The following is a 63,734-nucleotide window of genomic DNA, read 5'->3' on the forward strand; positions in this document are numbered from 1 at the left end:
GTTGTGCTTTTACTATCTCCCTCTTAACAAACTCCCAGCCATCATGAACTCCCTTTCCTTTTAGTATTACTGTCTATGGGATCTCACCCAGCACTTCCCTAAGTTTTATGAAGTCGGCTTTCTTAAAGTCAAGAAATTGAATCATAGAATCATAGAATCATAGAGTTGGAAGAGACCACAAGGGCCATTGAGTCCAACCCCCTGCCAAGCAGGAAACACCATCAGAGCACTCCTGACATATGGTTGTCAAGCCTCTGCTTAAAGACCTCCAAAGAAGGAGACTCCAATTCATAAAGATCAGGCAGGCTTTCTCCCAGGTAGACATATGTTTGCCAACACAAGGAACATTATTGACATTTTGGAACTTTTGCAAACAAACATAAACACAAAAGCAGTGTTAATTTTTATAGATGCGGAGAAGGCCTTTGATAATATCTCTTGGAAATTTATGAAGGGAAATTTAAAAGAAATGGGAGTGGGACGGGGTTTTGAGAATGGGATTGATGCAATATACTCAGAGCAGAAGGCAAAATTGATAGTTAACAATGTGGTTACAGAAGAGTTTAAAATTGAAAAAGGTACACGACAAGGCTGCCCGATTTCCCCTCTGCTATTTATATCGGTTCTGGAGGTGCTCTTGAATATGATCAGAGGGGACCGGTTGGTGGAAGGGATCCAGGTCGGAGCGAAACAATATAAACTTAAAGCTTTTGCAGATGACCTAGTTTTGACTTTGCAGGAGCCAGAATCTAGTACAAAAAGAGTATTACAACTGATTCAAGACTTTGGTCGGGTGGCGGGATTCAAACTAAATAAACAGAAAACCAAGGTGTTGGGGAAAAACTTGACAGATACAGAGTCAGAACGGTTTCAGAGAGAAACAGAACTAACTGTGGTTAAAAAAGTAAAGTACCTAGGGGTAAACATAACAGCAAAAAATCTGAGTCTATTTAAGGATAATTATGAAAAATGTTGGTCTGAAATTAAGAGAGACTTGGACAGTTGGTCAAAATTGAAGCTTTCTTTGTTAGGCCAAATTGCTGCTATTAAGATGAATGTATTGCCAAAGATGTTGTTTTTGTTTCAAACATTGCAAATTGTGGACAAGACGGAGTGTTTCCGGAAGTGACAGAGAGATATTTCTAAATTTGTCTGGCAGGGCAAAAAGCCCAGAATTAAGTTTAAGATATTAACTGATGCGAAAGAAAGAGGGGGCTTCGCCCTGCCAGACTTAAAGCTGTACTATGAAGCCGCAGCTTTCTGCTGGCTAAAAGACTGGCTACTTCTCGAAGACACTGATGTGTTGGATTTGGAAGGTTTTAACAATGCTTTTGGCTGGCATGCATATTTATGGTATGATAAAGTTAAGATCAATAAGGCCTTTAAGAACCATATTGTCAGGAAAGCAGTATTTAATGTCTGGACAAAATACAAAGACTTATTGGAAAACAAAACTCCGAGGTGGCTGTCCCCTCTGGAAGCCAAGGCCCGAAAAAGACCCAATATGGAGGCCAAATGGCCAAAATATTGGGAAATATTAGAAAAAGATGGTGACAATTGGAAATTGCAGAGTTTGGAGAAAATGGAGGGTAAAGTGCGAGACTGGTTACATTACGCCCAGATTAAAGAAGTTTTTAAAAATGACAAAAAACTAGGGTTCCAGGTGGAGAAATCGAAGTTGGAGACAGAACTGTTAGAATCAAAGACTAAGGTACTATCAAGAATGTATAACTTGCTGTTAAAATGGAATACACAAGACGAACTGGTTAAATCTGCTATGATAAAGTGGGCACAGGATATTGGGCATAACATTATGTTTGAGGACTGGGAAAGGTTGTGGACCACTGGGCTGAACTTCACTGCATGCAATGCTTTGAAGGAAAATGTAATGAAAATGATATATAGATGGTACATGACCCCAGTTAAACTGTTGGAGATAAGCAGTGTCCAGTGCACAGCGGAATGATGAAAAGTACGTGCCAACATGCTCTATATTACTTTATTTACACTTCAAAACTGGTAATTTACAGAAAAACATTTTCCCTCTGCCGGAGCAGAGAAAGGCATCCTCTCTCCTCTAAAGCACGGAGAGAATCACACTGAACTGCAAAGAACAGTGAAAAACAGGAAACCAGTGTACGTCACATCCAGTCTCCTTTCCCGTGAGAAAACCCAATAGCACTTGACTGTTGAATGTAAACATTGTCTTGTGACAAGCACTTCGATGCTCAGTGAAGGAAGCAGAAACCAACATCCTCCCCCTTTCTGTGAACATCACTGGGCAGCGTGTTCGTACAATATCAGTACAAACCCAACTTCTGCACATAGGTACAGTGTTGATCCCTTGATACAATCTTGGACAATACATCAGCAGGAATTTCATTACCTGGCATATAGGACACCGTTACGAGTCCTTTTTGAATACGTTCCCTAGCATGTTGCAACTTCAATTGCAAGTGCTTCGTGCTTTGCTTACAACCTTCAGAATTCAGCAAAGCCAAACATGCTTTGTTGTCCTGGTAAACCTGGATTGGACATTTGACAGGAATTTTCATGTCTTTGCACAATTGTAACAACCATTCACAATCCTTAAGTGAATAAGACAGTGCATTCAGTTCAGCTTCACAAGTACTTAAGCTAACTGTTGTTTGCTTCTTGCATGACCAATCAAATAGACCCTGATTGTACTTATAGCAAACTCCAGACGTACTTTTCCTGTCTGTAGTGTCACTTCCAAAACTTGCATCTGCAAATATCTCAAGACCACCAGACTTCTGATTGTTAAATCTCAGTCTGTAATGCATAGTGCCTTTCAAATACCGCGCTATGCGTTTCAGAGCTTTCCAATCCTTAACAGTAGGATTGTTGACTTGTCTGCTTAGCAAATTACAGCTAACAGCAATGTCAGGTCTTGAACATCTGGCAATGAAGTTTAGCTTGCCTAGCACACTTCTGTACAGTGTAGTATCAGAAAATGCTTCTCCAGTGTCATCTACCTGATAACCTGTTGTCATCGGTGTGTCTACAGGGTTAGCATCCATCAGGTTTAGTTTGCTTAACACATCAGCAATTTTACGTGACTGGTGTACTAGAATGTTACCATCTTGATCTCTCTCTATTTCCAGAGATAGGTAGTTGTTTACCTCACCAAGATCTTTCATGTCAAAGTGCTCTTTCAATTGAGCTAGGGCATTATTGTACATTGTGACATCCTTACAAAAGAATAAAAGATCATCAACATAAAACAAACAATACAGTTTCTTTTGCCCCTCCTCTTTGACAAATACACATGGATCAGCTTTCCCTTGCTTAAAACCTAGAGAAAACAATACTTCAGTGAGTTTTGTGTGCCAACACCGTGCACTTTGTTTGAGACCATAAAGGGACTTCTTCAGAGCACAAACAAATCCCTGTTTTACCTGTACGCCATCAGGTGGAAGCATATAAAGTGATTCATCTAGAGATCCGTACAGAAAAGCTGTATTCACATCATGGTGACTAATGTGTAGATTCTCTTCTGCAGCTAGCTTGAGCATAAGCCTAATGCTCTCATACCTCACGGTGGGTGAGTAGGTCTCGTGATAGTCTTCACCTGGTACCTGTGCAAAACCTCTGGCTACCAATCTGGCTTTGTGTCTGACTATCTTGCCATTTTGATCTGTCTTCGCTTTGAAGACCCATTTGCTTCCAAGCAGTTTCATTCCTGGAACTACTGGAACAAGGTCCCATGTTTTGTTCCTTTCCAAGGAATCAAGCTCAGCCTTCATGGCATTTAACCATGGCTCAGCTTCCTTTGAATCCAAATCCTGGATTTCTTGGAAACTTGAAGGTTCAAACACCTTCTTGGAGCTTTTAACAGCTGTTACTGCTATCTTAGCAAACTCATCAGCAAATCTCTTTGGAGGTCTGCCTTTTGTTGCTCTCTGTGACCTGCGAATTAGCCTTAAGTCTTCAACACTCTCCTCTTCCTTCTTAGGAGAAAAGTGACCTATTGTGAACAATGGTTCCTCCAATTCTTGATCAGAGCTTTCAGAGGGTCGCATAGAGGCTTTCGCACTCTTGAAATCCTCTGAATCACCCGATTCAGTTTCAGACTCAGAATCAGAACCTTCATCAGTGGGTGTGGGTTGTTGCGGTTGCTTTTGACTATCCTCAGTTTCATCACTGTCATCAGGATAACATTGGAAAATTCCCACATTCTCCCCCCACTTGGCATTGTACTCAACACTTCTTGTGAGCTTAATTGTCTTAGAGTCAGTCATCATTATTCTGTAAGACCCTTTCTGATAACCTAGAAAGATACCATGCAATCCACGCTTGTCTAACTTGGAGTTTTGTGGTGAGTGAACCCACATGTCAGAACCAAAAATTTTCATGTGTTTGATGTATGGCTTCTTGCCAAACATCTTCTCATAGGGGGTACAACCAATCGCTGAAGATAACCTGCGATTATAACTGTAAGTGAAACATGAGAGAGCTTCGGCCCAATAACTCTCTGGAAGATTGGCATCATGCAGCAAGGTTTTTAACCCTTGAAGCAATGTCTGATTTGCTCGTTCCGCAAGTCCATTCTGCCATGGCGAGCGAGGACTAGACAAATCGTGTTGAATTCCTTTCTCAGTCAGAAAAGCTTCAAACTGCTGAGAAGTGAATTCTCCCCCGCGATCACTGAAAAGAGTCTTTACCTTCTTACCATGCACATTTCCCAACCAAGCACAGAATTCCTTGAACCTTGGAAAAGCCTCTGATTTCTGCTTGAGATTGTACACATAAATATACCTGGAAAATGCATCAATGAGAACCATGAAGTACCTGTTTCCACCCAAAGAGGGCGCTAGTGGTCCAACCAAATCAGCATGAACAACCTGGTATGGTTCTGTAGCTTGCCTACTAGACACCTTACCTTTCGCAGCCATTTTCACTTTGTTTGCTGCGCATGCCTTGCACTTCATGTGGTACCTGCAGGGTTTAATAGTCATACCTTCAACCAAGGCAGGCATTTTAGATACTGCCTCAAAATGCAAATGACCAAATTTTCGATGAAAATCATGAATACATTCTGCATGCAAATTTTTGTTAGAACCTGCAATGCAACAAGTGTCATCCTGCACAACATCATCAAAATACAAAACATACAAACGATCAACATATTCAGCATGCAATACATAATCATTTTTCTTTGTGATGATGCACCTTTTGTTCTTAAAGGAAACGTCAATTTTCCGCTCATTCAGCTGTCCAACGCTGAGCAGATTATGCTTGGCATGTGGCACATAAAGCACATCCTGTATCGATAAGTCCAAACTGTGAAGAACAACAGTTCCGTAGCCTTTACTGGGAATTGTGTGGTCATCCGCCTGGTGAATCGCACCTTCCTGCGGTGTAAAAGACACGAACAGTCGCTTATCGTTGCACATGTGGTGGGTCGCCGCTGAATCAACAACGAAGAAAGATCTAGACGTCTTCTGGACCTCTGCAACCTTTGGAGTGAAGCGTGAGACCATTGCCTTGTGCTGCGTTGTCCTGGACACCGGACCTTTGCCTTTGCCTCGGCCTTTTCCACGCGATGAGCTTTCGCTGCGCTGCTCTGTCTTGGCCCTGGGATATCTGCATTCCCTCTTCATATGGCCTAGACGTCCACACGTGTAGCATTTCACTGCCTTCAAAGCTTTGGCGCCATCTGGTGGTTCCACTGCACTATGGGATGACGTCTGTGAAGTCTCCCCCTTGTTGATGCAGCTAGCACCCCGGCGATCCGCTTCATTCAATATCACGGCAGTAACATAGTCCACTGTTAGCTGAGCAGTTGGCTGTACAGCAATCTGAGTCGCAACAGACTCCCAACCTGAACCCAAAGATTGTAGTATCATAAAGGAATACACTTCCTCTGGAAAGTTGAGTCCTCTCTGTTGCAGCTCATGTCTCAGATTCTGCATCTCCATCAGATGTATACGCACATCTCCACCTTCAGCAAGAGCCATATTATGCAGCTTGTTAAAGTAAAACATTGTGGACCCAGCTTCTGTCCTCAAGTGAGCCTCTCTCAAAGCGTCCCAAATTTCTCTGGCTGAGGTCTTATCACGCAACAGACAGAGCTCTTCTGGGGATACTATCAACGTAAGAGTTCCCCTTGCCTTGGAATCCATAGCTTTCCATTCATCTGTAACTGGAGCTGGGGGGGTCTCTGTAATAACTTTAAACAGACCCTCTTTCCGCAGAATAGCCTCTGCATAGAGAACCCAGTCCGCATAGTTCTTCCTATTGAGCTTAGGAATCCCACAAGCATCCTGAAGGGCCATCATGACTTTGGCATTAGCCTTTAGCGTCATCTTTGCTGCTTTAAATCAGGCTGCTTTATACATGCTGCGTCTGTGTACAGCTGCTTCAATCCAAAACAGCCTCTGCCTGTGAACCTGTGCCTTTCTGCTTAACTGCTTTGCTTATCTGCAGCTGCTTCAAACCGCATTCCAAAGGCAAGTTCAAAAGTGAAAGTTCTCTCTGCTGTCTTAAATTCATGCTGCGACACTGCTGCAGCTGCTTTACTTTCGATTTCCCCCAGCATAGGAAAAATTTATCCTTCTAGCCTTTTGCCTGTGCCACGGCAAAACCGGCTATAAAAGTTCAAAGTCCAGCCATAAAGCCATTAATTAGAAGCTGGCAGGCTGCCCGGAGCTGTAGCACATACCTCATCAAATCATCTTGACGCGCAGAGATATCGTCCGATCCGGCCCTCTGCATTCCGATCCTTTGCCGGCACTCCAATTCTTTGCTCCTTTGTTCCTTTGCCAGGAGCCCGACTTCTGGAGTCCATTCTCAAAACACTGCGTTTTTCTGGGCCCATAACCAAAATGTTGGAGATAAGCAGTGTCCAGTGCACAGCGGAATGATGAAAAGTACGTGCCAACATGCTCTATATTACTTTATTTACACTTCAAAACTGGTAATTTACAGAAAAACATTTTCCCTCTGCCGGAGCAGAGAAAGGCATCCTCTCTCCTCTAAAGCACGGAGAGAATCACACTGAACTGCAAAGAACAGTGAAAAACAGGAAACCAGTGTACGTCACATCCAGTCTCCTTTCCCGTGAGAAAACCCAATAGCACTTGACTGTTGAATGTAAACATTGTCTTGTGACAAGCACTTCGATGCTCAGTGAAGGAAGCAGAAACCAACATAAACTTGCCAAAATATACCATTCGTCTGATAATAAATGTTGGAAATGTAAGGAAAATGAAGGAACATTCTTTCACCTCTGGTGGACCTGCCCTAAAGTGAAGGCCTTCTGGGAAATGATATATAATGAGCTGAAAAAGGTATTTAAGTATACCTTCACCAAGAAACCAGAGGCCTTCCTCTTGGGTATTGTCGGCCAGAAGGTGCTAAAAAAGGACCGAACATTTTTTATGTATGCAACAACAGCAGCAAGGATACTCATTGCTAAGAATTGGAAGACTCAAGATCTACCCACACTGGAAGAATGGCAGATGCAGCTGATAGACTATATGCAACTGGCAGAGATGACTGGCAGAATCCGAGACCTGGGAGAAGAAAGGATGGAAGAAGATTGGAAGAAATTTAAAACTTATTGTCAGGACTGCCGCTAGGTCCCAGCTCACAGAGGACCAACGCCCAGTGGATATTATATACAAAATTCTTTATTGAAGTTTAGTTTCCATTTCCAAGCTCTGGGCGCGCAGCCCCACGTCTTAACGCTAGACCGGCTAAGTCCCCTCTGACTCACTGCTCCACCCACACCAGTTTAAGATTCTAGCCTGGCTCCACCTCTTGCGCTGCTCTTTCCTGCGTTGGGTCCTTCTGCCCTCTGGGGTTCCCTCCTTCCTGGACTCCTCTGACGCGGAGCCTCCTGAGTCTTGCCCCTCCCTCCGGCGGGCTTTAGGACCTGGCTCCCTTCCCGGGCTCCCCGCTGTGCCGCGCTCCTGTACATTTGAACTTGGCGCGCGCGCCCAGCCGGTGACTTTCCTTCTGACCGTTTCCCCGCTTCCTGATGTGGGTGTTGCCAAACCTGACTCCTCTCCTCCCTCTGGTGGTGAGGACACTGGTCCCGACTCCTGGGACTCCCCCTCCCCACTGCGCTCTGGTGGAGACGCTGGCCCTGATCTCCAGCTGCTGTTCAGAGACTCCCCGCTGGCCCCTCCCTCTTGAGGTTTCTCCCTTGGAATCTCCCTTGCTCTGGCCACCGGCGCTCCCTTCTGTGAGTCCTCCGATTCGCTAGAGAGGCTTGTGGAATAACTCTGGCCACTGTCACTGCCTGCGCCCCCCTCGTACTCCTCCTCCTCACTCTCCATTTGCTCCCCCTCCTGTGTCTCTCCTTCTGAACCCCTGACATCCATCCCCCCCTCGAAGCCCCCCCTTCCCCCCTCCCCCTCTTCCGGTGCGGGTTCCGGGTGCTCCATTGTTGTAGGGGTGAGTCCAGGATACAGCTCGTCCCCTGAGGCTTGCAACCATCGAGATAAGTCCGGGAAGTCCCCCATGGGCTCGTCGACGACGACCTCCTCCGCTTCCATCTCCTGCGCGGTGTGCTCGAAATCTGCGCTCGACCCCAAATCACCCAAGAGCCCTCCTCCCCCTGTTGTTTGATGGGGGTCCACCTCCCAGGGCCCCTTCGGCATGTCTCTGCGCCAGCCCACCTCGGGTTGGTCCTCCCACCAATAAGATCCCCCCGTGCCAAAACCTGAAAGTGATCCCTCCGGAGAGCTGCCTCCCGGAGCCGAGTCCTCAGCTGACGAGAAACCCCGGAAAGTGCTGGCCGAGAGTGTGGGTGTGAACAAACAATCCTCGAAAAAGCCCGCCGGCATAGGCTTGTGCGGGAAAAGTGTGTGGAATTCTTCCTTGAGCAACTGCTCTTCCACTGCGTAATCCGGCACCCACCTGTTGGCGCTGGCCGGGGTGTCCTCCGTGGCGAGAAGATATTCAATCCCGTCCTCCCCCCACCTTGAGTCTAAAATCTCAGTGGCTTCATTAAGTGGCTCCCCTTTCGGCGACCCCCCTTTTTTGGGCGCTTCTCTGAGCGGGTCTGGCGCCTTCCCCGGTGCTTGAAACCTGTGGGGCTCTCTGTAGGGCGTGAGCACTGATCTATGAAAGACCGGGTGCATTCTGGAACCCTCCGGGAGTGTCAACCGGAAGGCCACTGGGTTGATCTGCGCCTCTACTTGGTAAGGCCCTAGCTGCTTGTGCCCTAGTTTCTTCTTGGCTAACGATCTGGCTGGAACTGCTTGTGCTGCCAACCAGACCCAGTCTCCCACCTGGATGTCCTCCCCAACCCTCCTGTGTCGATCTGCCTGCACTTTGTAAGCCTGTTTTGCCAACTCTAACTGCCTCCTGAGCTGCTCGTGGATCTCCTGCAACTCCGCTGCCACTTCCTCTGCTCCCTGTGGCTCCCCCTCCCGCACTGTGTCCAGACCCGGGAAGGTTCTGGGATGCCTCCCGTAGTTGGCAAAAAATGGGGTCACCCCCGTGGACCCGTGCTTCGTGTTGTTGTAGGCAAACTCGGCCAACGGTAGATAGTCCACCCAGGTCGATGGCTGCTGGTTCGCGTAGCATCTCAGGTACTGCTGCATGATGGCGTTGACCCTTTCCGCCTGCCCGTTAGTTTGCGGGTGTCTCGCCGACGCCAGGCTGACCTTGACGTTCAGGAATCCCATCAGCTTTTGCCAGAAGTTGGAGATGAACTGGCGCCCCCGGTCGGACAAAATAGACCGTGGTAGGCCGTGCACCTTGAACACGTGGTCTATGAACATCTTAGCGGTCTGCTCGGCCGTGGCCACCTTCGCGCACGGAATGAAGTGGGCCATCTTGGTGAACAGGTCCACTACCACGAGCACTGCCGTCTTGCCCCTTGAGCTGGGTAGATCTGTGACAAAGTCCAGGGCTACCCTCTCCCACGGTACGAACGGTGTCTGTAGCGGTTCCAACAGGCCCGCCGGCGGCTGGTGCACAGGCTTAGCCCTTTGGCAGGTGTCGCACCTATTGACATAGTCCGCGACATCCCCCCGCATCTTAGGCCACCAAAAGTCTCTGGCTACTAAGTCCACCGTCTTCTCCTTGCCGAAGTGCCCCGCGCTGGGCGCGTCGTGCAGCTGTTGCAGGACCTTCGCGCGGAGGCTGTCTCCTGGTACGTAGAGGACTCCCTTGCGTAGGAGCAGGCCGTCTCGCACTTGGAATTCGTCGCCCCTCGCCTTGCCACTGCACACCTCCTCCATCTTGGCTCGGGCGAACGAGTCTGTTCGCAGCGCGCGGCGCACCGCGTCCAGGTCCACCGTGGCTGACGCGCATGCCCACGCCTGTGGTGTGAAAATGTGCTTGGCCGCCGCCGGTGCCTCTGCCTCCAGATACTGCGGTTTTCTGGACAGCGCATCCGCCAAGACGTTGCTGTTTCCTGGGATGTACTCAATTCTGAAGTCGAAATCTGCAAAGAACTCCGCCCAGCGGATGTGTCGCTGGTTCAGGAACCTCGCCGTGCGCCAGTACTCCAAGTTCTTATGGTCTGTGCGGACCTGCACCGTGTGCTTGGCTCCGACGAGGAAGTGCCGCCACGCCTTGAAGGCTGCATGTATGGCCAGCAACTCCCTGTCCCAAATGGTGTAGTTCTGCTCCGCTTTGCTGAGTTTTCTGGAGTAGAAAGCGCACGGCCTCCAGTCCCCCTGGTGGTCTTGCTGCAACAGAACGGCTCCCACGGCCCTGTCTGAGGCGTCCGTCTCCACTCTCATGGGCCTGCTGGGATTTACGTGCAGTAGGTTCTCTTCGGAAGCGAAGAGCTGCTTGAGCTTCTGAAAGGACTGCTCTGCCTGCTCCGTCCAGATGAACCTCTTCTTCTTGGAACTGAGGGTGTCGGTGATGGCCGCTGTCTGCATGGCGAAACCCTTGATGAACTTGCGATAAAAGTTGGCAAAACCGACAAACCTCTGTACTTCCTTCCTATTGCGTGGGCTCTTCCAATCCCGTACTGCACGTACCTTGGCACCGTCCATAGCCAGTCCCTTGTCGGACAGTTTGTAGCCCAAGAAATCCACCTCCGTCTTGTCGAACTGGCACTTCTCCAGCTTGGCGTACAGCCTGTGCTCCCGCAGCCTCTGCAGAACTTCCCTAACATCTCTCTCGTGAGCCTCCGGCGATTCCGAGAAGATTAGGATGTCATCCAGGAAGCAGACGCACTTCTTGTAGAGGAGACCCGCCAAGACATGATGCATGAAGGCTTGAAAGCAGTGGGAACCATTTTTTAATCCAAAAGGCATAACTCTGTATTCATAAGTGCCCAGCGGCGTAAACATGGTTGTTTTCCACTCGTCGCCTTCCCGTACGCGAATGAGATTGTACGCTCCGCGCAGATCCAACTTGGTAAAGATGCGACCCTTCCTCACCGTCGCCAGCAGGTCATCGATCTTGGGCATAGGGAATGCTGAGGGCTTGGTCTTGAGGTTCAAGAAGCGGAAATCAACGACCAGCCTCTTTTGGGGCGTGTCCCGCTTCTTTACAAAGAACACGGGACTGCCTCCTGCCGCCTTGGACTCCCGGATGAATCCCCGCTTCAGGTTGTGATCTATGAACTCCCTGAGCTCTTGCAATTCATCCTCAGACATGGAGTACAGTTTCCCCGTCGGGAGCGTCGCCCCGGGCAGGAGGTCGATCTTGCAGTCGTAGGGTCTGTGGGGTGGCAGCTTATCCGCCTCTTTCTCGCAGAAGACCTCCAAAAACTCCTTGTATTTGTTAGGCACCGCTTGCAACATGCCCAAGTTCAGCTGTGGTCCATCCTCGTGCCCCTCATCTTCCAAGTCCGCCAGGATGCAGTGTTCTGCGCAGTAAGAGGAGCCGAAGGTCAGTTGCCGCTGGTACCAAGCTAATGCCGGGCTGTGCCTATCCAGCCAACTCATTCCCAACACTATGGGCGTGTCTGACAGGCGGGTGACGTTGAAGCTGATGACCTCACGGTGGTTTCCAATGCGCATCACCATTGGCGGCGTCTGCTGTAGCACTTGCCCTCCCAGTAGCTCCCTGCCGTCCACTGTGACGACTTTCAGAGGTACCGCCGCTGGCAGAAGGGCTATGCCATGTTGCTGGAGGAACTGCATGTCTATAAAATCTGCATTGCTCCCCGAGTCTACGGTGATGGGAATTTCCACCAGTAGCCCATTGGGGAGCTGAAGGGATGCGGTGAGCTGCACTACTGGTTTGGGTGGGAGGGGGTCGGTGGGCTGTAAGATCCCTGGGGATTGCTTCACTGACTTGTCTGGCTGGTCCCCAGAGATGCCATCTCCAGCCAGACAGTGGAGTTTTCCTGCTGCGACTCCCTCTGCTGAATTGCGTCTGTTACTGTCGCTGCGGCTGCAGTATGCTTGTGAAACCGCTGGGGACACTCTTTTGCCATATGCTGAGCACTGTCGCAGATGTAGCACTTCCTGGTTCCTCTAGGAGGCTTCATCTTGACTGCTCCCGGAGTTAGGGCTCCGACTGTGGAGTGAGCCTTAGCACCACCTATCTCCATCGGCTCCTCTCCCCCTCCCAGCGGAGGCATGGATCGAGCGCGCGCCGCCTCCTTGGGGAAGGGAGGCAGTCCTTTCGCTGGCGTGCGTCCCAAATGCCCTTCCTCCCTGCCCCAAGGGCGTCCTTCCAACCGAACCCCAATGGAGAGTGCCCGTTCCACCACTTCCTTGGTGGTTTGGGGTCTTCCCCCCCTTGCGATCTCATCTTTCACAGCTCCGCTCAACCCCTCCCAGAACAGGTCTCTGACGGCAGGCGATTCTTTCTCCCAGGCTAGTACATTCACCAATCCGAAAAAACGTGCATGATATTGCCTCACAGTGGCTTTACCTTGTCTTAGTCCGTGAATCTCCCTCCTAGCGATATCCACATCAATCTCAGATAAAAAACACGCATCCATCACTTTAATGAAGGCAGCCGCATTTTGGAGGGCTGGATCCTTGTCTCTCCATAGATTGCGCAGCCACGATTTTGCCTCCCCCCGCAAATGCGAAATAATAAATCCCACTTTCTCTCCCTCATTTTTAAAGTCTTTGTCAAGCAGCTGCAATGTATAAATCACATCTGCTCTGAAGTTAGGATACTCCTGCAGGTCCCCATTGAAGTGAGATACCAGGCTCCCTCCTCTGTTTCCCAGCCCAATCCCTTCTGGTCTGGTGGCTGGTAGCTTCTGTGTACTTAGCACTTCTAACCTGGTTCGCAGATCCTGGCAGGCAGCAGCTGCTTCCTGTTCTTTCTTTCTGGAAGCCGCAATTTCTGCAGTCAACTGCGTCACTGCGTTTTGCAAACTCGCTATCCTCTCTTCGGTAGTCATTTCCCTGTTTTTCGTGAGCTCGCGAAGCACCAATCTTCACCCCTCGCTGCTTTCCCGCACTCCACGAGGTTGCAAAATTGGTGAAAATGGAGAGGGGACTTACTGTCAGGACTGCCGCTAGGTCCCAGCTCACAGAGGACCAACGCCCAGTGGATATTATATACAAAATTCTTTATTGAAGTTTAGTTTCCATTTCCAAGCTCTGGGCGCGCAGGCCCACGTCTTAACGCTAGACCGGCTAAGTCCCCTCTGACTCACTGCTCCACCCACACCAGTTTAAGATTCTAGCCTGGCTCCACCTCTTGCGCTGCTCTTTCCTGCGTTGGGTCCTTCTGCCCTCTGGGGTTCCCTCCTTCCTGGACTCCTCTGACGCGGAGCCTCCTGAGTCTTGCCCCTCCCTCCGGCGGGCTTTAGGACCTGGCTCCCTTCCCGGGCTCCCCGCTGTGCCGCGCTCCTGTACATTTGAACTTGGCGCGCGCGCCCAGCCGGTGACTTTCCTTCTGACCGTTTCCCCGCTTCCTGATGTGGGTGTTGCCAAACCTGACTCCTCTCCTCCCTCTGGTGGTGAGGACACTGGTCCCGACTCCTGGGACTCCCCCTCCCCACTGCGCTCTGGTGGAGACGCTGGCCCTGATCTCCAGCTGCTGTTCAGAGACTCCCCGCTGGCCCCTCCCTCTTGAGGTTTCTCCCTTGGAATCTCCCTTGCTCTGGCCACCGGCGCTCCCTTCTGTGAGTCCTCCGATTCGCTAGAGAGGCTTGTGGAATAACTCTGGCCACTGTCACTGCCTGCGCCCCCCTCGTACTCCTCCTCCTCACTCTCCATTTGCTCCCCCTCCTGTGTCTCTCCTTCTGAACCCCTGACACTTATTTACAAAAATATTGTAATTTGATTGAATGTTAAGAAGGATGCTTGATCAGAAATTATTGGCCACCACTAAACTAGATTGAAATTAGATGATAAGTGAGATTAAGGAAAAGACAAATCCTTTGGGAGAACTATCAGATATAAGATTGTAAACAAGATGATAATTTGCTTGAAAAAACTTTTTAACAATGTAAGTGGGAGCGGGAGACGTGAGGAAGTCCAAACGAGTTATGAAATTTTGTGTATGACATAAGCAATGTTGTTTGTTATTTATGCTTTTCTCTTATAAAAATTCTCAATAAATATTTAAAAAAAAAAACAAAGAAGGAGACTCCACCACACTCCTTGGCAGCAAATTCCACTGTCGAACAGCTCTTACTGTCAGGAAGTTCTTCCTAATGTTTAGGTGGAATCTTTTTTCTTGTAATTTGGAACCATTGCTCCGTGTCCGCTTCTCTGGAGCAGCAGAAAACAACCTTTCTCCCTCCTCTATGTGACATCCTTTTATATATTTGAACATGGCTATCATATCACCCCTTAACCTCCTCTTCTCCAGGCTAAACATGCCCAGCTCCCTTAGCCGTTCTTCATAAGGCATCGTTTCCAGGCCTTTGACCATTTTGGTTGCCCTCCTCTGGACACGTTCCAGTTTGTCAGTGTCCTTCTTGAACTGTGGTGCCCAGAACTGGACACAGTACTCCAGGTGAGGTCTGACCAGAGCAGAATACAATGGCACTATTACTTCCCTTGATAATAATAATAATAATAATAATAATAATAATAATAATAATAATAATAATTTTTTATTTATACCCCGCCCATCTGGCAGGGCCTCCCCAGCCACTCTGGGCGGCTTCCATAAAAACCAAAAATACAGTAAAATATCACACGTTAAAAACTTCCCTGAACAGGGCTGCCTTAAGATGTCTTTTGAATGTCAGGTAGTTGTTTATCGCTTTGACATCTGCTGGAAGGGCGTTCCACAGGGTGGGCGCCACTACCAAGAAGGCCCTCTGCCTGGTTCCCTGTAACTTTGCTTCTCGCAATGAGGGAACCGCGAGAAGGCCTCGGCGCTGGACCTCAGAGTCCGGGCAGAATGATAGGGGTGGAGACGCTCCTTCAGGTATACTGGACCGAGGCTGTTTAGGGCTTTAAAGGTCAGCACCAACACTTTGAATTGTGCTCGGAAACATACTGGGATCTAGATGCAATACTCCTATTGATGCAGCCCAGAATTGCATTGAGTCCTAGTATGCTTGGCTGCTCCTTTCCGCTGTATAGTAAACTTCAGAAGAGCATGATCACTCGCGCCTAATGATCCTTCCACTTCTACCCCACTAACCAGGTCATCAACAGTGGTTAGGACCAGATCTAAAATGGCTGTTCCTCTTGTTGCTTCTCCCACTTTCTGGACAACGAAGTTGTCTGCAAGGCCAGTGAGGAATCTGTTTGACCTTATGCTCTTGGCTGAGTTTGACATCCAGCAAATATCCGGGTAATTGAAGTCCCCCATTACTACTATCTCCCTTCCTTTTGCATGCTTGGCCATCTGTTCCAGGACGGTATCATCTATGTCCTCCGTTTGGCTTGGGGATCTATAGTAAACTCCCACAATGAGGTCACTGTTATTCTTCTCTCCCTTAATTTTGACCCAAATGCTCTCACTTTGGCTTTGAGGTTCTAAATCTTGGATCTCTTCACAGGTATACACATCCCTGACATATAACACCACTCCTCCTCCTTTCTTGTTTGGTCTGTTTCTCTGAAATAGATTGTATCCCTCCATTATTACATTCCAATCGTGGGACTTATCCCACCAGGTTTCAGTGATGCCTATTATGTCATATTTAGTTTGCTGTACCAAGAGCTCAAGCTCATCTTGTTTATTTCCCATGCTTTGCGCATTAGTGTACAGACATTGAAGTCCATTAATCATTCCCCCGTGTCTCTTATTTAAGGATTTTTTCCTCCCACCACTAGGTCTGCGTGCTGTTTGCTCCATTTGGTCTATGACATTTGGATGATCATCTTCATCAATTGATAGACTCCTACCTTCAGGAGCACTGTCATTTTTTCTTAAATCAGAAGTTGGGTTGCAACTGGCCAATATATAACCTAGGGTTGCCACATTTCAAGAAGTAAAAATCTGGACATTTGTTGAGCCCCAAAATTGTTGAGCTTCTTTTCAGCGGTTACCCACTCACCCCCGCCCCCACCAAACCCAAACCACCCACAGCTGTGCCAGACCCCGGGGCCCAAACCTGGACCCAAGTCACGCCTTCCCCCAAACCCAAACTTTTGGTTTAAAATTGCTGCCCAAAAGAGAACATGTTTGGGAGGAGTGGTGCACAGCCAGACAGCACAAATACTGGTTTAACTGAGCAGCAACCAGGAAGAACAGAGCTTGCAAGATATTTCCGCACTGTCAGGATGCTGTCAGCAGCTCCGGGCTGGTTATGCAGGAAAGTATAAAGACAAGGGAAAGTTTCTTACAGTCTTTTTATTATTCTTATTTCAAACTTTACAGAGAGAGACTATAGAACCCAGCCTCTTGGATAATGGTGTTGTCCCGAGTGAATCTCCACACCCCCCCCCCCCGTCTCTCCCACTGCCTCATTGGTCATCATTACCTCCTCTAGGGCTGCTGCTACATGCCCTCTGTCTTTGAGCTCCTTGATTTCCTACTTTCAAGGTTTGCCAGGTTCTGGGAGGGGTGAAGTTTGGTGGGGTCAGCTGTTTCCCCCCTGTTGCTTTCTCCCCCTCCTCTCCCATTATTTCCAAACTCATTATTTCCCAACTTTCCCCCTCATCTGCCTCTGAGCTGTAACCTCTCTCAAACCCCTGTTGTAAATCTAAACAGTCTTCCTCTTCCTCCTCCTCCTCCCTGGAGGGGTCAGGCTGGGGAGGCAGTCTTCACCATTCCTCCTCTGCCCGGTCCCTGTGGCATCTTCCCTGGGGAAGACCCTCTCTATGTACTTATGTTTTACTGTGTTTATACTGAGATCTTTGTGCCCTGAGGCCCCTAAGCCCTTCCTCAGAAAATATCTATACACAGTAACACATAATTTTGGTTTAAGTTAATGGGTAAAATTTAGGCCACAACTTTATTGATTACAGCAAAATGAATGTTACAGATAGGTAGCCATGTTGGTCTGCCATAGTCAAAACAAAAAATTCCTTCCAGTAGCACCTTAAAGACCAACTAAGTTAGTTCTAGGTATGAGCTTTCGTGTGCATGGTATCTGAAGAAGTGTGCATGCACACGAAAGCTCATACCTAGAACTAACTTAGTTGGTCTTTAAGGTGCTACTGGAAGGAATTTTTTGTTTTAGCAAAATGAATGTTATTGGCTTAGGCATTGGCAACAGACTATAATTGACTCCTGCCTCTCTGGCTGGTAGTCTGAAAGGGTAAACACCAAACGGGGGAGCAACATCGATGAAGATCAACTGAAGCTCACCCCAGGGTTCCTGTGGTCCTGGCATGGCCCTAGCCCCACAAGCAGACTTCGGACGAGATCTAGGACCCCCAGATTCCTTTACCGGAATACCCTATTCCTGGAGGGGCAGGTGATGGCTGCACCTCCCCTCCCCCACACTTGAATAAGCCAAGGCCTAACCTCCACATGAGCCTAGCACTCGCCCCCAATACCCTCACTCCGCAGTCAGTCCTTCAAGCCATCATGGACTTTAGCCAACCACACATCATAACCGTTTACAATTTATCTGTAAATATTCATTAAACAATTTCCATTATTTTATAAAAAGTTTGTTATCTTTATTTCTTCTGGTAAGTTTTGCCATTTCTACACAGTACATAACTTCTTTGCATCCATTCTTCTTTTGTCAGGACTTTTTCTTTCCATTTTTGGGCAAGTAATATTCTTTCCACTGCAGTCACATACATGAATAAATTTCTATACAATTTAGGTAGTTCTATCCCTATAAGACAAAGGCTTCTGGTTTTTTCTTACAAATGTTATTTTTCCCAGCGAGATGGGTGGGGTATAAATAAATTATTATTATTATTATTATTATTATTATTATTATTATTATTATTAATGTATTTTTTCACATATTACATTACAATACATGAATAAATTTCTATACAATGTAGGTAGTTCTGTCCCTATAATTACCAAGAGAAAGGCTTCTGTTTTTTTCTTACAAATCTTATTTTAAACATAGTTTTCAATTCATTATATATCATTTCCCAGTAAGCCTTAACCTTATCCAATAAGACCACCACATATGACAAAAAGAAACTACTATCTCTTTACATTTCCAAAACTTATTTGATATAGTTTTAAACATTTTTGAAAGTTTACTTGGTGCTAGATACAATCAATATATGATTTTCATATACTTTACTCTTAAAGCATAGCATGGAAAAAGATAAGAATTGGGACACACAAGGGATTTTTTGGCTGGTTTTATTCCAAATGTCTGCATTTGTAATAATGCAACAATTAAAGGGATCAACGCAAGTTGACTCTTATTTGCTCCTCAGAATTAAGTGCTCTTTGCTGTTCAAGTCCGGCCTCAGAATGATTATGTACAATTTGGGGAAGAAGATGCAAGCGAGCAAGCCTGCACTGGAGGCCAAGATGCAGAAGATCTCCACAGCCACCATCTGCTTTCCTTTGGTGCTCAGATAAGAGGGAACAAAGGACAGCCAAACGCTGCAGAACACCAACATGCTGAAAGTGATGAACTTGGCTTTGTTGAAACTGTCTGGCAACTTCCTGGCCAGGAAAGCCACCGTGAAGCTGACCATGGCCAGGAATCCCAGGTACCCCAGGACACAATAAAACATGGGGGCAGAGCCTTCGTTGCATTCCAGGATGATTTCCTCCGCCAGAGACTTCATGTCCACATCTGGGAAGGGAGGAGCCGTACAGAGCCAAACAGCACAAATACTGGCTTGAAGAGAGCAGCAAGCCAGAAGAACAGAGTTGGCCAGAGATTTCCCCACCCATTTCCTCACCCTGGATCCTGGTTTGGTGGCCATGAAGGCCAGAACCACCGTGATGGTTTTGGCCAAGACACAAGACACTGCAATGGAGAAGATGATGCCAAAGGCCGTTTGTCGTAAAGAGCAGCTCACTGGGTGAGGCTGGCCAATGAAGAGCAAGGAGCAGAGGAAGCAGATCAAGAGGGCAAGGAGCAGAGTGTAGGTGAGGTCCCGGTTGTTGGCTTTGACAATGGGAGTGTCCCTGTTCTTAGAGAAGACGCCAAGGACCGAGGCTGTGACCAGAGCGAAGAGCAGAGCTAAGGCAGCTAATGTGATTCCCAAAGGCTCGGCGTAGGAAAGAAAATTTTGTCTCTTGGGAATGCATTGATCTCTGTTCTGGTTTGGAAATTGTCCTTCTTGGCATTTGAAACAATAATCTGTATCTTAAAAATCAAATGAATGATATATGAGTTTGAATAAACAAGGCAACCTTTTTTTTGTAATGAAATGGAGTCCTCCATTTCCAATAGCATTTCAATTTTCCTTTGAAAGAACTATTGCTTCTGCTCCCAAAACATAATACTGAGCCATTAATTAGTTGGAAACAAGTATCAGATATAAGTGGAAACCAGTAAAATGCAACGGGTATTTTATCTTCATAAACCATATGACAGGTGGTATCATTCAAATCACCAGGAATTTAGGAAGCAAAGTATTGACAACTGTTAATATGGGGCCATTGGAAGAGCCAAACTATGGGGATGGAAGATTAGGCAAGTCTTCACTGATTCCACAAGCTGTGGCAGGTGGGGAGCAGGCAGAGAACACTGGACATGATCCATACCTTTTTCCACCGATCTACTTTGAAAAGATTAGAGTTTTGGCTCTCGTTCACCCAACTATCTGTGTCTGTCTTCTTTCTTCCAGATCTGAGTGCAACTGCTGTTCTGTTTAGGAGTGAGTACTGAACTGTTAAGGGGAAACTGTTGAAATAGACTAGGAAGCATTTTATAAAAGAGCAGCTGATGTCTCCTACCCGTTTGATTTGAAATCATCCCATCTGGACATGAAGCACAGTCATAGCAACAAAATGGCCGCCCCTCCTTCTTTTTCCGGCTGTAGCCTGGCTGGCACCGATCATTGCACAAACCAAGGGGCAGCACCTAGCCAGAAAGAGGGGAGAAGAGGAAGCTCCCTTTTGCATGGTAAAGAAGACAGTTTGAACCAAAGAGATGAGATCATTTGGCAGATTCATGTTATTCCAGAAAGGTGGTTTATGTGTGAATAAATCGTAATATAATTATTGGGAGTGAAGCAGAAGGGAAATTGAATATTTCATCTGTATAAGATGGTGGATGTAAAGAGGACAGGGAAAGACCACTGATTCTGAAATCCAGGGAGTTGACAGAGAAGGCAAAGTAGGAAGCATATACATTAGGCTCCAATTGACTCCAATACCATCAATTGTATGAGACATTTAAAGTAGATAAAAGAAAAGAATTTGCAATAGAACCATCTAGATTAGAGAATGATCTGATTAAATCAAAAGCTAAAATACTTTCCAAAATGTACATCTCCTCATTGAGTGGGAAGTCTAGGAGGAGGAGGTAAATGACAAAATGGGCTCAGGAGTTTGGCTATAATATCTTAATGAAGGATTGGGAAAAGCTCTGGAAAACCAATATGAAATTCACTGCTTGCTATACACTGACGGAAAAACTTGTGAAATGCACTATTGTTAGATAAATAGGTAGCACTGCATCGGGGAGGTAAATGGTATTCCATTGCACCAGAAACAATTTAGTCATGCTGCTTACATGACCTGCAAAGCTGTTGACTGCACGTGACCGTCCAGAGCTCTTTGACCTTCCCTCTACTTTCCCTCTTACATTAATGTGACTTACCGGTAGCTAAGCCTGGCAGAAGACCTTACTCTCTTGTAGTAATCCTTTCATGCAGTAACTGAACTTAAGAATGTTATTAATATGAGACCTTATTCTTTAATTTGTATTCTTAATATTAATAAAAATGCTCTCTTTTTAGAAAACCAAGACTCCACTCCCACCTGACTGAATGCTTTGTGCCATGTGGAAGGATCAAACTTTTTTTATGTATGCTACAACAGCAGCAAGGATACTCATCGCCAAATGCTGGAAAACTCAAGATTTGTCCACACTGGAAGAATGGCAGATGCAACTGATGGACTATATGGAACTGGCGGAGATGACTGGCAGAATCCGAGACCTGGGAGAAGAACTGGTGGAGGAGGACTGGAAGAAATTTAAGGACTATCTACAAAAATATTGTAAATTGTATGAATGTTAAGAAAGATGTAAGATTAGTAATAGTATGGTTCCAACAAATTAGTTATAAGGAATATAAATCTAAATGCAATTGGAAAAAAAGACAAATTATGGATAAATAGTATGTTATAATTAAGTCTCCAAAAGAGTGATTTAAATTCTAAAATTTGAGATTTAATATTGGAAAATTACATTATATGAATTGAAACAAGTTGATAATTTGCTAGCAAAAACTATGAGTTTAGAATGTAGGAACAAGAGATGTGAGGAAGTCCAAAGATGAGAATGAAATGTGGATATTGGAAAATATTATGTTATTATCTATGTCTTTTATTGTTTAAACAAAAATTTAATAAATATCATTATAAAAAAAATGAATGCTTTGTGCCATGTGATGTCTTCTTCATCCATGCTGAAGTAGGCATAGTGCAATTCCTGTGGTTCTATCTTTCCTACTTTCACTCGTGAGAAGGTTTGCTCCCTTTTTCGAAAACCAAGAGTTCCTCCTCTGATTGGGAGGAACTTACTCCATGAAAAACAGGGTCTGACCGCCACGGTGAAGGCGGAGACCCATTGAAATCACAGGTGGAAGAAACCTGTGAACCTGGGATTCGGCTGGCACCTTTTGCACCTCCCCTACTCGCGGGGAAACCCTGATTTGGGGATCCGGAGCGACGTGGGGTGAGTGGTGCGGTGCTTTGAATCGACCGCTTCTTTCATGGAGTGAAGCCGCATTGCTGTTGCTGGAGAGCGCTGACTTTTTCCTGTGGACAATTGGATTTTAAACAACTACCCATGAGTAGAACGAAAAATTGGATTTTTAAGTATCTTAATTCGGCGCCGAAGTGGGAAGGTCATAAACAGGAAGTCCGCCTTCCGCTTTTGTAAATAGACTGAAGCAAAGACGTTACAAGTTAAAGCCTTTGAAAGCCTTTGATAAAAGATTAAATTTCCACCGGTTAAAAATACAGAACCTCCCTTGGAGGCAGGTGAAGAGGGGGGAAGCTTTGAATTTTGAACTTAGTAAGCCTGCAGGAGTGAGGGGGAAATCAAAATCACCTCAGCTCTGAAACTAGGAACGGGTTGCCAGATGACGTTTGGGGAAAGTTCGTTGACAGAACGGATTTGACAGCTAGTTGAAATAAGAGCAAGATACTGTTTCCATTGTCCTCTTCTGCATTCGAAATGGAGGAAATGTAACCGAAAATTGAAACTTTGTTTATTGCTTGAGCTGTGCTTGAAAGAACTCATACAAGTGGAGACTGTTTCCCTCTAGAGGGAGCTTTTGAAACTGTTACAGGAGTGTAACTGGGGAATCTCCAGCTGCAAGATAAGGATTCTGAGAACCAGTGATTGACCTTGGATTATTCAAAATGTTGATAGGAGAAGATATTGTGACTCTATTATGTAAAATAAGTCATTCGCTGGAAGAGCTTAATAAAAAGACGGATGCCACGACTTTTAAAGTTGATAACTTGGAACAGAAAGTGACTAATTTGATACGAGAAGAGAGCACCAACACAGAAATAATTCAGGACTTGGCACAGGAACCTACTTTGGCAGAACAAATGGTGGAGGAAAAGGAGAAAGTTGTTGTTTTTGAACCTAAAATAACACAAGTAGGACTCTTAGTTTTACAGAAGCAAATTGAGGACTATAAATTGAGGCCTTCTATGATTGAATCTAGAAAAAGTCAGATTTCGAGGATTGGTTCCCAGGTTTGGACTGAAGAAGGACAGTCGGAATGATCCCTCTTGTCAGGGAACTGCCATCGGAGCTCAGGGTGGTGGAGAGGCTCTCGGATGCTGGGAGACCCTCGGATGCTGAGGAGGGAACCAGCAGGGGGAGAGGGAGAGTTTCCGCTGAAGAAGGAGGGAAGGAGGAGACAGCGTTGGAGGTGAGGCTCAGAGACGCTTCAAGCGAGACCAGTGGTGAGAGCTCAGGACCTCCCCTTGGAACGCCCACTCTGCGCAGAAAGCTGTCGCGCAGAGAATCAAGGAGGAGACTTTCTGTCAAAGAACTTTTATGTTGGAAGAAATTCAGGAAATGCCCACTGACGGACTCTGCCAGTGATTAAGGCAGCCACGCACTCATGGCTGTCTGGTTAGGGAGAGTTTAAAACTAACCACAAAACTGGGAGCGTTTTAGCGCTTACGCACAAGCAACCCCTTATCCCATTACACCTCTATCCAGGGATTAATTGATTTTTGGGACATGGACTTGGAGGAGATTGAAGGTTTGGGGGCCTTTGGACTTGGAAGAATCTTGAAATACGACCTGAAATACTTTATTGACCCTAGCCTCAACTATGGAAATCTGGCTGAACTGTCCAGAAGGAATAAAAATATTGTTAAGATGGAGTTTTCTCGAGATTTGCTCTCTAGCATCAAAGAATATGATGGAGATCGGCAGAAGGGACCTGGAAAAGAGTTAAGAGCCTCAGACATAAGATCTCCAGGTTGATGGACTATATGGAATTGACGGAAAGGACTGGCAGAATCCGAAACCAAGGAGAGGAGTTGATGGAAGAAGATTGAAAAATTTAAAGTTTATATTTAGAAATATTGCAAAATGAGTGATAGATAATTGGTGGATTGATATTTTATGGATTTAGCAGAAATGTTATTTGGAGGAAATTTAAAGACTATTTACAGAAACATTGTAAAATTAATATCTGTTAGAAGGATGCTGGAATAATATATGATTTTAGCAGGAATGATATAAAGGATTTGGGAATAACTGACTGTTAATTGGTGAAAGGAGGAAAAGTAAAGTTACATTATATTAAGACAATTTACAGGACAAAAATTTTAAAAGAGGGAAAGGATTTGCTGAAATGGATAATTGACCTAGAATACAAAAAAGGGAGGTGGGAGGAGGTCAAGGAAATAAGCTAATGAAAGATTAGTAATGAGGAGATTTGATGCATTTTTTTGTGTTTTTGTTTAACGGGTTCTATTTCTCTGTTTTTCTTTCTTTTTTTAATATTGTGATGTGTTGTTTTGCTTTTGTTTAATGTGGCATTTTTATTTTTTACTTTTGTAATTTTTGAAACTTTAATAAATATTATTTTTTAAAAAAGAATGTTATTAATATGAGACCTTATTCTTGAATTTGTAGTCTTAATATTAATAAAAATGCTCCCTTTTTAGAAAATCAAGAGTCCACTCCCACCTGACTGAATGCTTTGTGCCATGTGATGTCTTCTTCATCCATGCTGAAGTAGGCATAGTGCAATTCCTGTGGTTCTACCTTTCCTACTTTCACTCGTGAGAAGGTTTGGTTGGGGAAAGTAACCCAGTTAATAACATCAAATCCAGCTGCCAATTCCCCATTCTCATCAAAAGACACAAAGTCCCCAGCACTGTTGTTGAAGGAGATGCTCCTCAGAAAAGAGGAAAGCTGGACAGAATAAAACAAGGCATATGAAAAGTATCAATCAATATGTCACACAATGGAAAGCAGTAAAAAATGGGGTGGTCCACCTTTGGAGCACATACAGATTTCTGGGAAGTACAGTTGACCTGGAACTTAAGTATTTAAACGTTCAGCTCAGAGGATCCATGTGCAGAGGCAAAATCGTGCAAGGTCAGCAACCCCTGCAGTTGCTGTCCACAAGGTGGAGAGGGGCTTCCTGGGCTCTGGGAAGGTTGCAGGAGGATCCTGGGATGCTCCCAGAGCCCTGTCAGGACCTCCCCACAGCCTGGGAAGCAAGGGGGCACCTTCTTTCCTGGCCCCTTGGAGGCACCCTTTGGCCTTGTGTCTCCTTACCTGAGGCTGGTATGGAATGCACTGCCTTGCTCACCTGGCTTTGGGAGGGAAGCGCCCTCATGCCTCCTTCCCAGAGCCCAGCAAGCAAGGAGGAGGGCTGAAGACCCAGGGCCCTCCCTGGACCTGCTGAAAGCCTGGTAAGAAAGGAAGACCTTCTGTGGGGGGGGGAGGGGATGAGATGTTGCCGAAGGAATGTTCTGGAGAGGTTCTTCCTGGATAAAAACATACCATCTTTCTGATATTAACACATCATGAGTCCCAGTTTAACATGCCTCCTTCTCCACCACTCCTGACATATCAGCATCACAAACACATAGGACAGCAGAACACGCAGCTCCTTCCACAACATTGTTGAGTTCTACAAAGAGGAGGCATTTCTGTGTGAGGAAATGCAGGAGGAAATACTTCCACCTCTGCAACTTGAAGGGGAAGTACGAAGAATATATTGATTCTGGCTCCAACTTGAAGGCAAGGGAAAACAGGGAAGCACCGAAAAGAACATTTGTTTTGTGTGGGAAAGGTGAATGCTGCAACAGATGTTTTTCTTCCATGTGTATTCAGTCTATGGACTGTGTGTTGACACTCATTAGTTTAGCCCAAAGCAAAGATTTATTCCGAATATGAAATCTTACCTGCCAAGGTTGCAGATTTGAAGGATCGAGTCCACCTCTGCCTGACGTCATTCTGTGTTTTGGTCTGGATGAGAGAATCTTGTGCAAAGTATATGCAATGACATAAACCGCATTATAGGTACTGTAACTTTGACCAGTCATGGTCATTTCAAAAATATGCCCAGGAAGGCTCTCCAGACTCTCTTTTCCAGTGCATGTGTCTCTGCTTTCATCGGGCTCATTGGAAACAGAAAAGAAGCAGTTGAATGCCTGTTCCCAAAAAGCCTGGAGGAACCCATCTCCATTTGGAGAGTTGGGGTTTAGTGTCTGAAGGAATTCTTTAAATCCCTGGACTTTTTCTGTGTGAATTGCAAAAGAGAGGGCACCATCAAAGACTTGAATATCATAATACCTTTGCAATGTATCTGATGAGAAGGCCCATTGGGCTGTCAAAATCCACACTGTGCCTGCTGAATTCTCTGCAATATCTTCAGCTAATGAAAAGAAATATTTCAACCACTTCACAGCTATGATGGTCTGAGATTCTGCACATACAACCAATATATTGACTTCTGAGACCACCAGGGAAGAGGACTTAGCCCGAATGGGATCCAGTGAAATGAAATGATCCATCCCTTGTGATATGGCTGGTATTTTTTCCTTGAAGGCTGTGCATACTCCATGCTGGGAAAGCATTGGCCCTAAGATTTGCATAAACTTCTCTCCATTTTCATCATCTGAAGCAACAAGTCCGACCCACGTCCATTGGAAATGAAGAAGTAGCTTGACAATCCCTGCATATTGATATTTCTCATTGGGCACCGTCCGGAAGAAGGTTTGGAGCTGCAACTCGGTCCTCCTCACTGGAGCTAATGCACAATAAGCAATCTAAGGAAGAAATCAACCTCACAATTATGGGAGAGTTATAGCAAACAGTTAGGATTCATCCCATGCAACTGCCTGAAGTGGAACCCAAGTGAATTCATTGAAGGTAAAAATAGATTTTTTAGTTTTGTATATTTGAGGAATTAGAATGAATGTAAGAAGAGTTTGGATTTGATATCCCAAATCACTACCCGAAGGAGTCTCAAAGCGGCTAACATTCTCCTTTCCCTTTCTCCCCCACAACAAACGCTCTGTGAGGTGAGTGGGGCTGAGAGACTTCAAAGAAGTGTGACTAGCCCAAGGTACCCAGCAGCTGCATGTAGAGGAGTGGAGACGCGAACCCAGTTCACCAGCTTACAAGTCTACCGCTCTTAACCACTACACCACACTGGCTGTAAGGACAAGTTCCTGTTTTGGAGGTGTTATAACATAAAACACTGAATCCATTATGCATCAATGACATCTTGGTCAGTTTTATCATTTACAATGAATTATGTAGAAAGTGAAATATTTCTTAAGTTATATTAGATCTATGAGGATGAAATGCTCAAATCTTTTGTTCCCTAATGCCAACAATAATGTCAATTTTCTCCCAAAATCATCCTTTTGATTAACTAATTCAGTTTCATAGATAATGTCAACTAATTTCAGGGAAAGCAGCAGACATTTGAGGAATATTCATTTTATTCTTCAGTGGTTGATTATTTTGCAAAAAAAAACCACCCCATTGATCGATCAATCAATCAATCAATCAATCAATCAATCTTTATTGTGGTCGAAGACTAGACAGCAAAGTTAACAACAGCAACATATACCACATCCACATGAAGAAGCTGATGTATTAAAAAAATTCCCTATAAATTTATTTAAATTAGGTAACATTCCTTTGGATTTAATCTGTATTCTGGAGGTTAAAATCCGTACTCATTCACCAGCCAGCATTGCAACCTTGCCTGGTTCTGCAACCTTGGAAGGAAGGACACCTCAAGGGAACTGCGGATGGATTGTCTGTCAAGAATCTATTTTGCACTTGGACACCATGTTTTATTTAATGAGTGAGGAACCTATGGTCCCCCAGAACTTCCTGAACTTCGAGTCCAAGTGCTCATCTTTGACCATTGAGCTATAGTGGCTGAGGCTAGTGGGCAACATATGGACAAGCAACAGCCAGTTCTGATGAGACAATTCCGGGAACAGGAGAGAAATTCGCTTCAAATTGTTGTACAAATTTACTTGTTTTATTTTGTCGGGAGCTGACCAGAGTGGCTGGGGAAACTCAGTCAGATCGGCAGGATTTGTGAACCAAAATGCAGCTTACTGGGAAAAGGGGAACTCCTACTGGTGCACTGGCACTGTACTAACCTCCCTCCCGCTTCCCAATCCCCCTCTACTTCCAGACAAGCTTCAGGGACACATGTGCCAGGAGGTCAGGCAGTCATCCAAGCCCTTCCCCTACAGCCACGACTCCATATGGACACCATGAGTAACAGTGAGAACTCTTTAGCTTTCCAGGTAGGACGTTTTACCGGGAAAGAATGAGCAAATCAGATGCTGTTCTATCAGTAATAGATTTTTCTCTCTTTCTTCTTTTTCAGAAAAGCGAACCAAAGTAAAAGAAAGTCTGGAGAACCCAGAAGAGAATTATTGAACCAGAGACAGAAAAGCTCCACTGTCCACACACTCACTTACCTGTGGGATCTTGTAGATGCCTAAGATTGTAGTCATGTGAAGGGAGACGTCAGAGTCAAGTGCTCCAATAACAGCTATCATATTTCTTTTCTTGTCACATTTGAAGTTGGGGACAATACTTTCTGTGGTGGACAGAAGTTTCAAGGTGTTCTGATAAGTCATCCTTGCATTTAAATAGCTATCATAGAGGTGGAACCCAAAGCTCATATTCCGTACGATGTTTGGGTTCTCATTGATTTCTTTCACAGCAAACACCAGGGAGAGGGTATTCTGGTGGTACTTTGGTGCTCCACTAATAAAAGAGGTATACTATGTGTCAGAGATATTTTCCTCCTCTACTTTTTAAGCATGTAGCTTACTTTCTGGCTTTTTCAGGCAAATTCCAAAAGATTAAATAAAACAAATAAGCAAACAACACATATGCACTGTGTCTCCTAACACTTGATAATTGAAACCCATGGACAGTGAAGCAGGGTTTCTTACAAGTAGACAAATGAAGAACAATATCAGAAATATTATAGATGTTATAGAATACCTGGAAGTAAGAAATAAAAACCAGGCAGCGTTGATGTTTTTAGATGCTGAGAAAGTGATAATGTCTCATGAAAATTCATGAAAAAAGTTCTAGAGAAAATGAACTTTGATGAAAATTTTAGGAAAGGGATTCAAGCAATATATTTGGATCAAAAAGCCAATTTAATTGTATATCATATGCATTGTGCCTCCTAACAGTTGATAATTGAAACCCATGGACAGTATTCAGTCAGCTTTAGAAATAGAGCATCTAACATTCACATCCTGCAAGATACACATGTACATAAGTTATTCTTTTATCTGGAGGTGGACCACTGGAGCTTCAAATCATGGCTCCTCACAGGTTGCTAAAGCAAACAGCAATTGCTTCTTGTATGCAGCTGCTGGGCAGGAGGATGGTTGTATCAATTTCAGTGGGCCTACTCTGCATACAACTCTGTTAGATATAACCCTTTATTTTGCAAAGAAAAAGAAGAAGATTGCAACACTGCTGTTTTAATTGCACGGTATTGTTTACATTGTATAGCAAGGAATATAATCCAAAATCTATGATAACAGAGCATCTATGACTGTCAGATTAAATGATGGTGGGAAAGGAAACACAGAGGGAGGATGAAGATCAAGCATGAGATCAGCTGAGAAACATGAGATCAAGTGATGAGAAAGCAGAAGAGGCAGAAGACAGAAACTTCTAGATGAGGTATAAAGCAACATAGAAGAAGATGCCATGATCACAATAGGAGAAAATGTATTTTTAACCTTTATACTTGGAAAAAGTCATATGCAAATATTTTATGAGCATGCCATGGTTTGTGTAGTGTAGTTGTAGCATATAGAAGTGTACACTATGAAGGAGAGAGTGATTTCCTTACTAAAGTTCATCTGTAAACTTTGTGTTTGGGTGGTCCTGGAAATCTATATCTTCAGAAAAATAGCCAAAAGTATTAACAATTCCTCCAATGATTAGGTCTCCTCTCTGATAATACTGGTATGGAAGCTGGAAAGGATCCATCATGGCGCATGTCTCAGAGTCTTCCTTGCACTCAGTTGGAGGCACCTGCAGCCACAGGAAGAGAAGGAGCAGCAGCAGAAATGTTCCTGCCATCTTGACCAACAGTTATGCAGAAAGACAGATTTCTCTCTCATCCACCATGAATTGCATTAGGTTTAATGGCACTAGATTATTTTGATAAAGGGGATGTGCCAAAGATTTGATCCATGAAAACCTGTGTGTTCAGAATTTCTCACTGGGGCTCTGAATAACACAGGGTTTAATTTATATACACCTTGTGTTTATGGCCTGATAGAATGTAGGTGGGATTTGGCAATATGATGAAACCCGCATTTTGAAATAATTACTTGTTCCAAAGTGATCTCCTTAGAGTATTGTGCTCTGTATGGGAAAACAATAACAGCAAAATAGTCATATGTATTTGTTATTGAATGGTGACCTGGTAATTGTGAGTGTCACATGCAAGCATGCTGCCGCCAACTGAGTGATCTCAGGCTGGATCTAGAAGTGTCAAAGAATCAATTCAGTTAAATGCGCTGTAAACTCATACAGGGAAATCCGATAGGGGAAGGTGTGGGCCTCTACATGCTTTTCGTTTGGCTTTCAGCCTTTTAATTATCATTTTTTCTTAAATTAGAAGTTGGGTTGCAACTGGCATATATATAACCTAGGGTTGCCGCATTTCAAGAAGTAAAAATCTAGACATTTGTTGAGCCCCCAAATTGTTGAGCTTCTTTTCAGCGGTCACCCACTCACCCCCGCCCCCACCAAACCCGAACCACCCACAGCTGTGCCAGACCCCCAAGCCCAAACCTGAACCCAAGTCACGCCTTCCCCGCTGCCCAAAAGAGAACATGTTTGGGAGGACAGGTGCACAGCCAGACAGCACAAATACTGGTTTAACTGAGCAGCAACCAGGAAGAACAGAGCTTGCGAGATATTTCCGCACTGTCAGGATGCTGTCAGCAGCTCCTGGCTGGTTGCCCAGGAAAGTATAAAGACAAGGAAAAGTTTCTTACAGTCTTTTTTATTTCAAACTTTAAGGAGAGAGGCTATGGAACCCATCCTCTTGGCTAATGGTATTGTCCTGTGTGAATCTCCACCCCCCATCTCTCCTACTTCCTCATTGGTCATCATCATCACCTCCTCCACGGGTGCTGCTATGTGCCCTCTGTCTTTGAGCTCTGTGCTCCCCTACTTTTAAAGATCGTCAGGTTCTGGGAGATGGAGGGTCTGGGATGCTTTCTAGTGACAACATGTCAGCCAGCTGCTGCTCTGGCTCTCCCATTTTCCCCAACTTTTTCCCTCATCTGCCTGTGAGCTGTGACCTCCCACAAACCCCTGTTGTAAATCTATACTGTTTCCTCTTCCTTTCACCCTGGAACGGTCCGGATGGGCAGGCTGTCTCCACCGCCCCTCCTCTTTTGCCCAGTCCCCAACACCCACCCATTTCCTCATCCTGGATCCTGCTTTTGTGGCCATGAATGCCAGAACCACCGTGATGGTTTTGGCCAAGACACAAGACACCACAATGGAGAAGATGGCGCCAAAGGCCATTTGTTATAAAGAGCAGCTCACTGGGTGAGGCTGGCCAATGAAGAGCAAGGAGCAGAGGAAGCAGAGCAAGAGGGCAAGGAGCAGAGTGTAGGTGAGGTCCCGGTTGTTGGCTTTGACAATGGGAGTGTCCCCGTTCTTAGAGAAGACGCCAAGGACCAAGGCTGTGACCAGAGTGAAGAGCAGAGCTTCATTGAAACTGCCTGACAACTCCTTATTATTATCATTAGTTTTTAATGTTTAATGTTTTACTGTGGTTTTATAATATGTTGGGGCTAAATATTCCTGGTAAGGAAAGCCTCAATAGATCTGGCAATGGTCAGAAGTCCCAAGCCCCCTAGACCCAATAAATCATTATAAGACACCATTCGTTGCATTCCACTATTATTTCTTCTGCTCAAGTGCGCATGGCAAAGCTTGGAAGTGGAGGAGCAATAAAGAGCCATATAGCACAAAGAATGACTGAGCAACCAAGAAAAATAGAGTTGGTCAGTCTTTCCCCCACCCATTTCCTCATCCTGGATCCTGGTTTGGTGGCCATGAAAGCCACAACCACCATTATCGTTATTGCTCGTATCCATGAAACCACCACCAAGAGGGTTATTCCAACTGCAGTTTGTCCTGTTTAGTAGGTTACTATGTAAGGCCAGCCAAGGAACAGCAAGGAGCAGAGAAAGCAGAGCATCAGGGAGGAAGAGCAGAATGTAGGTGAGGTCCAAATTCTGGCTTTGACAATGGGAGCATTCCAGTGCTTAGGGAAGACTCCAGCACCAAAGCCAAACTCGGAGAAAAAGGCAGAGCCAAAAAATATCAAGTGATCCCCATAGGTTCTGAGAATGAGAGAAAATTGGGTTCTTGGGAATGCATTGAACTCAATCCTTGTTTGAAAATTGATCTGGGCATTTGAAGCAATGGTCCATGTCTGAAAAAATGAAATGATACATTAGCTTCCAGATTTCTTTGAATATTTATTATCCTGGGCATAATGAGGTGAATGTATTAATATTATGTCATTGAAATATTCATTTTGTTCAGATGCATAAATCTGATCCATTAGATGAGGAGAAACTAATAGAAATATATAGTGAAATACCACAGATGTATACATGAGACCCATGAGAGCAGCAAAATAACCATACTGTACAACTGTGATGGGATAGAATCAGGCCAAATCTTGATTGACAGCAGCAGGCAGGTTAAGGGTTGGCATGGCATTGAGTCCTAGGATCAGGCCCTCATTCCACAAACGTCATGTTGATGGAATGGATCCGTCGGGTTTGGACCACCCCAAACCTGTTCCATGGGAGTCAGCCAGTGTTGAACCTTCCCACGGTTCAAGCCAAGCAAACAAGGTCTCACTGGGCAACCAGGGTGCAGATTCCAACCAGGCGGATACCCCAACCCAAGTTTGGGAGTGCTGTGGTCAACCCCCCCCCAAGCCCCTTATAGATCACCCTATACTATATTGATCCCCCCATACTATGTTGATCCATTGCCAATTCTGCCACAAGGGAGGACCTACTGTGGTCCGACTCTCGCCAACCTGCCCCCACAACCAATCCAAAAGGCCTGAACAAAAATCTTCCAACAAATGTCACTTTCTAACAGGTGAACTCCAGCCAGGTGAAACGAGTCTGCAAGCCCAACTTGATCAGGGGGTGACAGATTACCAGGCCCCCTGTGCCATTACAACGCATGCCACTGCCTTGGTGAGTCCCCATTGTCCCATATCCACCTTCTGCGAGGTCCAAGGTCCCCTCCAAAGGCATTGTTGCAACCAATATGACCATGTGACGCTCACTTTCATGTGGCTGTCAGACAATCGAACAACATCTTTATAAATGGCCAACTCTAAGTCAGTAGTCTTCCATGTATACAGATAGAACTTGCTAAGCTGAGTGACTAGCAACTTAGCCCAAAGAGCTGGATGCAGAGCTGGTGAGACCACAGCTTCAACCCTGTGTGTCGTTCTGCCCAGTACACTACACTGTGCCTAATGATCCACACCTGTTTATAGCCTGAAAAAGAAGTGGAATTACTGGCAGCATGGTGCCCCAGGGAGGGTAGGACCTAGCTTTGGAATGCGCCCAATTGCCAATGGACCATGGCCACTATCTGCTCATCAATAAGCCCCCAGGAAGCAGCAGAAGTAGCAGCGCCAATTCAAAAAGAGTGAGTCCCATACTCCTTAGGGGGCTGCCCCAAGGCCCCAGGGCTACTCCAAGTACCCCAGCCACCTGAAACCTGGTTAACCCTGATCCATTCTGGTGATTGAAGAGCTGGCTGCCAACAGTGGGCTGCAAGTTCAAAAACCCACGCATGTCCCAGAGAGGACATGGGCCACAACAGGACAGAGTCAGAGCAAGATGCTAGTGGCCCTGCCCCACTGATCAGTCTCTGAACATTTAGGAACCCTGATAACTCTGCGTCATATTCCGGCATTGCAGGGGGTTGGACCAGATGGCCAATGAGGCCCCTTCCAACTCTTAATTATATGATTCTGTGAATCTGTACAGCTGACATCACGGAGGCATAAGGCTGCATCGGAAGCATCAGTTTTGAAGTGGCAGCGTAGTCACTCTCCCTCAGGGTGCCAAACAAAGGCCAGTATGAATGCCAGGGCTGAGGTAAGCTCCAAACTCCTATGCCAAGCATTCCCTGATAATCTTGAGATAGTGTCTGCCAAAAGCTCAAATTCTTCTTCATGGCTTCCTCCTCTTAGGAACTTGAACTTCCATCAGTGCCAGAGTCTAATGGCACAGCAGCAGCATCTGGTGGCAGGGGCATAGGAAGGAGGGTGTAGTGAGGGCAGGCCACCCTGGGTGTCATCTCCCTGGCGGATCATTGCCACACCACAATTGGCCCCATGGATGGGTCACCCCGCCCCTGGGTGCATGGTATGTGCGCTGCTCCGCTGCTGCCTGGTGGAGGATGAAGACATGATCCCACTTTCCCCACCCCTTTCCAAGGGCTCATGGGACAGCTTTTATCCCATCAGCCCATCACATGGACAAGATATAGGGCAAAGCCTTGCCCAGCATTTTACTGCAATCTATGGTCGCAGCACTGCCAGGCAAAGGTGTCCCACACTTACTGGGTGTGGAATAAGGTTTATGGGCAGTTTTGTTTTTGCAGTTCCAGTTTAGTAACAAAGTTTGGGATGCTTCCAGGCAGATTCCTACAGAGGTGCTTCCATTTTGATGACATATTTGACATGACCACCACCAGCAGTAGTTGTTGTTTATTAAAAAAGAAGTTTTTCACTAACTTTGAGTGGCACAGTTTCATTATATATATTTTTTTTCCTGATCGTATTATTAATTGTGTTTATGACCTGGGAAAAAAATCCACTTGGGATTTGGCAATATTGATAATTAAACCTAGGAATTTGTGATGATTACAGGGCTCCGAGTGAACTCAGAGGGTTATGCTATGCAAGTAATCACTTGCAGCAGTTCAGCAAAACAACAGTCCACATTGTGTGCCATATCTCAGAATTAGTCGCTGTCCTGATCTAAGTCCCAATCCAGCACTTGAGAGTGGCCCCTACCCTACCCAACCCAAGACCAACCTGCATCTGGGCCCCAAACTAAGTCAGGGGACTTGCTCAGTCTTTAATTAGTTAAACCTGCAGTCGGGAGGGGGAAAGAAACCAGGGTCAGGCTGCCTGCCTGTGTCTTCACTCCCTCCTTGCCACCTACCTGCCAACCTCAGGGCAGCCCTAGATCTCTCTGGGTGGGCACAATACAGGGCTGCCTCAACACACTCAGGCCAAATCCCGGCTCAACACATTGGCTCCATTTTGTCTGGAATATGAGATTTGACCAGAATCCATGCACAGACCTAGATTATACATCCCACAATTAACCCAGGAGAGTACTAACATGCTCCTGTGACATTCAGAGTTGTGTGCTCTGTATAAATCAGCAGGTGATGTTTTTCACAAACATTGTCACCTGCAATATTTGAAGATTCTCGAAAAGCAGAGAACATGGCACACAGGTAAAAAGATGGCAACCCTACTTGGTGATGGTGTGTAAATCTGTACTTTATGCTGAAGAGCTGCCTTTCAAGGAACACAGATGTTCAGTGATGATGTCATAGCTAAAAGAGTGAGATTTTATGTGTACTCAAGATCACCTAATATGGAAGATTAACCTTTTAAAACCACCTTGCAATCATGGTAGTAAAAGTGGGGCAGGTGATTGTGCAACTAGGTTGATTTAGAAGGAGATGGTCTTTCCAAAATCCTGGTCCTATGCTGCTTAGAACATTAAGTATCATTATGGGTACTTTGAATTGTGCCTGCAAATGTACTGGCAGCCAATGAGATCGTTTGAGCAGTGGAGTCCCCTTCTCCAGGAAACTGGCCCTGATCCACAGCCCAACCACAGCATCCCAGGCTAGATGCGGTTTCCAAATACTTGTCAGAGACAGCCCCACATTAATGGACAAGTCCAAATTTAGTGTTCAAATTTTAAGCATTTCAGTGTGGTGGAATACACATAGGATATTTGCCTGGCTGAGTGAGAAACTTTTTGTGTGTGTTGATCAGCTCTGCCTGGGTGCTTCTGGCCCCAGTGAGATGTTGATATGACATGTCAGAGACAGCAGATGCATCCCAGGGAGAGAAGAGCAGGCTTCTTTCTCTGTAAGAACTTGATTATCAGCTGCTTGCTGAAGTTTATTTCATAATTAGAAAGCTGGCTGCCGGCTTTAATTGCGCTTTCTGCTGGCTCCCTGACAATCACAGCCTTGCCTTGCCTTGTGCTTTGGGGAGTTGCCCCTTTGGGATTTGGCACAAGGTGGAAAGTACCGTGTCCAGATAAACACAGGTTGCCGTTAATACCATGTAAAACTAAACGCTGTTTACAATGCAGGACAGAAAATTGCACAGCAAAGTTTAAAATAAACTAACTAGTTGCAATACTGAATGTCAAGTACAATTATGATCACTGGATCTGTGACAATCGCTCCTAATTGCAACTGCACACGGCATATGTGATGACAATGCGGGCTCTCCATCAATTATCTCTAATTACAGGGTCTTGACATGGCTTTTGCTCTGGGGAGATGCCCCTTGGAGAGGGTGCTCCAGGTGGCAGGAGCAGCATTCAGTTAGACAGTTTGACACTAGGGCACTTGCCAAGGCAGAAAGGAACTTTGATTTAATGTAGATCAGAAAATCCTTTTATGAAGGATTGCCAACCTAGATCATGGTCTCTTCTAATCCAGCTAGGCCATTTCTACAGTGACAAAAGTGCTTTATGTATGTGCAAAAAAATCATCTTCTATAAAATGTGGGGTTCTGTTGCTTTAATGCATTAGGCCAAGGCTGGGGAAGCAGCCCCAGGGACTGAACTGGACTCTATCTGGTCCTTGAAACTCTCATTCATATGCTGTATCCAGTGCTAGTTATACTCAGAGTAGACCCAGTCCCAAAAATGAGCATTCTTTTCAGTGGGTCTAAGCAGACCTACTAGCATACAATCCTGAGTGTTTCTGGCTGGACAGTTTCAGAACTGTCAAGGTTCATCTTGGACTGTCAGGCTCAGTTGGAGCAGACAGGGGGTGAATTGTCATAAACTGGATTAGAGGTGGAGGGGGGACCACTCCTTAACACCCCAACATTGACTGACTTGCAGGGAGCTCAATTGTACTTGATTATGTCATGCCCGCTATTCCTGCTAAGAACTGGATGGCATGGCCAAATCCTGCAGAAAGCAAGGTGAAACTTTCAATCCTGCTTGGTTTGGGTATGCCAGCGAGTCCCACCTGGGAACTGGCTGGCTCTTCCTGCAGAAAGTGGGACACACACACACACACACACACACACACACACACACACCGTGCCACAGCTGATGTGAAGGAGTTCAATCCCTCCTTATTCTGAGTACGTGGAGGGCTGAGTTTTCCCTTTGGGTTGCAGACTCTTGCATTGGATAGAGTGGCTGGGAATAGAGGGGGGGGGGTTGAAAAGCTGCAGTGAGGATGCAGAACACACCCTGTCGCCCTTCTATCCCTGTTCCAAATAATGATGAAGTTGATGGTGCTTCTCATTTGGGTGGTGCAGTGACGGCCAAGTAGCTCATGTGCCCTAAGTTCAGAGTATGAGAAAGTGCTGTTCTTGGGGAAATTTCAGCACCTAACCCTGGACAGCTCCCTTAGAATTGAGGTGCCAGTGAGTCCCTGTGGAAAATTGGCTGATGTACCCTAACCCCACAGAATGGAGGATGGAAGTGCACGTTGGCCAATGTGTGTGTGTGGGGGGGGAGTTTAATCCTGCTTTGGCAATATGTTCCCCCACCATCCTGGGCCAGCATTAATCGGTGGGCTGGAGAGCCCATTTGGCAACCATGCGGCATCTTTAAGATGTCAGATGATTGGCAGATGGGTGGGACCTCCCCTGGACTGCTGTTGAATGCGGGGGGGATGAACAGCTGCCAACCAGATGTGGCAAAGAGGCTGAATTTGAGAAAAGAGTTTGTTTTAACTGTGTGCTGAGGAAGAACTCCAGAGCAGAATTTTAATGGTGTTTGCATATGCATTCTGTGAGTTACTTATGGCTGCAGCTCGTACGCTGATTGGTAAACATTATACCACCCATATAAACACTGCAAATATTTGAACAGTGGAAGATAGTCATTAACTCTCCCCGCACACAAGGTCTGGAACCACAATGTATATGAAGGACTAGACATACGTGAAAGGGATTGCTTTTTTATAAGATGTAATGGAGGTGCTGTTTGCAAGGTGAAAAAAAGTGGCCAGCTGGAAGAATGGTTTAACAGCAAGTGAAGGGTGTCAACTGGACCTAAGTAAGAAACGATGTGGCAATGTGAGGAAATGATGATGATCATACGTTTGGAACCGGAGTGGGAAACCTGATCTTAAGAAATTGTATTAAATTAATTTGATTTGATTTGATTTGTAATAATTAATAAAATAATTCGGAGGGAAACAAATTATAACAGACCATGACAGGGTTAGCAGGCCAAAGTGGTAAAATGAAGTTTTGGTTTATAACATTTCAAACTCCATATAGACTGTTTTATGCTCATCACCCACTGGATGGGGGACAAAGCCACTTCCGAGCTGGGGAGGAGGTGGGGTTGGGGGCCCACCCCTCCCTCGCACGTGGGGCTACGCAAGGGAATCCTCAGGCGCGCCTCCAACCCGGCCAGCCAATCAGCGGGTCGGGGAGGTGTGGCCTTAGCACATTTAAGGCCAGCGTGCCCGGGGACCGCCCTCTTTTCCCCATCCAGCTGCTACGGTTTTCCCAACCCACCCACCCTTAGGTTTAGCTAGCCTTGACCTTACTATGGACTTTGGTTGGTCGCTGCAAGGGGCCTGGTAGGAATTTTTCCATTTTGGCAAATTTCCAGCCATTTGGTTTTTTCGCCTACCTTGTAGCAAATGTCACAACTTTCGCGGTATTGGTGGTTAGGCATTGGCAGGGGTAATTGTTATGCAAATGAAGGGGAGGAAGCGCCATCACCTCCGCCCAAGAAAAAGCGTAGTCCGGAAAGAACTCCGGGGTGCGTTGCCCTGTCCAAAACCTAGGGAGGCGAGGGCCTAAGGCACGCCCCCAAGAGGTGACACCCGGGGGATCCTAGTTGGCGTACTTCAGCAGGACTCCCCCGGCTGTGGTTAACCCTTCCCGGCCACCATGCCAGGTAGTCGATAGGAGCCAATGCCTAAGGCCAATACCTTTCAATTCCTGTAATCAATAAAGTTGTGGCCTTTTATGCCCATTAACCTTAAATAAAGTGTCCAGTGTCTTCATTTCACTAGGGGGGAGGGGAGTTGCCACGCAATCCATAGATAAATTCACAAATCAAGGGCACAATTCTAGACTAACTTTCCACTGGCATGTTATTTTTTAAATGCTGGATTTTATTTTGTATGGCCACCTGGAAATTGGAGTATGCTCTATGTAATGCAATCTAACCTCCCAAGGGATAGTAGTGAATGTGGAGTACAAGGAGATCATCCGTTTTAATGCTGGTTTCACCATACTAGATGGAAGAAGCTCACATTGATGTATCAGTCTGCTTGAAGACTGACCACACTCAATATTAAGTAGTTTTAGTGATTCTAAACCACTTCCCAAGTTAGGGAAACTGTTGCAAGGACTGAGTCACCTAACCTCAATTTCTGGTTCTATTCAACATTCTAGCCTCTGTAATATCATCATACCAGTTAACTTTCCAAACATAATTAACTGGCAGCCCACACAGCCTGTATTGCAACAGATCAGTTCTGATGTAACTAAGTCATGTCTCACCAGGACCATATTTGTATATGAAATATACAGTGGTAACTCGGGTTAAGAACTTAATTCATTCTGGAGGTCCATTCTTAAGCTGAAACTGTTCTAAACCTGAGGTACCACAGGGGGCCACCAGGTGGCGCATTGGAAGATGGCCGACCCACACAAGGTAATTAAGAGGCTGCTATGGGAAGTATGCAGTCTTCCCGACCCCCCCCCCAAGGAGATGGGGGGACTGCCTTGCCAGCGGTGTCCATAATGCACCCCCGGATTCGAAAGAAGGGGGTGCCGGTCAATTGGCACTAGCCCTCGGTGAAGTCGGCTCTTCCTGACGCTGTCTCCAATTAGCGCGTGCTGGTTCGCTTTAGCTCGAAAATATAATTGGAAATATATAATTGAAAAGAAGATAAGCACATACAACAAGCAAGGTTCGGAAATAAGACTGCTGATTAATGGATCTCTGTGACCGGAGTGACGGACGGGACAAATAAATCAAGTGATGAATCACCATTAAGAGACTAGTACGTTTGAAGTGAAACGAAGGGGGGTGGAGGAAAAAACTTTTATTATTTTTGCCTTATGTGAGTATAAATAACCCTCCACCCCAAAGAAAGAAGAATCGTTGCATTTTATTAATCACAAGCAGGAATTTAAGAGCTGTGTGGAGTGAATTGTTGATCAAAGAGAGGATTGATAAACACCGGAGAACGGAGGAGAGTTTTATGACGCAGTTTTAAAATGGCGTCTCACTAAGACAGGCTTGTCTAAGAAAGACGGGGGGAGGAGGACCAGGATCATCAGAATGTGAATGACGAATGGAATGTGATCTAAATCTGGTAGAGTCCTCGGATATACTTGGCAAGCCTGGGAAAATTAATGGACAGACCGAGGATAATTTTTTTACGGAGGTGTGGAATGGTGTCTGTCCCTATGTGATATGATTCTTGGAGAGTGTAAAAACCCACACAGAGAATGTTTGTTTCCAACCCGCTTGTGAAGATTATCAGAGATCACAAAGAAAGGAATATATGATAACAACAAGAAGATGAAGAAAGTAATAAAGAGACTATCTGGACAGAACTGGATAGAACTGTCTAATAAAAGCAGCAATATAAGTGATGTTTGGACCCCCGTTCGGAGCTTGGAGTATGGGCACCCCCAACAAAATTTAAAAATCTGGCTGTATAATTTGGAACTAATGTGATTTGGAAATAATGTGATTTGATTGGCCTGTTAATAAAAATTATATTTTAAAAAAATAAACCTGAGGTACCACTTTAGCTAATGGGGCCTCCTGCTGCCACCGCACAATTTCTGTTCTCATCCTCACACAAAGTTCTTAACTGCAGGTACTATTTCTGGGTTAGCGGAGTCTGTAACCTCAAGCGTCTGTAACCCGAGGTACCACTGTACATGATTTTGTCTGTGACTGATTCCTCTCTTTCCTTGGCCAGAGGTAACCTGCATCTACGAGGGCATGTCTCTTCCTGTTCAAAGGAGAAAATAACACTTGTAGGGTTGTTGTTTTTGTTAATGGGCATATAAACTGCTTTGTTGCATTATTTGTTGTTGTTTAGTTGTGTCGGCCTCTTCGTGACCCCATGGAGCAGAGCACGCCAGGCCCTCCTGTCTTCCACTGCCTCCCACACTTTTGTCAAACTCATGTTAGTCGCTTTGAGAACACTGCCAGTCATCTTGTCCTCTGTCATCCCCTTCTCCTTGTGCCCTCCATCTTTCCCAACATCAGGGTCTTTTCCAGGGAGTCTTCTCTTCTCATGAGGTGGCCAAAGTCTTGGAGCCTCAACTTTATGATCTGTCCTTCCAGTGAGCACTCAGGGCTGATTTCCCTCAGAATGGAAAGGTTTGATCTTCTTGCAGTCCATGGGACTCTCAAGAATCTCCTCCAGCACCAGAATTCAAAAGCATCAATTCTTCAGCTATCAGCCTTCTTTATGGTCCAGTTCTCATTTCCATACATCAGTACTGGGAAAACCATAGCTTTAACTATATAGACCTTTGTCGGCCAGGTGATGTCTCTCCTTTTTAAGATGCTGTCTAGGTTTGTCATTGCTTTTCTCCCAAGAAGCAGGCATCTTTTAATTTTGAGACTACTGTCACCATCTGCAGTGATCATGTAGCCCAAGAAAGTAAAATCTCTCACTGCCTCCATTTCTTCCCCTTCTATTTTCCAGAAGGTGATGGGACCAGTGGCCATGATCTTGGGGGGGGGGGGTTTATGTTGAGCTTCAGACCATATTTTGCCCTCTCCTCTTTCACTCTCATTAAAAGGTTCTTTAATTCCTCATCACTTTCTGCCATCAAGGTTGAGTCTTTTGCATATCTGAGGTTGTTGATATTTCTTCCAGCAATCTTAATTCCGGTTTGGGATTCATCCAGCTCAGCTTTTTGCATGCTGAATTCTGCATATACAGTAAGTTAAATAAACAGGGAGACAATATACAGCCTTGTTGTAGGCCTATCCCAATTTTGAACCAATCAGTTGTTCCATATCCAGTTCTAACTGTAGCTTCTTGTCCCACATAGAGATTTCTCAGGAGACAGATGAGGTGATCAGGCACTCCCATTTCTTTAAGAACTTGCCATAGTTTGCTGTGGTCAACACAGTCAAAGGCTTTTGCATAGTCAATGAAGCAGAAGTAGATGTCTTTCTGGAACTCTCTAGCTTTCTCCATAATCCAGCGCATGTTTGCAATTTGGTCTCTGGTTCCTCTGTCGCCTTATTGTGACACCTCAAAAGTTACCAGTCCACTGAGGATGTGATTATCTCACAAATCATTGTCAAAATTACTGCTTTCCTTCCTGAATCTCAGTAGATTTCCAGAGTCCACTAACAAGATCAACAATAACAGCATGTGGAAATACTATAAACTCCGCATGTTGTTCATAAATGGTGCTGGGGTTACAAAGTGTTCTGTCTTTTGCCTCCTTGTATGTTAAGGTGTGCTTTGGTCAGCTGATTCTGCTATGATCTAAAACAGAAAGACTGCACAGTGAGTAATTATGTGCCCCATTCCTTCTTTTTCTGCAGCTAACCATTCAGTTTGGAGTTTCTTAGTCTTAAATAACACATCTCCAATCCAGGCACGTACACCTTAGTGCCCCCCATGTTATTTTGGACTAGTGTTTTGTAATACTTTTCATACTGGTCATTCTTCTGCTACTTCCATATTTTGCAAGTCGGGGATTGGAACATTTTTGCCCATTTGAAAGGGTCCTAGGTGTGGAGACCAGACTTTCAATCTGTATATGCTGAGTCCTCCGCCATTCATGAAAGCCTGCAACGAAACTCATGCTTCCAGAGAATGCATCAAGTGGAGAATGCAAAGTGTGGTCGTCTCCGTCCTGAGGACACATTTCCTAACCAGGATCACAGCAGCAATAGTGCTGCTTCTTGTGATGCTCCCTTATAGTGTGGGCAAGGTGCATTCTATTAATTGCAGTATATATGACAATCCTCTGCCTATACCTCACAAATATTATCAGCCGGGTGATTTCATCATCGGAGAGATTGTTTCTCAGGTCTTCCTTTTTCAAGACAGTCCCTCATTCACAGAAGTGCCCACGCAGATGTCCATTGGTGAACCTGTGTAAGGAACCCTTTATTCCCCCCATGTCTTCTGTTACCTTAGACTATGATGTGGTTTGATGCTTCATTAGTAAGATTCACTTTTCAGTGTGAGGAAAGCTGTATTCCAGCAGTTACGAGTGCTGAACAATTATTCTGCCTGCCTCTTATTTACGTTATGAGAATATTTCATGCCCAAGGCCGATGGACGTGAATGGAACTTATGGGACATCTCTAGAACAAGACAACAGTGAATCGTGACCTTAGTGAGTCTTTGAGGCACCAGCCAACCATTAGTTGACTCTTGTCTTTAGCTTCAGCTATCTCTTCCGTTCACATCAGTCCATATGGGTGTTTTTTAAAAAAGAAATGATTCATTTCATAAGATTATATTGTACAATACTGTAACGTATGAGAATCATAGAATCTTACAGCTGGAAGGGACCCAATGGTCATCTAGCCCAACCTCCCTGCAAGGCAGGAATCTCAGCTACTCTCAGCTATTATTTTATAGTTTTCACCCCAGCAATGTTCCCTGACTAAGTGCAGGTCCAGTCACACAGAATGGAGGCAGAAATGCTGGCCTGATATGGAAAGCAAATTCTACGTTGCAGAGCATATTCCCTACCATGGAGCTACAACCATTTTCTGACACTTATTTCCATATTTTGTTAATGCTTCCCCTATCTAACCCTTATCTTCATGTCCTCATAATGTTTTAAACTTCAGCTCAATCATGAAAGTAGTTGGTGGTGTGATGCTGAAATCAAGATATGCCTTTGTCTTTCAGACAACATCCCACAGTATGCTGGGCTAGATCCTGGCACCATGATGCAGGTTAGCCACCCCTGGTCTAGATATACTGTATTAGTTCCCCGTAATGTAGCAGGCAATGGCTCTTCACTCAGAATCTTTTCATACAGAGGAAAAACTGTTTTAAGAAATCTTCCTTATATATTCCATCTAAAAGGACCTGCTAATAGATTATATCCTGCAATAACTGTATTCTATAGCCCAGCATTTTCAGACTTTTTAAAGTTCCAGCTCAACCATGAGAGTAGCCAGAGGTGTAACGATGAAAGCAAGAAATGCCCTTTCCTTCGCCTCATGAAACAGACAGTAACTCTCATTCCAGGTCCGTTCCTAAGAACTACCAGCACATCTTGGCTTTGCTGCTGGCTGTCAAAGAGATCAATGAGAATCCCCAAATCCTACCCAACATCTCTTTGGGCTTCCACATCCTCAACAGCTACTATGTGGCAAGGAAGACATACAAAGCCAGCCTGAGCCTCCTTTCCACACAACACAGGTTTGTTCCCAACTACAAGTGTGATACTCAGAGTAAACTGATAGCTGTCATTGGTGGACTTGCTACTGAAACCTCTGCCAACATGGCTAGCATTTTTGCCACCTACAAGATTCCACAGGTGAGACATATTCATTGATTTATGGGCATTTTCCAACAATGGCTCATATCTTTACATTCTTTTAATTCATACAACACACCCTCCTTCCTTTCAGCTCACATATGGATCATTTACCCCAGTGCAGGATGACAAAACATTGTTTTCTTCCTTGTATCAGATGGTCCCAAAGGAAGCCCACCAGTACATTGGGGTAGTCCGGCTCCTTCACCATTTCAAATGGACATGGATTGGGCTCTTTGCTGTGGATGATGACAATGGGGACAGGTTTTTGCACACAGTGGTTCCATTGCTTGATCAGAATGGCATCTGCTATGCCTTCATACTAAGAACAGCAAAGAGGACATTTATGGAAGAGCTGATGAACATGGTATTAGCACAACTTGAAAAATACTCAATTCTTCAAGATAGAAAGGTCAGTGCATGTTTTGTATATGGAGAGGATCCATCCATGCCAGTTTTGAGAATGTTGCTGTTTTTTGCAACATTGTATGAATTGCCACCTGTGGGAAAAGTCTGGATTGTTACATCCCAATGGGATTTCTGTGCAATATCTATGCAAAGGCTTTGGGATATTGAAAGCTTCCACGGTGCCCTATCCATCACGGTTCGCTCAAGGGAGCCACTTGGATTCCAAAGTCTTCTTGAGATCATGGAACCTTCTTGGGCAAAAGGAGATGGTTTCATTCAGAATTTCTGGGAGCAGTCATTCAGCTGCTCATTAAAAAAATCTGATCAGAATGTGGAGGGAAAGAAAGCCTGCACTGGCCAAGAGAAGTTGGAGAGTCTTCCTAGTACTTTTTTTGAAATGAGCATGTTTGGCCACAGCTACAATGTCTACAATGCTGCTTATGCTCTGGCACATGCTTTGCATGTCCTACATGAATCCAGTCCCAAGCCTAGTCGTTCAGTGGAAGGAGGGAGGCTGACATTTCAAAGTTTGCAGCCATGGCAGGTAATTGCACATTGAAAGCAAAAGTCTATTTTTCAAAACTTTCAAGCATGGCATAAAATATACTTGATGTCAGAGCCACCCGAGGTCCCAGCTCACAAGAGACCAAAATCCAGTCCAAGTTATATACAAAAGGTTTTATTGAAGAACATTGTTGTCGTTACATCCAAGCTCCGTGGCTCAGCATCTGTTACCCTTAGATGTTAGAAGTCCCCTCTGAGTCAGTCCCGCCCCTGCACCAGCTTAAGAGGCTTGTACTGCTCCACCTTTTCCTCTCTTTCCTTTTCTGCAGGGTCTTCCTGCCCCCCTGTGCTCCCTCCCTCCGGGACTCCCCCGAGGCTGAGTCTTCTGCCGCCTGCTCCCCCCTCCTTCGTGCTTTGGGACCAGGCTCCTCCTCAGGGCTCTGCTCATTTCCGTGCGCCTCCACATTTGAACTTGGCGCGCGTACGTTGCCTCTGACCTTCCTTTCGACCGTTACGCTACTCTCGGTACTACACTCCTCCCCTTCCGGCAGGACGTTTTGCTCCGAACTCCTTCCCCTCTCTGCTCCCTGTTCTGCTCTTTCTGACACACTGGCAACTCCACCCCCTTCACTCCGTTCCGACGGAGAGGCCGGTCCCGATCTCCAGCCCCCACTGGGGATTCCCCCTTCGTTCCCCTGCTTCTGACTGCCCCCCTCTCTACTGCCCCTTGGCCTGACCAGGGGGGCTCCCTTTTGGGAATCCTCGGATTCACTTGACGGACTCACTGACAACCTCGGGTCGTCGTCGTCCTCTTCCTCGTCGCCCTGGGACCCCTCCCCCTCGCTCTCTGTCCCTGAAACCCTAACATCCATCCCCCCCTCGAAGCCCCCCCTTCCCCCCTCCCGCCCATCGGGTGCAGGTTGTAGGAGCTGCAGCTCTTCGGAGGTGGATGCAGGATACAGGTTGTGTACCTCCATATCCTCTGCTTGCAGTTCGGTGTATGAGTGTTCGAATTCGGGTTCTTGACCCAAAGTGTTCTCTTCTCCCTCTTCCATTGGTACCTCGTCTGGTGCTGCCGGCCAAGGTCCCGTCAGCCATTTCCTGCGCCAGTCCTCCTCTGGTTGCTCGTCCCACCAATAAGAGGGTTCTGTGTCCACCCCTGAGCACGATCCCCTGGGCGGGCTAGATTCTGGCGTTCTCTCCTCGGCTGAAGAAAAACCCCGGAAAGTACTGTCTGAGAGTGTGGGCGTAAAGAGCCAGTCATCAAAGTACTCGGCTGGCATGGGTCTATGCGGGAAAAGGGCATGGAACTCGTCTTTTAGAAGAGGTTCGTCTAAAGCGTAGCCCGGCACCCAACCGTTGGCACTGGCTGGAGTGCCCTCTGTGGCTAGAAAGTATTCTACCCCCTCTTCCCCCCATCTCGAGTCCAGGATTTCTGTGACCTCGTTGAGTGGTTCGGCCCTAGGCGCCCTCTCCCTCTCCTGTGACTTAGTGTGTAGTTGCGGGACTGTTTCAGACTCCTGAAACCTGTGCGGTGCCTTGTAGGGGGTGAGCACCGACCTATGAAATACCGGATGCACTCTGGAACCTTCGGGGAGGGCTAGTCGAAAGGCTACAGGGTTGATCTTAGCCTCCACCTGGTACGGCCCTAACTGCCTGTGCCCTAGCTTCTTCTTGGCCAACGACTTGGCTGGCATCGCTTGGGCGGCTAACCACACCCAGTCCCCCACCTGGATCTCCTCCCCTGCTCTCCTGTTTTTGTCTGCCTGCACCTTATATGCTTGCTTGGCCAGCTCCAAATGTCTCCGCAACTCTTCGTGCACCTCCTGCAGCTCCGCTGCAAACTGGTCGACTTCTTGCGGCACCCCCTCTCTCGGTGCCCCGAACCCCGGGAAGGTTCTGGGATGACGACCGTTGTTCGCGAAGAATGGCGTCACCCCCGTGGATGCGTGCTTCGTGTTGTTATAGGCAAACTCTGCCATCGGTAGGTAGTCCACCCAAGCTGTGGGTCGCTGATTGGCGTAACATCTCAGGTACTGCTGCATGATCGCGTTGACCCTCTCAGCTTGGCCGTTGGTCTGTGGGTGTCTCGCCGACGTAAGGTTGATCTTGACGTTCAGGATACCTAAAAGCTTCTGCCAAAAATTGGAAACAAACTGGCGCCCCCTGTCGGACAGGATGGACTGCGGCAGCCCATGCACCTTGAACACGTGATCAATGAAGAGTTTGGCAGTCTGTTCCGCCGTCGCCACCTTTGCGCACGGAATGAAGTGCGCCATCTTGGTGAACAGGTCCACAACCACCAGTACCGCCGTCTTCCCTCTGGAGCTGGGCAGGTCAGTAACGAAGTCCAGGGCTACCCTCTCCCACGGTTGCTGTGGCGTTTCCAGCGGTTCCAACAGCCCCGCTGGCTTCTGGTGTACTGGCTTGGACCTTTGACAAGTGTCACACCTGGCGACGTAATCCGCTACCTCTCCACGCATCCGAGGCCACCAAAAGTCCCTTGCCACCAGTTCTATTGTCTTCTCCTTGCCGAAGTGGCCAGCACTGGGGGCGTCGTGCAACTGCTGCAGAACCTTTGCGCGAAGCTCGTCGCTTGGCACGTAGAGGGCACCTTTGCGAGTTAGCAGCCCGTCGCGTAGTTGGAAATCTTCGCCACTCTGCACACCTCTGCGCAACTCCTCCATTTTGGACTGTGCGAACTGATCCACTTGCAACGCGCGTCGCACCGCGTCCAGATCTACTGTGATGGCAGCGCACGACCACGCCTGCGGTGCGAAAATGTGCCTGGCTGCTACTGGTGTCGCTTCATCGAGATATTGCGGTTTCCTGGATAGCGCATCGGCTATAACGTTGGAATCTCCGGGGATGTACTCTATCCGAAAGTCGAAATCCGCGAAGAATTCCGCCCAGCGCATGTGTCTCTGGCTTTGGAGCTTCGCCGTGCGCCAATACTCTAGGTTCTTGTGATCCGTGCGGACCTGTACTGTGTGCTTGGCTCCTATGAGGAAGTGTCGCCACGCTTTGAACGCTGCGTGAATGGCCAACAGCTCTCTGTCCCATATGGTGTAGTTTTGCTCCGCCTTGCTGAGCTTTCGGGAGTAAAAGGCACCGGGTCTCCAGTTCCCATGTGGATCTTCTTGCAGGAGCACGGCTCCAACCGCCCTGTCTGACGCGTCGGTCTCTACTCGCATGGGCCTGCCTGGATTCAAGTGCAGCAGCTGCTCCTCGGAGGCGAAAAGGCTTTTAAGCTTCCGAAAAGAGCGCTCCGCCTGTTCCGTCCACACGAACCTCTTCTTCTTGGAACTCAGAGTGTCCGTGATCGCTGCCGTCTCCTTTGCAAAACCTCTGATGAATTTGCGGTAGAAGTTGGCGAAGCCGACGAATCTCTGGACTTCCTTCCGATTGCGTGAGCTCTTCCAGTCCAACACCGCGCGGACCTTGACGCTGTCCATGGCCAGCCCCTTGTCGGACAGCTTGTAGCCCAGGAAATCCACCTCCGTCACATCAAACTGGCACTTCTCTAACTTGGCGTAGAGCCTGTTCTCCCGTAGTCTTTGCAGGACTTCCTTTACGTCCCTCTCGTGGGCCTCTTCCGTCTCCGAAAAGATCAGGATGTCGTCGAGGAAACACACACATTTCTTGTAGAGGACTCCCGCTAGCACGTGATGCATAAAGGCTTGGAAGACGTGAGATCCATTTTGGAGACCAAACGGCATAACTCTGTATTCATACGTGCCCAGAGGCGTGAACATGGCCGTTTTCCACTCATCGCCCTCCCGGATGCGTATGAGGTTATACGCTCCACGCAGATCCAATTTGGTGAAGATCTTCCCCTTCCTCACGGTTGCTAGGAGATCATCAATCTTAGGCATGGGGAAGGCCTTGGGTTTGGTCATACTGTTTATGGTTCTATAGTCCACAATGAGTCTCTTTTGGGGCGTGTCCTTCTTCTTCACAAAGAACACAGGACTGCCCCCCACTGCTTTCGATTCCCGGATGAATCCACGCTTCAAATTGTGCTCTATGAACTCCCTGAGCTCTTGCATTTCGTCCTCAGACATGGAATACAGCTTTGCAGTCGGCAACTGTGCCCCCGGCACCAGATCGATGGCACAATCATAAGGTCTGTGGGGCGGCAACTGGTCAGCTTCCTTCTCGCAGAAAACCTCCAGGAACCCTTCGTACTTGCTAGGTACTGCCTGCACCATGCCAAGTCGCAGCTGCTGCTCAGCCCCCTCCTCCTGGCAGGACTGGATGCAATTTTGAGCACAGTACGATGAACAAAAGGTGATCTGGCGTTGGTACCACGCTACAGCAGGACTGTGTCTCTCCAGCCAACTCATGCCCAATACTATAGGAGTGTCAGACAGGTGGGTGACATTGAAGCTAATGACTTCTCGGTGATCTCCAATCCGCATCACCATGAGAGGTGTCTGTTGCACAACTTGCCCTCCTAGCAATTTCCTGCCATCCACCGTGACTACGTTCAGAGGCGTTGTGGCGGGCAGAAGCGCTATGCGATGCTGCTTGACGAATTGCATCCCCACGAAATCGGCGTTGCTCCCAGAATCGATCGTGAGGGGCACTTCTAGGGTGGTCCCATTTGGCAACTGAAGTGTTGCAGTGAGCTGCACCGCTGGCTTGGGTGGTAAAGGGTCTGTGGGTTGCAAAGACGCTGGGGACTGTTCTACAGATTCGCCTGGCTGAGCCCCAGCAATTCTGCTTCCAGCCAGGCATTGTCGTTTCCCTGAGGTTCCTCTTCCTGGATCACTTCTGCAGCTACCGTCGCTAAAGCTGCAGTGTGTTTCTGGAGCCTCTGGGGGCACTCTTTCGCCATGTGCAGTGCACTGTCGCAGATGTAACACTTCCTGGTCCCTCTAGGAGGCTTCGCCTTTACTGCACCGGAAGCTGGGGCTCTGGCTGTTGCTTGAGCCTTAGCACCACCAAGTTCCATCGGCTCCTCCCCCTGCCTCCCCAGCGGCGAGGGATGTGACTGACTGAACTCCCTGGGGATGAAAGAAGACGTCCTCGCTGGTGGACGCACCTGACGTTCTTCCTCATTGTGCCAAGGACGTCCCTCGTGACGTATCCCAATCGCTAGAGCCCTTTGCACCACCTCCTCCAGGGTCTGAGGTCTGTCTCCCCTGGCAAGTTCGTCCTTTATGGGACCGCTGAGACCCAGAACAAATCCCTCACAGGTGTGCAGTCTTTCTCCCAGCGTAACGCAGTCAGTAAAGCAAAAAATCTGGAATGGTACTGACGCACAGTGGCTTCGCCTTGCCGCAGTCCAAATATCTCCCTGCGTGCAAGATCCAAATCTACGGTTGACTGGAAGCAGGCATCCATCGCTTTAATGAATTCATCAGAATCGCGGCGGGCAGGGCCATCTTCACGCCACAAATTGCGCAACCAGTCTCTGGCCGGCCCATGCAAGTGAGAAACAATAAACCCCACTTTCTCCTCCTCATCTTTAAAGTCATGACGAAGCAAGTGCAATGCATACAAAACATCTGCTCTGAAACTGGGGTAGTGCTTCAGGTTCCCATCGAAGTGGGTGACTAGGCTGCCCCCCCGCCTTCCAAGTCCAATGCCCTCTGATCTAGACCCTGGGAACCCTTCCCTGTTTGCACGCTCCCACCTTGTTTGCAGGTCCTGGCAGCGCTTCTCCATTTCGTCATGCTTCTTCTGAGACGCAAGGACTGCAGCGGTGAGTTCGGAAACTGTAGTTCGCAGTGCTGTCAGCTGATCCTCCGCACTCATGGCTGTCACCGTTTGTGAGCTTTGCAAAAAAAAAATTTGCGTTCTTTGGGAGGGGACTTACTGTCAAAGCCACCCGAGGTCCCAGCTCACAAGAGACCAAAATCCAGTCCAAGTTATATACAAAAGGTTTTATTGAAGAACATTGTTGTCGTTACATCCAAGCTCCGTGGCTCAGCATCTGTTACCCTTAGATGTTAGAAGTCCCCTCTGAGTCAGTCCTGCCCCTGCACCAGCTTAAGAGGCTTGTACTGCTCCACCTTTTCCTCTCTTTCCTTTTCCGCAGGGTCTTCCTGCCCCCCTGTGCTCCCTCCCTCCGGGACTCCCCCGAGGCTGAGTCTTCTGCCGCCTGCTCCCCCCTCCTTCGTGCTTTGGGACCAGGCTCCTCCTCAGGGCTCTGCTCATTTCCGCGCGCCTCCACATTTGAACTTGGCGCGCGTACGTTGCCTCTGACCTTCCTTTCGACCGTTACGCTACTCTCGGTACTACACTCCTCCCCTTCCGGCAGGACGTTTTGCTCCGAACTCCTTCCCCTCTCTGCTCCCTGTTCTGCTCTTTCTGACACACTGGCAACTCCACCCCCTTCACTCCGTTCCGACGGAGAGGCCGGTCCCGATCTCCAGCCCCCACTGGGGATTCCCCCTTCGTTCTCCTGCTTCTGACTGCCTCCCTCTCTACTGCCCCTTGGCCTGACCAGGGGGGCTCCCTTTTGGGAATCCTCAGATTCACTTGACGGACTCACTGACAACCTCGGGTCGTCGTCGTCCTCTTCCTCGTCGCCCTGGGACCCCTCCCCCTCGCTCTCTGTCCCTGAAACCCTGACACTTGAGTATATCCTTAAACTTTCTTGATCTTGCCTAATCATTAGAAAAACTTTAATCTTGAATCTGACTTTGCTTATTTCCATTTTTGGAAGAACCTTGGGATATTATATTTCTAAATACATAATTACTGAAACTAAACAACCAACATCATAGTAGCACCTTCTTTCAGAAACATGGCACACCCTGCCACTCTACTAACATTTAAAGTTGCACAAGGACTTTATAAACACTCTGTATTTTGCCATCAGGATGGCAAAATATAAATCCTGGACTGTTGTGGCAAAGTTCCTTGTGGCTTGACTCTGGGCAGCTTGGCATGTCTTCATTCCAGAGCCTGGCAGCTTCTCTAGCTTCTGCCCTGAAAATCCAAGAGGAGTGGATACAGGCAGTGGAGATGGATGGGGAATACCTATCTGTGAGCAAAGCATGGTCTTCTGGGTCCATCACAGAGTGGCACCAAACATTTTGGGATTTCTGGATATCCTGAAGGTGCAGAGACAAAAATCAGAAAAAGTTTATTGACCTCAAAACATGCTCATGGGTTTTGTGATGCACCCAGGTGCCATTGTGGGAAGCAGAACACTGGACTAAATGGACAGGACAATTAAAATATCTCTCCATAGAAATGGCAGTACTAAGAACCAATATACCTAATAATATCAAGTCACAGTGTGCCATCAAATGTAACTCTGTTGCTAAATCTGACGTAATATGAAAGCATTGTTTTATGCTCGGATTTCATCTCTTAACTTTCTTCAGATAATGTCTTGCAAAAACAACAACAACACCTCAATGATGCTTTATTTTATTTATTTTTAAGAAAACTTCACAGGGCCATTTCTCCTCAAATTACTGTGACGGTTTCACAGTTCTTTGGTTGAATCACTGCTTCTTCCTAGCCCTACATTGTGGTTACTCATTATGACTGTGGTAATATAGTACAAACTCATGATCAGCCATGGAACATGGGGAGGGTTTTCCATACTCCGTTCCTTACTGTTCCAGTGGGTGTGGAGGGGTCAGGGTGGGAGAAGAAGCCTCAGAAGATGGCTCCAGATACAACCTTGATCAGGAACAATCCAGATTTAGGGAAGCTAGACATTTGCCCATTTCATTGCAGAGCTTTTAACCTTTTATTCCCATTGTGTTTCCTTTTCTCATTCACTCAAGCTGCATAACTATATAGGGAGCATCTTGTTCAACAACAGCGTTGGCGAGAGTGTGGCTTTTGATGAAAATGGAGAACTGATTGCAGATTTTGATGTAACAAACTGGGTCACCTTCCCCAATGGCTCTTTCATTAGAGTAAAAGTTGGAAGATTGGCTCCTCGGGATCCTTCAGGCAAAGTGTTAACAATTAATGATGAGCAAATTGAGTGGCATAGAAGTTTTAACCAGGTGAGATGAAGCTGCAGATGCTGGAATGTATGAAATAACCAGTAATCGTTCCATTTTTAGCATCTAGGTTTCTTATTGCCTTCAGGTGCTGAATTATTCTGAGTAGCATTGCATTTTTAAACTACAGTTTCTTTCCTTCTTGGTAAACCAGCTGTGGGCAGTGAGTAGGTACTACAACCAGTGCTATTTTCTAGAAAAAGTGGCACTGGAACTCACCTTGAACGCCATCCCTGTTCTCTTTGAAGGGCAACGGGGCCCACCTGGGCAGTGCCAGAACTGAGTTCTTGTGAGTTCTGGCTGATAAAAAGACCAGACTATAACCCAGCCTCATGCAATATATATCACATTCCCAGAACAAGCCTCAGTAAACAATGCAACAAATTCATCTGAGCAGTCCTGGTCAATTTTTCTCCAAAAATTGAATATTTTCTTTTGTGACCAATAGCAATGCTTAGGAGACCACTCCTGAACTGAGGCTGCTCAAAATACCTGCTATTTCATGAACTGATTATTGAAAACAAAGCAAAAAGCAAAAACAAATTCTGCTTTCTTTCTGAATAAACTTTAATAAAAAAGTTAGAAATTTTGGTCATGAGAAAAATAAAAAATGCTCCTCTGCTCCTAGTGGGGCAAATTTGCCCCCCACCCACAAATACACCCCATTCTTGTGAGAAGACGCCAGCTGGTCTCTCCCCAGAGGTTGTGTGTGTGTGTCTGGGGATCTTGGTGGGCAGCTCTGTCCTCTCGATCTTCTCCTGAGCATTTCCAGTGCCCATCCAGCCTCTCTCTCCAGGGTGGGTTTTGCTTACTGGTCTCCCTTTATGGGGGCAGAGTGGGAATTGCCAAGAGATGCTGCCATTGGCCATTGGGATCCCTCCCTTTTGCCTGCTCTACACTTTAAGGGACTTTGATTGGCTTTTTGTGTATTTACTTTTTTGTTTTGACATTCAGGTAGGCAATTTAAGTGCTTAACTGATAGGCATCCAGAGGCAATATTTGTTTAGGGCTACTCTAGAGTCACCTTTCGCAGCGTTTGGGGGTCCCTTGGGGCTACTCCCTAGTCCTGGATTGTGAATGCTGAATAGTGGGGGCTGTGTGTGTATGTTTTCACAGATGTACGACTCTTAGCAAGAAGGAAGATGATTCTTGTGTGGCAGAATGTGTCTGTTACATGCCTAGGGCTGGAAGGGGCTTCGCTCCTAGATGGTACTTCAAAACACCTGCCTATACTTAAATAACTTGCTTATTGGATTGCCAGCCCTTATATCTAATATAGACATTTCCACCATGATGGAGTCTCTTGAGTCTTCTTCCAGGTATGTTGGCAAGTGATGTTGATCTCAGTTTTATGTTTTGGACAGGTGGTGCCCCTTTCTGTGTGCAATGACTACTGCTATCCTGGCTACAGCAGGAAAAAGAAGGAAGGGGAGAAATTTTGTTGCTATGATTGTACTCCATGTCCTGAAGGGATGATCTCTCACCAGATGGGTAACAGAATAGTGTAAAGTAACTGGGGAAATGGGCAGGAAAAAATAATCTAGCCTTGTTGGGCGTCTGCTTTTAAAACACTTTGGTGTGCAGAATGAGAAAACAAAACTTCTTATGCAGCATGGGGAGTTAGATGTCTTTAGCTGCCAATTTCTGCAAACTGTTGTTGGTGACACAGCTAAACAGAATGATGGACTGCCTCTGAGATGTTCCTTTTCTACAATGGGGAATTCTTAATTCTCCCAAGCACTTCAATGGATAGGGCCATGAAATCAGAATTGTAACTGCTAACCTGTATGGGTAGGCATTACAAAAATTCCTTAGACTAATGGACTGCGAAGGAGGGGTGACCATGCCATGTTCATGGATCAGGCCAAAGTCGCATGAGACAAATGCATATTTTAGTTTCATCCACAACCTTTGGAATCAGAACATCAGGAACCATGGCAGCTATTATGAAATACAGAAGGGAACCCTTCAAATTCTTCGTAAATTCATGAGGCTATTATATTTATATATTTAAATTTTAGCCATTTGGAGGAGCAAACAGGCTCTTTCTGTTTTCCTTTGATTTATTATTTTAATTATTTATTATTAATATCCTCCCCCCACCCCCAGATCGGGACTAAAGGCAGTTTACACAAATGAAAACAAGATAGATAAAATGCAAAGAGCTAAAATCATATTTTAAAAAATCATTGCAAATAATTGAACTGCAATTCTATTAAAATGTTGTTGTTTAGTCGTTTAGTCGTGTCCGACTCTTCGTGACCCCATGGACCAGAGCACGCCAGGCACGTCTGTCTTCCACTGCCTCCCGCAGTTTGGTCAAACTCATGCTGGTAGCTTCAAGAACACTATCCAACCATCTCAGCCTCTGTCGTCCCCTTCACCTTGTGCCCTCCATCTTTCAGAACATCAGGGTCTTTTCCAGGGAGTCTTCTCTTCTCATGAGGTGGCCAAAGTCTTGGAGCCTCAGCTTCAGGATCTGTCCTTCCAGTGAGCACTCAGGACTGATTTCCTTCAGAATGGAGAGGTTTGATCTTCTTGCAGTCCATGGGACTCTCAAGAGTCTCCTCCAGCACCATAATTCAAAAGCATCCATTCTTCGGCGATCAGCCTTCTTTATGGTCCAGCTTTCACTTCCATACATCACTACTGGGAAAACCATAGCTTTAAAATACAGATAATAAAAACAAAACAGCACAGCACTATTAAAAGCAATTTGTTAAAAAAACAAAAACAAAAAACACCTGTTATTTCCCAAAGGCTTGTAAGGATAGAAAAGTATTCACTCCCCCCCCCCCCCCGGCAGAGGGACTAGGAGGGAGCCATTCTAACTTCTCTAGGAAGGAACCTTCAAAGTCTGGGAGCAACTATTAATATAAATTTTGCAGGACCATCCCCTGCTGGGGACGAAGTAGCTTTTGAATAGAAACAACAAGAAAACTTCCTCTTTTTTGCGATTGTGTTACTGCTTCTATTTCTGCTTATGGGAATTTTATTCTTCCTATATCAGATGGGGAAAATCTTAGGCAATGTCTTGTCAAATCTGGTCTGGAACATTCATGGATGTATTCAGATCTGAATAATTTCGTCTCTGTCCTACATGTGACCATTTTACGGTATTCAAATTCAGTTAAGTCTTGAAATGTTTTAATAGCGCTTTCTTCTTTTCAGACATGGCTGCCTGTGTCAAATGTCTGGAAGAGGAGTACCCAAATAGTGACCAAAATCAGTGCATTCCCAAGGTGTCCAGCTACCTCTCTTATAAGGAACCTCTAGGAATCACTCTGGCCATCTTGGTTGTTTCTTTCTCTTTGATTGCAACCTCAGTACTTGGGATCTTCATGAAGCACAGGGACACTCCCATAGTCAAAGCCAACAACCGGACCCTCACCTACGTTCTCCTCATTTCCCTCCTGCTTTGCTTCCTCTGCTCCTTCCTCTTCATTGGACAGCCTGGAAAGGCAACCTGCCTTCTCCGACAAACGGCTTTTGGCATGATCTTCTCTCTGTCCCTTTCCTCTGTTTTGGCAAAAACCATCACGGTGGTCCTGGCATTCATGGCCACAAAACCAGGATCCAGAATGAGACAATGGGTGGGGAAAGGACTGGCCAATTCCATTGTCCTTTCTGGTTTATTTATTCAAGCAAACATTTGCATAATTTGGCTGATTACTTCTCCTCCGTTCCCAGATAAGGACATGAAATCACTGAAAGAGGAAATCATCGTGCAATGTAATGAGGGATCAGCCTCCATGTTTTACTGTGTCCTGGGATACATGGTCCTGGGCATTGCCAGTTTCACGGTGGCTTACTTTGCCAGGAAGTTGCCTGACAGTTTCAATGAAGCCAAGTTCATCAGTTTCAGCATGTTGGTGTTTTGCAGTGTGTGGCTGTCCTTTATTCCAACGTACCTGAGCACCAAATACATGGTAGCTGTGGAGATCTTCTCCATCTTATGCTCCAGTGCTGGATTGCTGGGTTGCATTTTTTTCCCCAAATGCTACATCATTATCTTAAGACCTGAGCTGAACAACAAGGAACATTTGACAAGGAGAGAAAAGTAAAGAATTTAAGCTTATGAATTTTTGCTGCTTCATGTGAATCTTGTGGTCCACCAAGACCCCTAGATCCTTTTTGCATGTAGTGCTAGTAAGCCAATTGTTCCCCATCCTATATTTGTGCATCTGATTCTTCCTGTCTAAATGCAGAACCTGGCATTTGTCAATATTGAAATTCATCCTGTTAGCTTGTGCTGAGTTCTCCAATCTGTTCAGGTTATTTTGAATTCTGATTCTGTCCTCTGCGGCATTAGCTACCCCTCCCAGCTTGGTGTCATCTGCAAATTTGATGAGCATCCCTTTGATTCCTTCATCCAAGTCATTTAGATTTAGATAAATTTATTGTCATTGTCCGTATATACACAGTATACACAACAACGAAAATCAAACACCCCAGACCGGATTCACATACATATTCGCACGTATCTCCAACACTCTCATCCTATTCAGACATAATCTATTAGAACATAACATAATCCAAAATATAACATAACCTATTAGAAGCATAGCATAACCTAAAACCTATCTCATTCCTTACTACTCACTGCTTGCTATTTCTTACAACTGGCCCTGAGATCATTATTTAGTGCAATCAGAGCTCTTGGATAGAAACTATTCAGAAGGCGTGTAGTTCGTGTTTTCATTGTCCTGTATCTTCTGCCCGAAGGCAACAGTTCAAAGAGGTTGTGAGCAGGATGGGTGGGATCTCTCAGGATATTGTGTGACTTCTTCAAGCTGCGAGACGTGAAGATCTCATCCAGGGTTGGTAGTTGGAGCCCAATAACATTCTGGGCAATTTTAATTATTCTCTGTAAAGCTTTTTTATCCATTTCAGAGCTGCTCCCATACCACGATAATATACTATAGGTTAAGACACTCTCAATGGTACTGTGATAATAGGACAGAAGTAGGTGCTGAGATAGATTCAATCCCCTGAGCATTCTCAGGAAATACAACCTCCCCTGCACCTTCCTCACAACCATATTAATATTTGCAGTCCATGAGAGGTCCTCAGAGATGTAAATGCCCAGGTATTTAAAACTACCAACCCTCTCCACCTCCTCGCCATTTATGTGCGATGGTAAAAATACACTTTTCTTTCTCCTAAAATCAATTATGAGTTCTTTGGTTTTTTTGGTGTTAAGCATAAGATTATTTTCTTTACACCATTGAATTAACCCCTGTACTTCTTTCCTATAAGCAGCCTCATCATTATCACTAATGAGCCCCACCACTGTTGTATCATCCGCAAATTTGATGATTGTGTTGGACTTATACAGTGGGGTGCAATCAAATGTGTACAGGGAATAGAGAAAGGGGCTTAACACACACCCCTGAGGGGCTCCTGTGCTTAATACTAGAGTAGAAGAATAGTAAGGTCCCATTCTCACTGTCTGCGGCCTATCGGTCAGGAAATTCCTTACCCACAAACAGATCTTCTGATGTATACCCAAATTGGTCATTTTAAGGAATAACCTGTCTGGTAGAATTGTATTAAAGGCAGAACTGTAGTCCACAAACAACAGCCTTGCGTAGGTTCCCTGTCGTTCTAGATGACTCAGTACAGTATGGACAGCGATGGAAATAGCATCATCAGTAGATCTATTTCTTCTGTATGCAAACTGGAACGGGTCTAGAGTGGATGGAAGACCAGCCTTAATATAATCTAGCACCAATCTCTCAAAGCATTTCATAACGACAGATGTTAGGGCTATTGGTCTGTAGTCATTGAGAGATACCACCACTGACTGTTTAGGGACTGGCACTATAATCGATGTCTTCAGGCAGGTAGGGACAGAACCCTGCAACAGGGATAGATTAAAAATGTCCGTAAATACACCAGCTAATTCTGCAGCACAGTCCCTAATAACTCGTCCCATAATTCCATCCGGTCCAGCTGCCTTCCTAATATTAATGCTCCGAAAAGCACGTTGTACGTCGGAGGTCTGTAATAAAAATGGTTGTTTATCAGTAATAGTTTCTGATGATGTGCTGGTAGCCAATGCTGTAGTGACGGTGGTTCCAGCTCCCACCTCAAAACGACTGAAGAATTGATTCAGCTGATCAGCTAGGTGCGCACTGCTGCTAGCCAGTTCGTTTTTAATATTTTGCCCTGTAATTTGTCGCAGGCCTTGCCATACTCGACGAGGGTCGGAGCTCTCAAAATGCTTTTTTTTTTTTTTTCAATAATATTTATTAAAGTTTTCCAATTAATTACAAATTAATAAAACATCCAATTTCAAATCTTTTTCCAATTACATCCTTTCAGGACTTCCCCTTCCCTCCCCCCCTTGTATTCCAAATCTCTCAAATAAACAGATAATCTCAACAAGTTCTTCTCCTCACTTCAAACTTGTTATCCTTAACCCAAAATTTTTTTTTTTTTTTTATAAAAAAAAATTATTTTCCATTCCCCTAAAATCGGCTTAGTCCCTCCACGAGTTCCCCACTTTAGAATACCATGTAGATGTATATAGCCTAAATAAAACATAGTTTACGCCCTTTGGGTTCCACATTTCCCACCCCCCCTTTTCCCGGTTGCGTTCCCAATATTCCTCAATGTCCGATATTTCCACGTCTCTCTAAGTCATAGTCCTTTGCCAGTCCTCTTTAGTTTCGCATGTCCAATCATGAAAGGATTCTGTCTCAAAGAAAGGCCCATTTTTTCCATCCAGATTTTTATATCCAGGAGTGAAAAACTCCAAATTATAATCCTTAAGCTTGTCAAATCTGGATGTCCCAAATGTCCCCACTTTCGACTTAGTCCAATTCTTGTTGTTTTGTTGTTCTTATTGGCCACACTCCTCTTTCTATTTCTTTCTGTCCCTGTTTTCCTGCACAAATGTCCTAATTCCAAAAGTTAGTTCCTTTGCAGAGGCTTGTTGCTCAGAAACAAAACATTACGTCAAGTTCCTTTCATTCCACAACGGATGATTCCATTGTCTTCTTCGGTATACTGGCCTCTGTAGTCATAATAATGTTCCATTTCTGCAGTTTCCCAGGAGATAAAAAATTCTGTTCAAATTTCCAACTAAAACCACTTGTGATATCCCTCGGCTCCTCTAGGTGGATTGCAAAAACTGAGTTCTCTTCCAGATCACATCCATTAGCCCTAGTAACTTTGTAATCCTTATTTAAAGCAATTTGTGTCCAATTTATAACAAATATAACCTGCAAAGTCCTTGTGACATAGTCTCTATCTTGTTTTTCTGCTTTGACAGCTCTTTGACAGCTGTCAAAACTTGCCTTTCTCCTCTCCAAACACCGTCATCGATCGCTCCCGGGGTTCCAGGGGGGGGGGTGTTTTTAAGTCCAAATTCTACTTTCCTCCTCCAGCTCAATCTCATATTCTTCACTCGTGAGGTTCCAAACTTGCCAAAATGATGTTATTCCGATCTTAGTTATCAAATCCTTTGTTTTGACCCTTCTACAATGGAGGGGGTGGCTGACTTCCTTTTTTGCGCCTCCCCCGCTCGCTCCGAAATTTTTAAAATTTTGTCCCTCTTTTTAGTCCAGATTCCAATTACTTACGGGTTGTTCTTTTAGGTCCAAATTTTCAAAGGAAAAAGCCAGCGCTCTCCGCCGGATGGCATGCGGCTTCGCACGGCAGGGATGGCAGAGGACTCAAAACACCACGCTTCTCCCCGGCACCCGATCCTTAGCCTTTAAAAAGGCTCCTTCACGAGTCGGGAGGGCGCTAACGGTGCCAGCCGAGTCTCCATGTCCACGGCCCCCGTGGCCGTGGTTTTTAAGGGTCCCCGCATCGCCGGTGCGGTAGGACCCAGCCCCTGCCGTGCAGGCTCCCTCCGGAGCTCGGAGGGAGTCCGCCATTCGGCGATGGCGCCGACCCGGAAGCTTTGGAGCTCTCAAAATGCTTTTCGATCCTCCGGCAGTACATAGCTTTGGCATCCCTAATGCCCTTTTTCAGTTTGGCTCTAGCTTCTCTATACTGTTGCGCATCGCCAGAGTGAAAAGCAGCATTTCTTGCCTTTAACAGAAGATACACATCCCTGTTTAGCCAGGGCTTGTTGTTAGGAAACACCCGTATTTGTTTGGTGGTAGTAACGACATCAATGCAGCTTTTGACATAGAACAGTACTATTGAAGCGTATGTGTCCACATTATTCTCCACAAAAAGTGACCATTCAGTGTTCCGAAAGCAATCTTGAAGTTGCTCGGATGCACCTGCTGGCCACACTCGTATCTCTCTAGTTGATGGTCTAATTCTGCGTATGAGAGGTCTATATGATGGTATCATAAGTAAGGATATGTGGTCTGACTGTCCCAAATTGGGCAAAGGCTTGGTCTTGTATCCATGCATGATGTTACTATATACTCGGTCTAGGGTATTTCCCCCCCTAGTGGGACAATCAACATACTGGTGGAACTTAGGAAGCACAGTCCTTAAATCGGCTCGATTGAAATCACCAGCAACCACAAATGCTCCATCCGGGTGGGCCCGCTGCTGTTTGCTAATAGCAGTTAGCAGGTGACCCATAGCTGTAGTAGTATTTGCATCGGGAGGTATATACACCGCTGTTATTATGACAACATTAAACTCACATGGCAAATAAAAAGGGCGGCACTTCACCACTAGGTACTCCAAATCAGGAGAACAATGCGTGTCCATTTGTTTAATGTCCGAGCTCCAGTTGTTATTTATATAAACGCAAATTCCTCCTCCTCTGCTCTTCCCGGATTCGGCGGTTCTATCCGCTCTAATTACTGAGCGTCCTTCTAGCTGCAAAAGTCCCTGTGGAAAGGAGGAATCCAGCCACGTCTCTAAAAGGACCATAACACAGCAGTCCCGGATACTTTTCTGCCGAGAGGTAATAAGTTCCAACTCCTCTACCTTGTTGGGTAAAAATCTAACATTTGATACAAGGAGACTTGGCAATGCAGGCTTGTGAGGATTTTTACTTAGCCTCACTCGTAGTCCGGCCCTACAGCCCCTCTTTTGCTTACGCCCTCTCCGTTTTCTTTTCTTTCTGGCCAGGAGAGCAAGGGGAGTATCCCAAGGATATGCAAGATATGGAGGCTCTCTGATAAGCTCAGCTGGAATGTTGTAGGTTGAGACCTCCTGGCTGCAGCCTTCTCTGCCGATACTTAAGAGCTCTTGACGACTATAAATTACTTGTCCCTGAGTGTTCACAGTCCATAGCAGCAATACGTTCACAGATAAAAATAAAACACAACTCACTGAAAACCGGTCTTCGGAGTGCCGAGCCGCTGCAAGTGCTTGCGCCGCCATTTTCCTCCCTTCGTTTTTAATATTTTTTTAATATTTTGCCCTGTAATTTATAAAGGCGTTGAACAACAACGGGCCCAGGACAGAACCCTGTGGCAACCCACTTATCACTTTTTTTTCTAGGATGAGGAGGAACCATTAATGAGTTGGGTTTGGGTTCAGTCAGTCAACCAGCTACAAATCCCCCTAACAGTTACCTCATTCAACCCACATTTTACCAGCTTCCTCACGAGAATATCATGGGGACTTAGTCAAGAACCTTACTGAAATCAAGATGTGCTATGCCCACAGCATTTCCCTGATTCACCAAGTTTCTAATTCCTTTCTAATTTCAAATAAAGAAATGAGATTGGTCTGACAAGGCTTATTTTTGAGAAATCCATGCTGGGTCTTAGTTATCACAGCATCCTTTTCTAAATGTTCACAGACCAACTGTTGAATTACCTGTTCTAGGACCTTCTCTGGCATTGATGTCAAGCTCACCTGTCAGTAGTTACCTGGGTCTTCCTTTCCCCCCTTTTTTCATATATTTTCATGTATGAAATAAAGCTTTATCCCTTTAACATTGCATCTGCAGAAAACAGCAGCAGGAGACTTTTTCAGGTGGTTCGCAACCTATCAGAACCACCTGTACCACCGGGGCCTGGTAGGGACCCCAAGATCTCCTGCAATGCTTTTGCAAAGTTTTTTGCAGATAAAATCGCTCAGATTCAGAAGGAGGTAGACTCCACCGTGGGAGCAGGGCCAGGGCGGGAGAGTGCTAGAG

The 63,734-nt window shown here is 45.9% G+C and overlaps 1 protein-coding gene across 2 annotated transcripts; it reads left to right on the forward strand.

Annotated features, from left to right (window-relative positions):
• Positions 1-34,000: 34,000 nt before the first annotated feature.
• LOC310832028 (vomeronasal type-2 receptor 116-like) lies at positions 34,001-58,040 on the forward strand. Of its 2 annotated transcripts, none has more exons than XM_083713358.1 (5): positions 34,001-34,113; positions 44,480-44,771; positions 53,438-53,665; positions 55,027-55,153; positions 56,834-58,040. In XM_083713358.1, exons 1-5 carry the CDS (start codon positions 34,100-34,102, stop codon positions 57,724-57,726), a joined length of 1,554 nt encoding a protein of 517 aa, XP_083569484.1. In that variant the 5' UTR covers positions 34,001-34,099; the 3' UTR covers positions 57,727-58,040. The 2 variants fall into 2 exon arrangements, with proteins under 2 accessions (XP_083569484.1, XP_083569483.1); XM_083713357.1 differs by lacking the exon at positions 34,001-34,113 and adding an exon at positions 42,718-43,366.
• The last annotated feature ends 5,694 nt before the right edge of the window (positions 58,041-63,734 follow it).

The sequence above is a fragment of the Podarcis gaigeae genome (genome assembly GCF_964106915.1).
Source record: "Podarcis gaigeae genome assembly, chromosome: 14".
Lineage (NCBI taxonomy): Eukaryota > Metazoa > Chordata > Lepidosauria > Squamata > Lacertidae > Podarcis > Podarcis gaigeae.

What these genes read in the sequence shown, in the direction of transcription:
- LOC310832028 (XM_083713357.1), top strand. Translation starts at nt 43,026, where the DNA reads ATGCTGAGTCCTCCGCCATTCATGAAAGCCTGCAACGAAACTCATGCT. An exon ending in ATGTCCATTGGTGAACCTGT is followed by an intron (nt 43,367 to 44,479) that starts GTAAGGAACCCT and finishes CTCTCATTCCAG; the next exon opens with GTCCGTTCCTAAGAACTACC. An exon ending in CCACCTACAAGATTCCACAG is followed by an intron (nt 44,772 to 53,437) that starts GTGAGACATATT and finishes CATTCACTCAAG; the next exon opens with CTGCATAACTATATAGGGAG.